Below are 71,715 nucleotides of genomic sequence, written 5' to 3' on the forward strand. Positions count from 1 at the left end.
ACTCTCCTCCAATCTTTGAGAAAACATCTATCTTCCTAGGACGCAATTCATTCATTCATTCATTCATTCATTCACTGATCAACAAATACCCACTGAGAAAAACCTACTATGTATCCTGTTCTGAGTAGACCAAAACACCAAAACTTGGGGTATTCAGACACAGCAAAATTCAGAGCAGAAGTGAATGCAAACGACCTCGTACATCTCAAACATGTCAGGGACCCCTGTTCCTCCCTCCCCTCACAGGTATAAGTTACTGTGCACTTCTGGGAAAGGCTTTGGGTGAAGGAAATGCAGACAGGATGTGACCATGAGGCAGCTTCAGACTCGGGAATTGTGCGGGTCTTAAGAGGGTCTGAGTGCTGACAGCAAGGGTCCACTGCGGGACACAGGTGTGGGGCATAGGCGTGTCCGTACTCCAGCTTGGGGAAGCTTCAGGGTCCGTGGGGCACGGCCCAGCCTGGCGCCTGATGGACTGGGGGATGCTGCCCCGCCCCGGGAGGACGGGCCTGACAGAAGTGTATTTATTAGAAGCACTCAGCCACCGCCCAACTTGCTAACAGCTAGCGGAGAGGAGCGAGGAGTGGAGCAGAGCTGCGGGAGGAGCACACAACAGGTAAGTGGCGTGGGGGAGAGGTAGACGGGTGCTGCTCAGTGCACCAAGAAAGGGATAGGCTCTGCAGCCCTGCCGGAGGCCACCTTTAGGGTCCCAGGCTCCGGTTCACGGCCATGGCTCATCTGCGGGTAAAACCTGGAGAAAGTTAGCCACGACCTACATACTTAGCATCCTTGGGGTGGTGGAATGCCATCGGGTCACAGGCACTCCTCGGAAGTCCTGCACTGGAGTGAGCCCCAACCCTCTTAAAGTTACCCTGCAGTTGACTCCAAGCAGTTGCCCCTAGCTTGGCCATAGGAACCAGGTCCTCCTTCCGACACACTGGGGGGCTGCCTTGGCCAGCAGGCTCCTTTGTTGCACCTACTGAGCCTTCCCCTACAGATCTTGCTACGTGTTGCCAGGTCTACCCGGTCCAGCAATGACAGGGTCTACAACCACTCTCCGCGTGCTAACCGCACAGAAAACAATGCTGATGAGGAACTAAAGTAACCTCTAAACTTTTTGCAAGCCAAGTGACTCATTCGTGCCCAATGTGATTTGTGCAATAACCTCGAGACCTGGGCAAAACATTTTGGGTGTGGTGGTTTTTGTCCAAGCCTTACCTGGAGACTTTTAAAGGTTGGGTTTATTATAAACTATCTGTTTGCTCAAACACGAATGTAGGGAGCCGATGATGTGGGGATTGAAACGGTGATTCCTATTCCAAAAACTGGAATCTTTGCAAGTTAGGGAGCAGGGTTTCTAGATAATAAGGACCCCTGGACCTAGTGACCCAGTTTATTTCAAAGACAACAATTGCAATCACAGCGTTTAAAATTCACTAATTTCTGAAATTTTAAGTTGTTTGCTTCAAGTTTATGTATTTCCATGTTTTTATGTATTTACTTTTTGGGGTAGGGGAGGGCGGGGTCTCAGTGCAGCCTAGGCAGGTCTGGAACTCACTTCGTAGCCCAGGCTGGCTTTCTCTTTTCAGTCCTGTCTCAGTGTCCCAAGTGAGATTACAGGTGCAAACTGCCATCCCCACTGTTTCCATGAAAAATGAAGTTTAATAACAAAAAGTTTGTTTTTCTGCCACAATAGTCTTTGGGGGCGGGTAAAGAATTTGAGATTGTAAGAGTTTTTGTTGTTTTATAATGGAGACAAGGTCTGGTCTTGAACTTGAGATTTTTCAGGCCAGTACAACCACATTTAGCAATTTTCTCCTTCTTGGTCACTGATTTTGTGTATGTGTGTGTGTTGTTTTGCTTTTGTTCCTTGAGATAGGGTCTTACAGCATGGCCTTGGCAGGCCTCATCTCATGCCTAGTTTATAGTCCAGGATGGTCTTGAACTCACGGCACTCCTTCTACCATAGTCTTCTGAGTGCTGGGATTACAGCATGTGGACTATCATGCTAGCCTGTGCACATGGATCTGAATACTTTCCTACCTCCTCACACACACACACACATCCCTACAGACATGGAACAAATAAGTGTACTTGAAAAACAATATCTGGGGGCTGGAGAGATGGCTCAGCGGTTAAGAGCATTGCCTGCTCTTCCAAAGGTCCTGAGTTCATCCAATTCCCAGCAGCCACATGGTGGCTCACAACCATCTGTAATGAGGTCTGGTGCCCTCATACATGCAGAAAGAATATTGTATACATAATAAATAAATAAATAAATAAGTTTAAAAAAAAAGAAAAAAGAAAAACAATATCTGGGAGCTGGAGAGATGGGTCAATGCAGCACAGTGGAAAAATCTGAGGTCAGATCTCCATCGCACACTGACCAAGCTGGGAATGGCCACAGGGGCCTGTCTCTTATCCTCTATTGTGGATGAAGAGACAGGTAGAGTCTATGGGCTCTCTCATGTTGGAGGGAGGCCACTCATTTGTCCCGGACGCCCAGAACCGAAATAATCACACAGAAACCATATTAATTAAATCACTGCTTGGCCCATTATCTGTAGCTTCTCATTGGCTGGCTCTTACATTTTAATTTAACCCATTTCTATTAATCTGTGTATCGCCACGTGGCTGTGGCTTACTGGCTAAAGTTCCGTCTGGCTCGGGTGGGTCTACATGGCTTCCCTCTGACTCCGCCCTTCTTTCTTTCAGCATTCACTTTAGTTTTCCCTGCCTATCTAAGTTCTGCCCTGCTATAGGTCTAAAGCAGTTTCTTTATTCATTAATGGTAATCTCAGCACACAGAGAGGAATCCCACATCACACTCACCAGCCATTCTAGCCAGGTGTGCACCTCGACTCAAAGAGAAATGGTATCGGAAAATAGGGTGAAGTGTGACTGCAGAGGACATCTGGCATTGACCTCTGACCTACACACATGGGCATGCGCACCTTCACATACAGGTGCATAAGCATGCATAACACACACACACATATACACATACACGCGCGTGTGCGCGCACACACACACACCTCAGTAAAAGAAAAGATCTATGGTTGAGAGGTGATACAAACAAAACAGTAAATACTGGTATTGGAAAAGCACAACATACTGTTAAAACGTGGTTCTTCTTAGCAACGTGGCTGTACACGACGGTATTCTGCCTTCAGTAGCCTGTGTGTTGGATGAGTCACTACCGTGTTCATGTTCTGGATAAAGTTTGATCTTACTATTTGTTTACTATTTCAGCATGCTATGTAGATCTGGGAGAACAAGCCAAAGAATTTTTCAGTGAAGTAACTAACAATGTCAGACTTGGACCCTGGTCCCACACTGCCAGTGAGATCGCTTTGGGCCACTCAGTTAGCTGAGTTGGCTTTAGAGTAGGAATATTTTCTCCGGTCAGTCTCATCAGATTGCTAACAAAATAAACAGAGCTGTGAATGTCCTCTGGGAATGGAAAATCAGCATGCAGATGCATCATTATACCAGCATCCCCTGCAGTTGTAACAGTGCAATCCAAACTGTCATCCGTGAATCACAATGAAATCTGCTGTTTCTAAAATTTCCTTTCATTAGACTGGAAACCGGCCCAAACCAGCCCTGATCAGAGGCTTTGAAAAGAACAAAGTTCAACGTGGAAATGCCCTACAGTTGCTAATAGTATCATTTGTAAATGTAATTTGATTGGTGTTCTAGCAATAGGGTACTTTTGGAAGAAAATGGTAAAGTTAGGTTGTTTTATCTTTCTCACACAGAATTTTTACGTGACACATATATCAAAGATTTGGCCTTTAGACTTAAGAGTTTAACATAAGTCTTACAGCCTCTTAAAATTGTAACCTACTTAAGGGAAGGCAAAGAAAAGTTTTCTTTTTTTTTTTTTAAATATTTATTTATTTAATATTCTGTCTGTGTGTATGTCTGCAGGCCAGAAGAGGGCACCAGACCTCATTACAGATGGTTGTGAGCCACCATGTGGTTGCCGGGAATTGAACTCAGGGCCTTTGAAAGAGCAGGCAATGCTCTTAACCACTGAGCCATCTCTCCAGCCCCCAAAGAAAAGTTTTCTTTTGAGGGAAGTGTTTCTGGTTTTTGGAGATGACCTTGCTGTGTGGCTTAGGTTAACCTTAAACACAATCCTCCTGCCTCAGTCTTCTGAGTGCTGGGAATCCCAGTGTTCAGTGCCACACCCAGCAATAGACTGCCCTTGGTTTGGAACAGGGTCTGCTTAGACCTGTAGCTTAGAGGACTTTACTCTTTTGATCCTTGTGCCTCGGCTTCTCTAGAGCTGAGGTTACAGGCGGTTACTGTCCTTCCTTGTAAACTTGGCTAGTTTTAAAACCTGAAACCCCTTATTAGTTTTTATTGCCTTGCTTCTGCACCTTTATGCCGGGATAGACGTTAACAGCCTAGATTGGTGGTTTTCAACCATACCTGGTCTTGGCCCTAGGGGATATCTGGCAATGTTTGAAAACATTTGGGGCTGTCACAGTCACAGGGTAGTGTGCTACTGTGGTCTAATGGCTTGAAGTCACAGATATTGCTGAAGGGGTAGGAAAAGAGTAATCAAACATACTAAGTTCCCTGCCTACTTTGAACTTCAAAACTGTTCCCTAACAGCCTCTAAAATGGACACAGGGTCTCACTGTGTAACCTTGGCTGGCTAGGAACTTGCCACATAGACCAGACTGAGCCTCAAACTCACAGAGATCTACCTGCCTCTGCCTTCTGAATGCTGTGTGCCACCATGCCCAACCTAAGTTTTAGTTTCTTAAGAAAATTCTGAAGCCAGGCATTGTGACTCCTGCCTTTGATCCCAGTAACTGGGAGGCTGAGGAAGGAGGAATGCCGTTAAGTGTTCAAGGCCAGAATGAGACCCTGGAACTTGGTATGTAGTCCAGGCTAACTTCAAATTCATGGTAGTCCCTGTGCTACGGAATGCTGAGATTACAAGTATGAGCCACCACACTCACCCAGTAATGTTATTTCTTGGAATACCAGAGGTGAGCAAATGAAGTCAGAAGAGGTTATGATTATTTCTAGGTCCAGGTCATTCTGGTGGTCTGGGTAATTCCAACAAAATAACTGCAGTGATTCTGAGCTCAGCTAGAACTAACCCCGGTCCAAAGCAGCCCTCTGGAGGCTGCTTGTGTTGCTTAGTACTAGAGTGTTGCTAGTCCAAGGCAAAAAATTTAATCCTCAGAACCCCAAGGGAAAGAAAGAACGAGAGAGAGAGAGAGAGAGAGAGAGAGAGAAAAGAAGGAGGAGGAGGAGGAAGAAGAGGAGGAAGAGGAGGAGGGAAAGAAAGAAGGAAGGAAAGAAGTATTGAAATATCTCCAAAGCAAAGCTGCCCTGTGCTTCACTCTGAGAGCAGTTGCATCAGGGGTAGTGGGGTTTCTATAGGCACCAGGTAGGAGCAGGAGAAAGTAGGGTATGTCTGCAAACCAGCCCTGGCAGCTTTGTGCAGGACAAACCTCTTTGACAGTTTGAAGCTCTCCACATGTTTCTGTTTCCATCGCCAGACACCTGACTTACCTTTGTTCAACTGCTTTACTGCTGAACATTTTATTTAGAATATCAAAATAAGCTAGGCACAGTGGCTCACACCACAGCCGGCACTTGAGAGACTGAGGCAGAAGGATCCTAAGCTCAAGGATGGACTACATAGAAAGACCTTTCTAAAATATAAAGCAAACACCCCCAAAACCAACAAAACCAACACTCCCAGATGTCACCTGTCCATCAAGGCTTTGAACCAGCACCTTTTTCCTTCCCAACTCACACGTAAGCTCTCAGATTTGCATGTCCCAGCAGAGTCTGGTAAGCATTGCACACCCTTGTGCGCATGTGTGAGCCCTGGGGTGCATGGAAAGTGGTGGCTCAGAGCAGGCATAAGTGTGTGCCAACGGAGAATAACCAGGCAGCAGCCATGTTAAGCTGTCTTGGAGATCTCAATAGGAGCCAACACATAGCTTTCCCCCGGTGTCCACAAGTGTAGACAGAAGTTTCTGTCCTGCCCAGTCTCGCAGCCATTGAGTACCAAATAAGCACACATAGGCTTACATTAATTATAAACTGTTTGGTCTACTGCTCAGGCTTATTACTAACTAGCTCTTATGACTTAAACTCACCCATAATCCTTGTCGATGTTTAACCATGTGGCTTGGTACCTTTTCTCAGTAAGGTATTCTCAGCGTCTGGCTGGTGACTGACCCTCTGCCTCTCTTCTTCCCAGAATTCTCCTAGTTTGGTTGGCCTGCCTATACTTCGTGCCTGGCTACTGATTGATCAGCATTTTATTAAACCAATACAAGTGACAAATCTTCACAGTGTATAAGAACATTATAAGGTCTGGGAAGAGAAGAGGGGTGAGGGGTGGCCTATGCTGAACATGAATCCTTTCAAGGGTGGAGAAACAGGGAGGAAGGCAGCCAAGAGAAGCCACACCTTGTACCGTATTTCACCTAGAGAAGAGGCAGAAAATGCTCACCCTGCTCTTTGCCCCTCAAGGCTTTCCTCTCAGACTTCAGAACATGAGCTCCTGGCACCGAGGTCTAACTCCATGATTTAAGTAGGTTTGGAGTTTAGCTGGAAAATATCCCCACCCCTCCACAAGATGTTTTTCGGTCCTGCACCTCTGGCTCGGGCAAAATGATCGCAGACTGGCTAACACTGCCCGTGGACTGTTTGGGATGCTGAATCTCACAAATGTCTGCAAAGTCTTAGGCTCAAATAATAATAATCCCCTCTGTCTTTTCTCTTTTAGGAAAATGGCAGACAGTTTTTCGGTGAGTATTTCATGCCCACTTTCTTAGCTCCACACACTCACATGGGTTAAAGGTTTCATTTCTACCACCCAGCTTTCCCTTTGACCCTATGAAGTTCCCTTTGGCTCACTCATTTGCCTGGGGACTGTTAGCTGGAGCCTTGCTTTCCCAGCAGCAGCTCCCAGGGAGAGAGACATGGCCTCTGCAGCAGCGAGGTCCCTGATGGAAGCAGCAGGACCGGTTGGGCCAAGGGCTGCCGCTGTTTCTCACGTTGATTAGAAAGCCTGTGCTTTTAAACAGCCAGCGGCTGGTGTAAGTTAGGAGAGCTTAGCCCCCCTCATCTGCGATGATGAGAGGTCAGAGGAAAACAACATAACAGCATGGGTTCAATCGCAAAGTCCCAGTCCTTGGAACTGCGAACAGTAGAGGAGGCAAGGGCAGAGGGTGACTCTTCTCTGGTTTCTCAGCTTCTCAGATCACAGATGCCCAAGTCCTGTGAATTCTATTTCGTGAATGAGTCCCATCCTCTAACAGTTTAACCTTTCTTTACAGCTTAACGATGCCTTAGCTGGCCCTGGAAACCCAAACCCTCAAGGATGGCCTGGTGCATGGGGGAACCAGCCTGGGGCTGGGGGTTACCCAGGCGCTTCCTATCCTGGGGCCTACCCAGGACAGGCTCCTCCAGGGGCTTACCCAGGGCAGGCTCCTCCTGGTGCCTACCCTGGCCCAACTGTCCCTGGAGCCTTCCCAGGGCAACCTGGCGGATCTGGGGCCTATCCTAGTGCTCCTGGGGCCTATCCTGCTGCTGCCCCCTATGGCGCCCCCACTGGAGCCCTGGTAAGGAGGAAGAGCTGTTTCATGGGCTTGATGTACAGGGGAGAGGACATTAGGGGGTGGGGGTATCTTAGATCCTTAAGGGCCAACCACAGGAGTGTATTGGTCAAGTTGAGAAAGGAATGTTCATATTGAGTTTATTCTGTGACCTGTTAGTCTAGAGAGACAAGGCATTGATAAATGTGCTTTAATATAAATTCAGTTGAGGTTATGGTAAAGAGCTGGACATAGTGGTACACGCCTTTAATTCCAGTACCCACAGGCACAGGGAGGTGGATCTCTGTGAATTTGAAGCCATCCTGGGCAGAATAGAGACCCTGTCTCAAAAAATAATTACATTTTCCTATACTATTTATTGTATTATTTTTATATAATGAGGTTAAGCTTATTATTAATAAACACTAGCAAGTGGGGTGGCTCCTACCCACAACTTCAGTAAATACTGAGTGCTCTTAAGAGCAGCAAAGTTCTGGCTCAAACCGGGAATGCAGGAGGCGGAACTGATGGACAAGGGGCAGGGGAGACGCCTCCAGCAATAACTTCAAGCAGGAACTTCCAGTTCACAGATCCGCTGGGAGCAACTCCCGGAAGCACATACCAGACTAGTGCAGACCAGAGCCAGAAGTGAAAGTCTGGGGACAGTTGAATCTAGGAGGACCAGAGGCAAGGACAGAGCTCTGGGGGAATTCCGGTACCTTAAACCGTAGCTCAACACTTATGAACTAAAGAGCTCATTCAACAAATACTCAACTTTCATATGCAAAGCATTCTGCCAGTGACCTGTAAGCACAGAAGCCCCAGGTGACACAAACCTTTTCTCAGGAAGCAGAATCACAGCGCTATATGTCATGTAACAAGGGACTGGAGAGTGAAGAAAGACTGTTGGCCAAGTCTACCTTAAACTGTCAGAAAAAGGATGTGTTACGGTTTGAAGCAGCTCCAGTAATGGCCAGAAACCTCTTCTCCTTGTGTGTTAACATTTGCACACACACAGGGAACTTTTGTCATTTTAGGCCCTGGGCGAGGGGGTCTCAGAATCTAGACGGGGGGGGGGGGGGCTCAACTAGGGATCTGTGTTAGTCACCTGTGTCGTAACCTTCCCTTTCCCCAAGAAAACCCAGTGCTTTACTGACACTCGGTCTTGTCTGTCCCCAGACAGTGCCCTACGAGCTGCCCTTCCCTGGCGGAGTCATGCCTCGCATGCTGATCACCATCATGGGTACAGTGAAGCCCCACGCAAACAAGTACGCCAACAAGTCTGTTGATTGGTTGGGGAATAAAGACACTCTTATTAACTACACATTAGAATCCTGGCAGGGCTATCTTCCCAGGTGATTCTTCCATGTCAGGGTTTTCAGAGTGAATGGTAGGATCCTCAACTGTGTGGCATATCTTTTGATCTTCATGGGTGAAAGCAGGGTAAGGACCATTGCTTTCCCTTTTGCCAGGCAAAACTGAGGCTCAGGTCTTACAGACAGTGACTGGCAAGCAGGGAAGCCAGGGGGCATTATTTATTTAAGGGTGGGAGAAGATTCTATCCATTAAAGATTTCATCAAAACAAAACCACCTTTGCCTTGGGTACAGGTTTGACTGAGGCGAACCAGTTTGGGATGAGGTAATTTAGGAGACCCACACTTATTTATAGCCACCCGAGGAAGACTGGACCCAGCAATCACTTCTAGTCATACTTACATTTACTATGAAGCAGCTGAGTGTCCAGAGCAATCCATTCCAACTGTCCCTGTGTTCAGAGGGGCCATCAACCCTGCTGTGACCACTGGTGACTCTGTCTCTAAGTCTTATGGATAAAAGGGAGATATTCCAGCCAGATGCACAGGTTTATTATATATATATATATATATATATATATATATATATATATATATATAGAGAGAGAGAGAGAGAGAGAGAGAGACAGAGAGACAGAGAGAGACAGAGACAGAGGGTTTCTCTGTGTAACAGCCCTAGTTGTCTTGAACTAGCTCTGTAGACCAGGCTGGCCTTGAATTCACAGAGACCTGCCAGCCTCTGCCTCCTGAGTGTTGGGATTAAAGGTGTGCACGACCACCGCCAGGCCTTGTATCCAAGAGCTTTTTAGGTGGGGGATTGGATATGGTGGTGCACACCCATAATCCCAGTCTGTAGGAGATGGAAGCAGAAGATCCTAAATTCAAGGACAGCATGAGCTATATAGAGCTTGACTTTGTCTCAAAAAAACAGAAATGTAACTATAAAGTCCTCTGTATCAGTTTGTGCCTGGCAAAGGAATGGGGACAAAAAGGACTTTGCTAGGCTGACATTTGCTCCTCTGGTTCTGCAGGGGAAGCACTATCCTCAGTCACCCTTCTTTCCACACAGCCAGGCAGAGCTCTGAGCTCAGTACCCCATCACATCCTGAAGCTTGTCTCGTATATGTATAAATGATACATTATTTTCAAAATATAGCTCTACAGAGTCTGTTCAACATGATGCAGAACCACACAGAAACACTGATACATGAAGGTCCTCGCACTAGATAATCCAGTGCCAGCGGTGCCAGGGAAGTAGACTGGGCACTCAGAGGCCAAAACTGACTCTGGGTCCTGTCCCACAAACAGTCCAACAACTTCATGGAAAAGTGCGTACGTGACAGATGACAATCTCTGTTCACACAAGGACTAGAGCCACTGGACACAAACACCGAGCACTGCTGTCACTTTCCCTGGCTTCCTGAGTTATTTAAAATACCCAGACAATCACTGTTAGGTCTAGACCACAAGCCTATTAGCTACTAGTGTTATTAGATGGAACACAGCTTTAGAAACCCAGGAATAGGGTCAGTCCCTTAACAAGACTTGTGAATGCCTAACACCCAGAAGAAAGAAACGGGTCAGAAAGTTCAAGTGGCACTTTGGCCAATGCCATCTGTAGTCAGAATTTTCCTTGGGCTGCCAGCTCACAAGAAAGAAGACACAGAGACTTCTTACTAATTATAACAGCTCAGCTTACAGCTTAGGCTTGTGCCCCTGCTCTTACACCTTAGCCCACTTCTGTTTGTCTGTGAGCTGCCGTCTGTTACCTTCACTCTGCACTGCTCATCCTGCTTCCTCTCCATCAGGCTGGAGACTCCAATTTTCTTCTTCCCTGCGCTCTCTCTATCCAGAAGTCCTCTCTGTACCGCCTGTCCAGCGATTGGCTGTTCAGCTTTCTATTAAACATGTAACAGTGACACACCCTCACACAGCATAAAGGATCAGTTCCACAACACCCATCTCATAGCGTGGAACGTCCTGACTCTCCAAGCAGAGCAAAGGGAGGAAACGTTAGCTCCATGTATGCACCCCTGCTGTTCTGAACCTCTGGCTGACGGCAAAGGCAGGCACTTGGCAGTTCTCAGGCTGCTGACTTGCTTTTTAACAGCTAGTCAATCTACCAGGTCAGGAAAGAGCCATTCTTATCTACAGCAAGGTATAAATGGCCTTAGGTTGGGCGGTCTAAGGCTATGCGATATCTAGGAGGCGTTTGCATGCGTGCACAAAAGTGTCTGTCAGGAACAGTGGCACCAGCGTCAGTCAACACCCCTCCAAAAACAAATTCAAAACCAGACAACTGGTGGCACACCTGGAGGTCAAGGTAGGAGAGAATCACAAGCTGGAAGCTAGCCTGGGCTACAGTGAGACCTGGTCTCAGTGAACAGACAGCACATGTTGCCCTGCTAGACGTTTGAGCTGATCACTATAGTGGGAGGGGGAGTGGGAGGCTACTCTTCTGAGCTGGAACTCCTCCTGCTCTGGCTTATTTGCTTCCTATATAAAAAGTGTTTGCTTTTGGAAACTTAGATGCTCTTGACTTGGTAATGTTAATATCTTTGATTTCTGGTTTAAAACAGGATTACCCTAAATTTCAAGAGAGGGAATGACATCGCCTTCCACTTTAACCCCCGCTTCAATGAGAACAACAGGAGAGTCATTGTGTGCAACACCAAGCAGGCTAACAACTGGGGAAAGGAAGAGAGACAGTCAGCTTTTCCATTTGAAAGCGGCAAACCGTTCAAAGTAAGTTCCTGCTGCCGTGCAGACAACGCTCTCTTATGAAGGGGAACACTGGAAAGCCATGTCTGTCCTGGGTCAGCCTTCCTCCCACCCTAGCGGCTAAACTTGGCAGGCTGGGGATGTGGCCAGGAGAGGCATGTTCTCACTAGACAGCTCCAAAGCTACACTCTTCTACACTAAAGGGTTTAAGATGGATATGGGTGTGTATTTCCCGACCTTTCCCAAACCGGCTACACACTAACCAGTCCTATAAATTAATATTTGCCATTAAGGAACTCCTTCCTCTGTTGCTGTTTTTAACTTCCAGGTATTTTAGGCTCCATTAAAACTAAACTTGTGTGTAGGCAAATTATGTTCCTCTGGTTCCCATTGTCTATCCTGCTGACCATTTTGGTGCCTTTTTATTGTGGTTTAACTCTGACCATCTAGATTCGCTTTGCTATTCACTACTGTCTCTGGATTGTTATCATTCCAGTAATAAAATAAAATATCGGACTTCTTAAACTCAGCTTACACTGGTTTAAAATCGATATATATAGATATTAAATATTATATTTAATATAATATATTTAATATATATATAACATATATATATTAAAAAAATCGATATACACATTTCTTCCTTCCCTGTTTATACAGAAATTGATAAATGGAAATTATACATCACAGACAGTATGTCCTGAAAAACACACGCATGGTGGAAAGCCTAAACTGCACACATTAGCACACGCATTAGCACACACTTTACCTGATGGTTTGCGTATTTGGTCTCCAGATACAAGTCCTGGTGGAACCTGACCACTTCAAGGTTGCAGTCAACGATGCTCACTTGCTGCAGTACAATCATCGGATGAGAAATCTCCGGGAGATCAACCAGATGGAGATTTCTGGTGACATAACCCTTACCAGTGCTGTACCCACCATGATCTAATCCAGAGGGGGCAGCTCTTATAACTGAAGTGTCATGCAAAGGCTCCGTGCTCATTCTGAGTGGAAAACTTTACACTTATTCCTCCTTAACCTTCTTGTAAGGCATCCATTTAATAAATATTCCCGTGCTGACGGACACCCGGTTTTTTGTTTATTTTCTGATACTAGGTGTCAAATCTTAGGCGAGAGGCAGCAGGGTCCCTGGTGCTGGAGTTACAGGTGGTTGTGTCCTGCCTGTCTAGGGTGCTGGGAACCAGACACAGGTCCTCTGCCAGAGTGGTCCATGCCTTTCGCTCTAAGCCATCTCTCCAGCACCCCCCCCCCTCCCCTTTTCTCCAGAGAGAATAGCTGAGCTGCCCATTCAGGCCTTGGACTTGCATTTCTCTTCCCAAGGTGCTGGCTCTGCTAAGGAGACAGTTTCCAGAGGGAGCAGGGACTGATCTGGAATAAATGGACTTCTCAATCCAGAAAACTTCCGCTAACGGAATGAAGGAAAGAAAGCCAAGTTATCTGCTCAAATGAGCAGGATAAGATGAGGACACAGATGTAGAGATTTGCTTCACGTTAGTATTTTACAAACCTACAGTTTGTACAGCATCACCAAAGTGTCTTGATGAATACTGGGCATTAAAAGATTATGTAATACAATATAAATACGGCAAAGAGAAGCGAATACTAAAGCATATTTTTAAATTTTCCAACAATTTAACAATGTGTCAGAGAAGTAATGATACGAAAAAAAAAATATCTGGAATTACTTCTAAGTCAAAAACCCTCCTGGTGCTTTTGACTGCGGAGTCTCACAGGTGAGAAGACGATGAGGTCACCCCCAAAGGAGATGTGTCTGGCACGACCTTGCTGTCTGGACTCCACCTGTGTGCAGGGACTGGCGTTGCTTAGGGCTGGCTGAAGAACAAAAACAGAGAAGTCATTGAATTCACCATCAAGAGTTGTCCCAAATAAACTTTCCACACTGCCAGTTAAGTCAGTGCTAAGGAATAAGCAGGTTTCCCAAAGCAACAATAAAATTATAAAAGCCTAAGACCTAATGGAAAGCAATCTTAAAAAAAAAAAAAAAACAAATTGTTCTGTTTTTGACCCAAGGTTTCTCTGCGCAGCCCTGGCTGTCCTGGAACTTACTCTGTAGACCAGGCTGGCCTCGAACTCAGATCCATAGGTCGCTGCCTCCTGAGTGCTATACCGCTGGGCGGTGGTAGCACATGCCTTTAATCCCAGCATTGGGGAGGCAGAAGCAGGCGGATCTCTAAGAGTTCGAGGCCAGCCAGGTCTACAAGAGCTAGTTTCCAGGACAGGCTCCAAAGCTACAGAGAAACCTTGCCTCGATAAAACAAAACAAAAAGATACTCATGCAGGTTCCACAAACCCTAAACCATGTAGCCATTAACGGGTCTTCCACCACAGTGTGGCCCTATTGGGATCTTTATAATTGCCCCAATCAAGCCCTACTTGAGTTTCAAAGCACTAATTTGGGCCGAAATAGACTGCTAGATTTAAGTACCTAATGTTTAATATTTATGGAAATGGAAAAAGAAATCATAGGAAAAGTATAACTACTAAGATTCAATGAGACGACACAGAGCTACAGAGCACCTCTAATTATATTACAGATGTCAAACCAGAATAACTTCCAGATCTACTTACACACCCAGAACCAAACAGATGAGACCTAAGAGGAGGGTAATGTCAGGCCTGCTACAGAATTAGCCTCACGCTGCTGAGACCAAGAGTGACAGTGACACAACTGTGCTCCAGAGACACAGGCGGCACAGGGCCTGACCAGAGACAGCAGATTTGCAAGAGGTCAGAAGTCAAGACAAAGGTGCATTAGGAATCCCCGGCTAGAGGACACACGTATCAGCTGCTATTTAACCCTACATTTGCTGTAGTGGATTCCTGGCTTGGCCTTTACATTTATTTAGTGAGTGTGTACAAGGGCAGGGAAGTCACGGAACAACTTGCAGGAATTGGTTTACTCCTTCCAGTATGAATTCTGAGGATTGAATCTGGGTGATTAGGCTTGGCACATCTTGCCAGCCCAGTGAATTTCTTATAGTCTAATATAAGCAAACCAAAGATTATCAAACCAAAGTCATTTCCTGATTCACGGTAGCAGCTGGTGTCAGTAAGCCAACAATGTTACCACAGTTATATTAGACTCATGAGATAAAAGACAGGAGACAAAGTCCTATTCCAGATCACTGAGAATGTCTAGAGATAGGCTGAAGGTCACTGTCCACTCAACAGAAAGACAACTATGCTGATCACGCCAATACCATCAATACCAGTGAGCATCAGGCAGAAAGTGGACAGTTTATAACTACAAAATCAGATTTCTGAAAAGATGGTGGATTTCAGAAAGAATGAGTCCATATTGTACTCTTATTGAGAGACTAAATACACACACACACATACATATATGCCTATAAACCCATGTTAAACACATAAAGTACATAGCTCTATGTTAAATTAATACACAAGAGAAAAGAACTTTTACAGGAAGACTTCAGCGGGGCTAACTTGGTAATTTACAAGTAAGAGATTACCTAGAGTAAAAGCTGAACTCACAATAACACAGCAGAGTACAACTGCAGTAGCCTCAGGGCTGAAGGAGAACATGGCCACAGAGGGCTGAGATGGGACAGACACCGCCCACCACCCCCGTGCTTTTTACAAGTAGTAGCCGCATCTTATGGGTTTTAAGACAGGGTTTGTCCATGTAGTCCCCACTATCCTGGAACTCGATCTGTAGACCAGGCTGGCCTCAAACACAGAGATCCGCCTGTCTCTGCCTCCTGAGCACTGGGATTAAAGGTGCGAGGCACCACCACCTGACTCTTCTTTCATACTTTATTATAAAAGCTTGAATCACTTAGAAACATCTGGCAGAATCTAAACCAGACACTAGGTAAGCTTTCAGGCAATTTGCCCTATCATATTCGAATAGCAGAATGCATGTCAGTGTTTTAGATTATTAGAATGTATGCAGAAGCCTTCTCTCAATTAAAATGTAAGCAGCTGTGTACTTTATGTGTACGGGTGTTCTGCCCACAAAGGCCAGAGAGGGAGGTGGACCCTCGGGGACTGGAGTTACAGGCAGCCTTGTGCTACCATGTGGGTGCTGGGACCTGAACCCAGATGCTACGGGAGAAGCAACCACTTAAGCTGCGCCCGCTCCCACTTCAGAACAGCAGATGATGTACACAGGGAATCACATGACACACATTTAAACCTTGCAGCCAAGTTGAAAAGTGAGCAACTTTCATTTTATACAAGAAATTATCATCTCAGTACCAGAAAGGGAGAGTCATAGGCTAGCGTGGTCTTCAGAACAAGACCCTATTCTGAAAGCAAACAAAACCAGGGTGGGTGAGAGGTAGGTGACACCTGGAATTCCATCCCTGGAGCCCCCAACAGAAGGAGAGAGCGCACTTCCCAAAGTTGCCCTCCGCCCTCCATACGCATGCTGCGATGATGCGGCATGTTCGCACCCACAGCAACTGGAAACAAGATAAAGCCAAGAAAACTTTACAATTGCATAAATCTAAAGTATACAGAAACTTCCCAAATTAAGATAAAAACTTACTGGATCAAGAAGTTGGGGTTCACAATTGAGCTGTCTATGTAATGGTTCTGAAAAACAAGGAACAATAATTTTTAAAGACTATTCTTTCGGTTAAGGGAGTTACAGATGGACAGGGAAAACCACCATCAGATGAGAACACAAAGCCATGCCTGCCTGTGTCACGTGGTTTTAACGCAATTAGATTGCTAGGTCAAATCCTTACTTTATAAGGGTCGCCAGGCAGTGGTGGCACACACCTCTAATCCCAGCACTTAGAAGGTGGAAACAGGTGGGTTTCTGTGAGTTCGAGGCCAGCCTGGTCTACAGAGACAACCAGGGCTACATAGAGAAACCCTGTCTCAAAAAGCAAAACAAAACAAAAAAAGTATAAAGGTCCTTAATAAGAAAGCACCAAACTTGTAGCATAAAGGTACCCACAAGATGCTGCTGAGAACAGACGGAGGCCAGTGTAGGTACACACCTCCAACCCAGCACTCAGGATCTATCTACATGAGGTCCTGGCCAGCGAGGGATACACAGGGAGGTCATGTCTCACACAAGAGAGGTCCAGGTAAAGACAGGAGATGTCTGCACAGTGTAACACTGTACTTTACTAGGTCTCAGGCAGACTGGGAACAGTGGAGGAGAGTAGGCCCATATACTATAACACAAATGTGAGGCCCAGTCCCTTTTACAGAAGAATCACAACACGGTAGATAGAAAACAGGCATGAGAGAGGAAAAACGGAATATTCTGAAGACAGTTTTGGGGATACGGGCTGAAGAAGAGAACCGAAGGAGTTTTTCTCACTGAGGGCTTCCAAACACGTCTAGCGCCAGACACCCCCATCTCCAGTGGACCAGCAAACACATCTATCGCCAAACGCCCCATCTCCAGTGTGGATCAGCAAACACATCTATCGCCAAAGGCCCCATCTCCAGTGTGGATCAGCAAACACATCTATCGCCAAAGGCCCCATCTCCAGTGTGGATCAGCAAACACATCTATCGCCAAACGCCCCCATCTCCAGTGTGGTCCAGCACTTGTCTCTCAAGTCTTGGGTTAGAAGCATGGTGCTCCTTGGTGCTGCTGTTTTGAGACAGCGTCTCACTGTATTGCGCTTGCTAGCCTGAAACACCATAGGTAAGACAGGCTGGTCCTGAACTAGGCGTAATCCTGTCTGCTTCTCTTTGGTTAGGATGGCCCCCCATCCAGTATTCTGAAACTAGCTTCTTTGATAGTTACAGTGAGCCTCCTTCTTCACCTTCGTCACGAGAAACTGTTCTCAGAATCCCACGACCATCGCGCCTTCCTCTAACTTATGTTCCACCCAGGCTGCACTGGGTCTGAGACTTTACCTGACTGGCATACTCTGGAGTCTTCCTGGGAGGTGTTTGGTGAGGGGGAGCTCTTCTCAGGGTCACTCATCAGCACATCTTGGGAGGTAGACTGTAGCTCCATGCCTTCCACATCAGACTGCACTTCTCTCTGCTTGGCGTCACCGGCCACTCGACCGGCAGGAAGAGGCAAATTCATCACCTCAGCGGGGAAACAATCCATTTCTACATTTATCTTATTTACAACCTGGAGGTAAAAGCGGGCAAAGATTCCAATTACCCATAAATGGAACAAATTTTTTAAAAAAGCCATACTGCTATGAAATATAAGAAAAACAGAAGCCAGGTGGTGGTGGCGCATGCTTTTAGTGCCAGCACTCGGGAGGCAGAGGCAGAGTGAGTTCCAGGACAGCCAGGGCGACAGAGAAACCCTGTCTTAAACCAACACCCCCAAAATAAAAAAGTGTAAAGAATGTCAGGTTGGCGGGGGGAGAACTGTAGATGGAATGCAAAATGAAATTAACAAATAAATTTGGGGGAAAAAAAGAATGCCGGGAAAAAAAGAAGTGACGTATTCCTTTAATCCAAGAACTTTGGGAGGCAGATGGACCTCTGTGAGTTCGAGGCCAGCCTCGGCTACGCAGAGAAACCCAGTCTGCACACAACAGCAACAACAACAAACCCACAAAAAGTAAAGAACACTATGAATTCTGCTGTCTTGTTCCACAACACAAAGATCTAACAGGAACGAGGACAAGCTTCTCAGCAAACACCTGTATCAGCTCAAAGATTGGCAAACTTTTTGTGAAGAAAGAGAAAGTAAATTATAAGAGCACACTGGGCCTGAGGGCACCAGACTACAGTGCTACTCTGGATGCTGGGGCAAGAGGGTTCCAGCTCAAACCTGCTAGGTCTATTTAGTAAAAGAAGGCAGACATAACACACAGATACAAAAAGATACGTCATCCAGTTTGGTTCAAAAAATAGAAGCCAGGGCCAGAGATGGCTCAAAGGTTAATAGCGCTGGCTGCTCTCCCAAAGGTCCCCGGGTTGACTCCCGGGACCCACATGGAAGCTCACAACCTTCTGTAATTCCACATCCAGGAGATCTGACACCCACTTCTGAACCCACAGGCACTACATGCACACAATGCATAGATATACATATGTAGGCAAAACACTCATTCATAAAGAAATTAAAAAACAATTTAAAAAGAGGCCAAAGACTGCTGCCCTTGCTCGAGTGCACTGGCTCCAGAGCCGTCTTGATGTGGTCTGAAGCAGACAAAGAGAGCTGTTTCCAGCAACCCACGGGCCATTCAAATGAGAACGATGCGACTTTGCATGATTCGCTTAGGCTGCCAAATGCAAGTTTTGTTATTTTCTCTTTCTTTCTGTCTGGTATAAACAGCTAACACCCTTGGCTACCTACCGCCACCTTGCAATAGGACTTACATGGTCCAGGGCACTTGACTCTTGCTCTCCAGGACACCAAGTGTCGTCTGCTCTGCTGGACCTGGAACAAACAGTGGTTAGACACCAATCGCTAAGCACATCACAGTCGTTCCATGTGGGCTTTGAGTCCACCCTTCACAGAGGGTGCTAGCTTGCACAATGAGGTCAGAGGTAGAGCCTGGCCCAGGGGAATGGCATAACAAAACTCATTCTTTTGTACGTTGATAAAAAATAAACAAACAAAAAACCTAAGAAGAGTTATCTTTCATAATCTCTTTGGGGACCCACAAGACGGTTCCCTGCCACCAAGCCTGATGACCTGAGGTTAACTCCTGGAACATGTTAGGAGGAGAAAACTGATCCCCGAGAAGCTGTCCTCTGGTCCACACACCATGCCACAGCATGTATGCAAGAATCTACACATTCAGCATGACTAAACATAATGTTAATTTCAATCTTTTCAAAGTTTGCTTTAAAAATATTCTCTTCTAGAGAGATAAGAGTTTGCTGTTTTTACAGAGGATGGGAGTTTGGCTCCTGTGTTGGTCAGCTCACAGCTGCTTGTAACTCAGGGTCTAGCAAACCTAAAATCCTCTTCTGAGCTCTGGGTACCCACACACACAGCACGCATGCACGTGTATACACACAACACATACACACACAAATAAAAATGAATCTTTTTTTTTAATTTTCAAGACAGCATTTCTCTGTGTAGCCCTGGCTGTCTTGGAACTTGCTCTTTAGACCAGGCTGGCCTTGAACTCAGAACTCAGAGATCTGTCTGCCTCTGACTCCTGAGTGCTGGGATTAAGAGCATGTGTCACCACCGCCTGGCATAAAAATGAATCTTAAAGAACAACTTCCTGCAAAGTTGCTTATTTTTAAGATGCCGTCTTGAAAGACATTTGCAACTGAAAATTAAAAAAAAAAAAACCCATTATGTGTGTGTGAAGGTCAGAGTGACCACAGGGGTAGGGAGCTCTCTCCTCCTCCTTTCTGTTGTTTGTAGGGATTGAACTCAGGCCAGGCAGCTTGCAAATCAAGCACCTTTATCCACCGAGCCATCTTGCTGGCTCCAGATTCTTATTTTACAATTTTATTTCCTACTTGTTCAAACTCCCTTCCCTCTATCAGACGCCTGTGCATTAGAAACCATTGAAAAGGACAGTTAGCTTATTTTAATGCATTTGTGGAGAGTGTATACGAGCAGAATGGACCCAGTTGAACTTCATTAGGACGCCATTTACCTTTCCTCAATCAACACCTGACACGGCTGCTGTAAGGGAGGACACCGGTCAATAACCTAGTGATTGCTAGTCTGCCCACGCTGGGCACTTCCTGTACAGGCCGGCCTAAAGGTGTGTGCCTCTGAAGCACCGCAGGAGCAGCGCGTGTCTGGGTGCGCCTGCTCTGGAGCCGAGGGGAGTGAGGCTCAGTTTCACAGGCCAGCCATGCCTGCTAAGCACTGGAGGACACCACACTGCTTCCTCTCCAGGGTACCGACCTGTGTTCTTTTGTTGAAGACATCAGCGTCACTGGGGCTGGTCTCAGACTCTCTGAAATCACCCCTCACCTCAGCCTCCTGGGTGGCCAGGGTCACCTCCACCGCACTTGCTTCCAACTGGAAACCTTAAGCCTGTCTCCTCAGTTAGAAAAGAGCAAATCTTGCCTACATATTTCAGGTCATATGCAAAATTTAATTGGAAACATGTCTGTCACATTTTACCAGCCTGACCATGTGAAATGATAAGTTAATATCAGTATCATTAAACGTGTAATGTACATTAAAGAAAAATACCTGCTTTCAAGGGTGTCTGAAAACAATGTCTTATTGACCCCTTCACGCGTGCTGCTCTGAGGGTCAGGATTCTCCAGCGATCTCCTTTGTCTCTGAAGGTCCCCTGCAGCCCGGCTCTCAGGCATGACTCTGCTGGCAGGTATGACTGCTCCAAATCTCTGAGAACGACGCTCAGAAGAAAGTGCTAGAAAAGACAAAATAACCTCCATAGCAAAAATCCTTTCTTTCATTTTTTGTTCAGAAAGGCAATGCAAATCCTGCTAACTAGGCCTCCTCTTGTCAACATTTGTTAGTCAGGTGCCAGGGGCTTTCTTTGAAGAAGAGAATTGTCACATCAGACAACGCTTCCCTCTGATATCCCATGCCTATGTTACAGCATTGTTCTTTCAACTCTGTGGCTGGAGGGTGACTCAGCAGTTAAGAAGACTGGCTGCTCTTCTGGAGGGTCCAGGTTTGATTCCCAGCTCTTCCTGGGGCTTCACAGCAGCTATAACTCCAGATCCTGGGGATCTGGCGCCTTCGTCTGGCTTCTGCAGGCAGCAGGGACACACATGGTGTAGATAAATGTGCAGGCAAAATATCCATATACACAAAACACTAAAACTTAAAAAATAAAAAATAGGTCCGTCTCTGACAATTAGAGACTATATTAAGAATATTTTAGAAGGGCTTGGAGAGATGGCTCAGAGGTTAAGAGCACTGGCTGCTCTTCTAGAGGTTCTGCGTGTAATTCCTAATAATCACATAGTGGCTCACAACCATCTATAATGATATCTGGTGTGTGTATACATAAGAAATAAATTTTAAACACACACGCACACACTAAAAAATATTTTAAAAGGTATAATGAAATCAGCAAGTGAGCTACTTCTTACCAATGTCTAACAAATGAACACTTGGGTCAAGAATCTCAACCTGGCAGGCATAGTAGTACACACCTTTAATCCCAGTACTTGGAGGCAGAGGCAGATGGATCTCAGCAAATTCGAGGCCAGCCTGATCTACAGCCGAAGAGTTTTAGGACACCCAAGGCTATACAGAGAAACCCTGTCTTAAAAGCCAAAATAAACAAGCAAACAAAAACACCAAAACCTCAGTTTGAAGAATAATTACAATAAATTCCTTTGCTGTTTCTTGTACAGCAAAGTATTTCCTGGAAAAGTTGAGACATGGGTTGTATCCTGCTGTAGTTACCAGATACAGCCAAAAACTGGGCTAGTCCATGGAAACAAACGGATATTGACAAATAAACTGTTGAGACACTCAGATCTCCTCTGCACGGCACTTAGGTGGTGGGTGCCAGAATCATATAGTCCTAGCAGGACGTGAGAGAGTGGGCAAGCAGCACGCAGAGAAACGTTTGAATAAAGTGATGTGAAGTGGGAGCTGCTGCTCCCTGACGCCCCAGCCTCCCCAGAGGCTACGGCAGGAGGATTGGAGTAAGATCCAGGCCTGCATGAGGTCAAGGATAGCTGGGAAACGTAACCAGACCTCGTCTCAAAAGAGAGAATTTCAAAAAGGGAGGCCATTGCTCAATGGACAAGCGCTTGCCTAGTGTATGCGTGCAAAGCTCAGTCTGATCCTGAGACTCAAAAGATGCAGTGATGTACAGGTTTCCACAGTTGCTCAGCTCCCTCCCGTTCCTCCTGTGCAGAGGCTGCAGTCAGCTGCACAGCTGAGGAGGGTAAAGAGCAGGTCCAGTTCCTCTTGCATCTTAGTTCTAATCTCACTTGTCATGGAACCTTACAGACTGGGACTACATGCCAGTAGCAGCTATGGAATCCTTGGAAACACAAGCCTGACCTTAAAAGACGGATCATGCACAAGCCTATCCGCCCACCCCTCGCAGAGTGTGGTTTGCGTGCGGCTTGCTAGCACGGCCTGTCTTCTAGGAATCGGGGCACCTTCATATGTTCACGGGAAAATGATTTTAGCCTCTACACAAACCCTCATTTGGCCCAAATATTTCTCTTAAGTTTCTGCAAAAACACAAACCTGAAAACGATTTAACAGGACTCTCAATTCTGAAAAACCCAGCATCAAACACTATTTTGTCGACTTCCTTTGGTGTCTCCACGGCTGCCACTGGCGCATGCTCTTCCTGCTTCAGCCTCGCTTTCATCGCGTTCTTTATGGCAGCGAGGCGGTTTCTAGCAGCCAGTCTTCCTGCATCATCCTGCTTTGTTCTGTTTGTTCCACCAGGCGCAATCTTTTTCTGCAGGGGAAATAACACAAATTAATTAAAGGTGACATTTCCACCCCTTTCCTCTTCCTTTGGTGAGGGCTGATACCATCTGTGGTTGGATGTAACTGACCCCATAATCTCACAGGGACTGGCTATTAGGAGGTGTGGCTTTGTTGGAGTGCGTATGGTCTTTGTAGAGGAAATGTGTCATTGTCGGGGTATGCTTTGAGGTCTTAAATGCTCAAGCCATACCCGGTGTCTCTGAGCTCCTTCACCAGCACCATGCCTGTCTGATCGCCACCATGCCTCACCATGATGGACTAAACCTCTGAAAATGTAAGCCACCCCAACTAAATGTTTTTCCCTTATAAGAGTTGCCATGGTCATGGTGTCCCTTCACAGCAAGAGAACCCTACCTAAGACACCCTCCTTGAACATTACCATCCTCTTCTGTTCCGTTGGTACTGAGGAAAGAACCCAGAGCCCTGTACACAGCAGGAAATCTTGCTACCACTGACATAAGTCATTAGTTCTTATAACTTATCTTGAGACAGGGTCTCACTAAGTTGTGCCAGCTGGTCTTGAGTGCACACCCACTCCACCCTCAGGACCAGCTGAGATTAAAGACTGGCACCACCACACCAACCAGTATCACCTTGTGTGGTGTGGTGGTCTGAATAAAAATGAAAACCATCAGCTTATACGTTTGAATGGTGGGTCCCCAGTTAGTGGAGCTATATGGGCAGAATTAGGAGATATTAGTTGGGGTGACTTTGTTGGAGGAGCTGTTCACTGGGGGTGGGGGGTTTTGAGGTTTCATAAGCCCACACCCAGTTCCCTCTCTCTCTAATCCTAAAGGAAGAGGATTACCCAGTGTGGGTTTCAGTAAAACCCAGAGCTACAGGACAGACACCCAGTGGCACGGAAATGCCATTCTTCTGAGACAAGAAAACAGTTCCCGGGAATGGTTTACTAAAGATACGGAGACAATGATGTGCAGAATTTGAGCTTGACCAAAACAGATTTGGGAGACCCAGAGCAGGTTAAGAGGCACAGGAATGGGGCTGGAGAGATGGCACAGCATGGAGGAGAGCTCACGACTATTTCAGAGGACTGAGTCTGGGTCCCAGCACCAACTCGGGGCTGCTATTAGCGTCTGTAACTCTAGCTCCAGGACACCACACCTGCTTCTGACTGAGAACCCACATACGTAAACACACGCAGAGTGGACAGCGGTAAATAAACTTACAATTTAAGAAAGAGGATGTAGACAGTAACAAAGAAGGTTAAATTGTATAAGCCATGCATCTAATAACGTTAGCCACTAATGGGCTAAAAACTCTTGATAACTTCTCTGAAGGCAGAGAGTGGTAAACCACGCAGCCGGAGAGAAATCTGTGAACAAACAGCATGCATGCTTTTCAGGAAACTCTGTGACTGACAAGAGCTGAGAAGGGGGTGGGACCCACAATAAGGTGATTCACCAGGTAAGCTGCTTGGTTTCAGTGTAATCAAGGTTAGACCTTGAACACATTTAAAGAGGGAGGAACAGACAAACTGGAAGGGAAATGCGTAAGAGTGAAAGGTGTGTCATCACAGTACAGGTAAAAGATTAGTTTTATTTGACTAACAGGGCTTGGTGTATAGCGCAAACATAAGGCACTTGCATAGGCTATATACTGCCCGGAGATGGTCCCAGGAATATAAAGGTCTCCCCAGCCAACCAAACTGTAGCCGAAAACAAAGTAGACAGAGAGAGACATCTGGTGATCAGAGGCAGAATTGCACCTCTTATGTGATATAGTATTTTCAGATCTAAACATTCAATAAGAAATACCCACAGGCTGTCAGGAGCAGCAGTGCAAGTCTATAATCCCAGCATCTTGGAAGCTGAGACAGGAGAATTCCATGCTTGAGTTCAGACTGGGATATATAGTGAAACCCATCTCAAAAAACATTTATCGTTATACTAGGACCTTTAATAAATATTCTCCTTTATTATGTAGATTTACAAATTTCCAGCCATCTACTCATTCCCTCAATCCTTGCAGTGAGACTTCATTGCAAGGAAATATTAAAGTTTCTTTTAATTCTTTAACATGTTGTGCTGCTAAGACAGAATTCAGAAGTTTTGTTTGCATAACAAACTATAAAGTATCAACCCAAGTTTATAGAGTCCTTCCAACAGCATGAAGAAAACTGACAAGTACGACAAATGTCCATAAGAAGCACAAGAAAAATGCACTTAGAAAAGACCTTAAAGTATGTGTACATGTGTGTGTCTGTGTGAGACTGTGCATATGGGTGCAGCTGTCCCCAGAGCCCCCTGGAGCTGGAATTATAGGCCATCGTGAGCTACCCTATGTGTGTGCAAGAAAGAGCAGCACGTGCTCTTAACCCGCTAACTGGACTCTTATTAGATTAACAAAGCATGTTTTACAGGAAAAGTAGAAAACCTTATTAGCATAATGAAGAAATACATAAAATCTTATCAGTCTACAGTCTGTCACACAAAAGCATGTAGACAGTGAGGAGGTGTGGTCTGCCCAATGAAAGCATGAATTGGGAACACCAAAGCCTGGAGTGACCCAACACTACCTTGGGCAAATGATTTACTCTTTCAGAGTCTTGAATTTCTCAGCCGTAAACTGAGGATACAGCACCCTCTAAATGGACTGCTATGAAGCTTAGTGGAACCACTTGGAATTTACAAAACATGGATTATTTATAGTTTTGCAATTAAAAGAAATACATAAACATAGGAGGTCTGTTCAGTTTTGTAAGACACAGTCTTGCTATGTAGTCCTGCCTGTCCTGAAACTTGCTACGTACACACAGCCCATGGTGGCCTTGGAGTCAAGGCAATCATTCTGCCTCAGCCTCCCGAGAGCTGCCATCACAGTGTGCCACGCCACGCGTGCCCACGCGGGTGCAGCTTCTGAGCAAACCCACGCCCGTGCTCATCTACCCACTGTCTAGGAATAGAAAAGTCACCTAGGTAACCCAATGCAATCACACATCTCGTTTCTCTTTAGAAGCAAACATCTTACTTCATGTTGATTGTACCCTTGCTTTCCCCCAAAGGCAATCAGAATGTAATAAGCATTATAGAAAACATAGCTTGTGATACAGAAAGCCCAAAGCTAAATATTTTCAAAACTGACATGGTAGAAGTAAAGAATCAATGTTTCCAAGCTGTCCTTAACCTCCACATGTGCTCTGTGGCACAACTAGGCCACCCCGCTCCACATGATTGAATGTATTTTTAAAAAGAAAATTAGAGGGGGCTGGAGAGATGGCTCAGAGGTTAAGAAAACTGTTGTTCCGGAGGTCCAGAGTTCAATTCCTAGCAACCACATGGTGGCTCACAACCATCTGTAATGAGATCTGGTGCCCAGAACACTATATACATAATAAATAAATTAAAAAAAAAAGAAAGAATCTAAAAAACAAAACAAAAACAAAACAAAACAAAAACAAAATTAGAGAAGCATCTATGCTAGAAATTTGGATAGAAAATGCACAAACCTACCCGGAGGACTTTTTTGCTTGGATTATTATTGTTTTTCCATCCAGCTTCCTCAAGTTTGATCAGGTTGTTGAACTTTTGGTTTACATCCTCGACCTGTTAATAAAAAGCCCAAGTTCATCCCATTAACGCTATGTTAAAATTGCTATATTATGACTATAAAATTACTAAATGCTAAATAAACTGAAAATGGTGCCCAGAACTGGATCGTCATTAAACTTAAAATCCTCTGTGTGTGTGTGTGTGTGTGTGTGTGTGTGTGTGTGGTGGCACAAGCCTTTAATCCCAGCACTCGGGAGGCAGAGGCAGGAGGATCTCTGAGTTCCAGGCCAGCCTGGTCTAAAAGAGCTAGTTCCAGGACAGGCTCCGAAGCTAGAGAAACCCTGTCTTGAAAAATCAAAAAAGAGAGACAGAGAGAGACTGTGTATGAGTGTGCATGTGTATGAGAGAGAGACTGTGTGTGTGTGTGTGTGTGTGTGAGAGAGAGAGAGGGGGGGGAGGGAGGGAGGGAGGGAGGGAGAGAGAGAGAGAGAGAGAGAGAGAGAGAGAGAGAGAGAGGGAGAGAGACCGTGGTTGAGCGACAGGGTCTTAAATCAATCCAGGATGACCCACACTTTGCTGCACAGTTCAGGATATACTTGAACTCCCTATCCTCCTGCCTCTACCTCCTAAACACTGGGGTTATTCAGCTTAAGTCACTGTAAATTGAGTGTTCAAATCAAGAATTTTTATGTTAAAATTGTTCATTGGTAGTTTTGGTCTAGAAATCTCTAAAACCTACAGAAAGGAAGTTATATATTAACAACTCTCCCAGATTCCTTTTAAGAAGTTATATATATTTTATAATTCTGAATGTGAATTATTTAGAGTGATGAGATTAAAGGTGTATTCCACCATACACTGCTCATCTGCTTGCTTCTTTTTCCTTCCTTTAAGATGGATTTTATTTTATTTAGCCAGGCAGTGGTGGCACACACCTTTAATCCCAGCACTTGGGAGGCAGAGTTAGATGGATCTGTGTGAGTTCGAGGCCAGCCTGATACAGAGCGAGTGCCAGGACAGCCAGAGATATCACACAAGAGAAACTCTGCCTCAACAACCAAAAACAAACAAAAAAGGGATTGATTTTATTTCATGTGTATATTATATCTGTTTGCCTGACCCATGTTGAGTATGGGTGGCCATACAAGGGAGTCAGATTCCTTGAAACCAGAGTTATAGGCAGTTATAAGCTGCCTAATGTAGGTGCTGAAAAAAGAATCCTAGTCCTGTGCAAGAAGAGCAAGTGCTCTAACTGCCGGTCCATCTCTTCAGTGCCTCATATATTTCTGAAATATAAACTCAGCAAGGTAGGAAATGTCCTTCCTCCAGACATACCCTCCTAGACCTCCATCAATACTCTGCTTTACATTATAATGTCTAACTGTATCTAAAAGGCTCAGCTTCCCGTTACGTCATACTGTATCTAAGAGCCTCAGCTTTCCATTACGTCATACTGTATCTAAGAGTCTCAGCTTTCCATTACGTCATACTGTATCTAAGAGCCTCAGCTTCCCATTATGTCATACTGTATCTAAGAGGCTCAGCTTCCCATTACGTCATACTGTATCTAAGAGCCTCAGCTTCCCATTATGTCATACTGTATCTAAGAGGCTCAGCTTTCCATTATGTCATACTGTATCTAAGAGCCTCAGCTTTCCATTAAGTCATACTGTATCTAAGAGGCTCAGCTTCCCATTACAACGCCATACATATTTAAGAGGCTCAGCTTTGCATGACAATGTGATGTGGGATTCCCCTCCGTATGTTGTGAACACCACTGGTTAATAAACTGGTTTGGCCTGATAGGGTAGATAGGCAGGGAAAACTAAACAGAATGCTGGGAGAAAAAAAGGAGTGAAGGAGAAGCCATGTAGCCCTGCTGGAGACAGACGCTGGAAACTTTACCTGGTAAGACACAGCCACGTGACAATACACAGATTACTAAAAATGGGTTAAATTAAGATGCAAGTGTTAGCCAATAAAAAGCTAGAGCTAATGGGCCAAACAATGTTTTAAATAGTATAGTTTCTGTGTGATTATTTCGGGTCTGAGCTGCTGGGTGGCTGGGAAACACACTAACGGCCTCCGTAAGTCTTACCGTATCTAAAAGCTGCTACTAAACCATTCACTTCTCTTCCCGCCTGTTTCAGGGTTTCTCTGTGGTGCCCTGGTGGCCCTGGCACTGTTGACCAGGCTGGCCTTGAACTCAGCCCTCCCTGCCTCTGTGTGGGATTAAAGGCGCGTACCACCATGGCCAGTTCTTTTCCTGCCTTCTCATCATTTCTATAAACACGGCCTGGCACACAACAGAATTCAGTAACTGCACTGGCTCACGCCTCCCACGTACAATCACCACAAACTATTTGACAACATGGGGAAGAGACAGTGCAACTTACATGGTACATTCCAATAGCTCACTTATTACATCCATTTTGAAGCAAATGTCGAAAACACTTGACACATACCTGAAAATTAACCATATCCCAAAATCCATCCAGATCTGAACAGGTGGTCTCCTTTTCACCTCGTTTATATTCACAGTTATCTATCAGTCCTTCAAACTGCTTGAACCTTTCCATAATAAGGAGTCTTGTTTGACCCACTGTTGTGCGAATAAGATCTTTAGCTAAAGAAGAAAGTAAATAGGGCCTTTTCAGTGAGCCAGCCAACTGAGACTTAGCCCCCTAATCCCCAGAGCTTACACAATTAAACTAATATAGAAAAACAAAGAAGAACCATCCCCAAGCTTTGTCACAAATGCTGGACACAAGCTCCTTGCTTCAAGCACCAGAAACAATTAGCAGTGTTCACCCTCAATCACACATGGCTTCTCAGGAACCATTCCCTTTCTCCTGTATTTTATGAGATTTCAACCTAACAAGTCAAGGTACGTAAGTATCCAGGACCTCATACTGCTAGCTTTTTAAATAGTTTCTCCAAATAAATAGGACTAATCTGTTCGTACTGATTTACATAATTATAAATCAGAACACATATTTATATAACCAAGGAATACCAGATTAACACCAATATATACAAAGTCACATTAAAACACCAAAATACACAAAAGTTGTACACTTCTTTAGCACAGAGATATTAGAGGATATATGTTGAGCAACTCTTGGCATTTTGAGCAATACTGAAACTGAAAGTTGGACACTAGAGTTTTAACTTCAAAAGGAATGCAACATTAAAAAAAATAAGGGTTATGGATATAGTTTGCTAGCCAAGCATGTGCTGAGCACAAAAAAAAATCCTGAGTTAGATCTTCTACGACTACTCTTACTACTACAATAAAAGAAAACCTAATACATAACGTAAACATTTTTATTGTGGCCCTTGAAGTGGACAAGATGACCAGGGTTCAAGGTCACCTTCAACTACAGACTGAGCGCTAGGCCAGCTTATGCTAGGAGAGCCTTTCTAAGATACACGATACAATGCTAACAACAAGAGAACGTCTTCATCTCACCATCATCAGGAATGTCCAGGTCCAGCTTCCTGTCCCACTCCAGGCAGTGCGAGGTCAATCTGTCAGTTTCTAACTGGAGGATTGTTCTGGAATTGTGACATCCACTTTAGTCATACAAGTGTGGCCACCTTAGTTCAGTCTTACCATTAGGACACTTTAATACACAGGACAGAAGGGTTTAAAACAAAGGTACAAAATAGTACATAAAAAAGGCAAAACAGTCATTTTGAAGATTTTATGTGCAAGGATTTAACGAACTATATAATAAAATTCACAAAAGACAAATTTCCTATCATCACATAACTCATGTATGCCCATTCTTCTATAGTGAAATTTACATGGGATGGATGATGCCAAGACACACTTCTCCCTTTTTCAAGCTACCATTTCTGATTTGTTCGGTTCCTCATTCAGAGGCTGAGTTCAACATCCCTTGGTGAGTAATATGCACTCAGACACTCGTCATAGAACTAAGTGTTGTTCTTTTTTTAAAAAATGCTGCAAGATCCCCTGTGGCAGTAGGCAGCGGGCTCTGGGAGCAGCCAGTCCCAGGCAGAAATGGCTGCGGGTCCCAGAGCGGCAGCCCGAGCGGTGGTGGTGGCGGGCCATGTGGCAGCAGGCAGTGGGCCCCAGGCAGAGACGGCTGCTAGTCCCCGAGCAATGGCTGGTTCCAGGCGGGGAGACACATGGTGGGCGGGCAGAAGACAGAAACATGGATAGACACGACATGCAGGGTGAGGTTGAATGTTTATTCAGGGAGTTATGGAGGAGGAAGGGTGAAGAGGAGGACAGGGAGAGAGAGAAAGAGAGAGAGAGAGAGAGAGAGAGAGAGAGAGAGAGAGAAGAGGAGAAAGAGACAGAGAAGGGGGGAAGCAGAGAAGTGGGGAGGCAGAAGCGAAGCTGCCTCTCCGAGAGGAAGATGGAAAAGAGAGCGAGCTCAGAACCAGGGAATTGAGGGTATATGTCTAAAACTTCTGTTTTCGAAAAGCCAAGGAGTTCTCTTGAGTTCCAGGGAGCCGAATTAAAGAATCCACCTTAAACAGGTCAGATACATCCCCCTCAATTCTTTGTTCTGCCAATACCTTACGGACACCAGACATTCCCATGCCACAGACATCGGTCAGAAGCAAAGAGACCAGCTATGCCAGGATATGACCAGCACCCAGCCTTCTCTCGTGCCCTCCCCAAAGACGACGCCCATAATCAGCCGGAAGCAGTCTTGAGAGTTCGCCGCCCCAGTTCCTTTGGGCTGTGGTGCCTGGTCTCCTGCTTTTTATTATAAGGAAGACCTGGGAATGTTGTGCTTTCCTGTCGCTTTAAGGGACAAGCCATGCCCACTTTCATTACCTCTGACCTGCCCGCCGCCATCTTGGGCCCTTCCTTTTCTGCTTCCTTGATGTGCGTGCTTTTAATTATAAGGAAGACCTGGGAATGTTGTGCTTTCCTGTTGCTTTAAGAGACAAGCCACACCCATTCCCCTCCCCATCCGCTGAGGCAGGCTGATCTTCAGCTTCCAGCTTGAGCTCGCTCTCTTTTCCATCTTCCTCTCAGAGAGGCATTTTCGCTTCTGCCTCTCTCCCCACTTCTCTCTTCCCCCCTTCTCTGTCTCTTTCTCCTCTTTCTCCTCTTTCTCTTCTTCTCTCTCTCTCTCTCTCCTTCCCTCCCTCTCTCTCTGTCCCCCCCTTCACCCTTCCTCCTCCATAACTCCCTGAATAAACATTCAACCTCACCCTGCATGTCGTGTCTATCCATGTTTCTGTCTTCTGCCCGCCCGCCATGTATCTCCCTGCCTGGAACCAGCCATTGCTCGGGGACCAGCAGCCGTCTCTGCCTGGGGCCCGCTGTCTGCCACCACATGGCCCGCCACCACCACCGCTCGGGCTGCCGCTCTGGGACTGGCAGCCATTTCTGCCCGGGACTGGCTGCTCCCAGGGCCCGCTGCCTGCCACCACATGGCCCGCTGCCACCATTTGGCACTTACAGCATTTCTGCTGCCTACTGCCGCGGGGATCTTGGAGCATTTTTAAAAAAGAACAACACTAAGGGCTATCAAAAATGACCTGAAGATAAAGCCAGCAAAATCTATGACTAAAGTCAGAGCCTTCCCTGAGGCACAGCACGGCACAGCTGCAGTCTAGTGCCAGGAGGCAGAAGCAGGAGGAGCAGGGCAAGTGAGGCCAGCATGGCCCACACCTGAGTTCCAGCCAGGCGAGGCTACAACCAAAAACAAGGACAGAATTGAACAAACCCTCTCCGCAAGGTGACAGGGTCCTACAAAGTCTATTAGATAGTTTCTTCCTCTCTCTTTTTTGAAAAAGATTTATTTATTATATATATAGTAGTGTTCTGCCTGTGTGTTTTGCCTGCGTGCCAGAAGAGGGCCCCAGATCTCATTATAGGTGGTTGGTTGTGAGCCACCACGGTTGCTGGGAATTGAACTCAGGGCCTCTGGAAGAGCAGTCAGTGCTCTTATCCTCTGAGCCATCTCTCCAGTCCTAGATAATATTTATTTGAGTTAATCTTGCTCCCCAGAGAACATTTGATGATGCCCAGAGACTTTTCTTAAGACAAGGTGTATCTATAGAGCCCTGGTTGGCCTTGAACTCAGATCCTCCTCCCTTCTACCTCCCTCTGCTGGGAATAAAGGTGTGAAAAACTGAGCCTGGCTGGAGAGTTTTGATTATCACTATAGGTTAGGGATGCTCTAAACACTCAACAAGAACAGAATAGACCCCAAACAAGAAGTCCATAATCCAAAATGTGAGAGATCTAGGGCTAGTAGGAGTTCAGTCTGTTCTAACACAGGCACCCCAGAGTGCAGAGAGATTCCACAGCTACGTGCATATCAAAGAACTGAAAGCAGGTCCCCAAGGCATGCTTGCACACTCATGTCCAGAGCGGTCCTAATCACTAAAATGGAAGCAAGCCAAATGTCACTACAGCTGAGTGTGGCAGCACCAGAGTCAGAGACAGGAGGATCAATCTAGACTGGAGGCTGCTACAGAGAGTTCTGGGCTCATATGGTGAGTGTAGGGTAGTCAGGAGACTATAACATGATTCCGTCACAAACGAAAACAAAACAAAACATACAACAGAAATGTAGATGACAGATATATGGAGAAGCAAAATGTGAGTACGGAGTACACTTAAGATTTATTTTTGGGCTGGAGAGATGGCTCAGCAGTTAAGAGCACTGGTTGTTCCTGAGTTTAATTTGGTGGTGGCTCACAACCAATGAGATCTGGCGCCCTCTACTGGCATGCAGGCATACATGCAGAGCACTGTTACATAAAATATAAATAAATAAAAATTTAAAAAAAGATTTATTTACAAAGTGTATGAGTATATGCAAGTGCACCACGTGTGTACAGTACCCTTGGAGGGCAGAAGAGAGTACTGGATTCCCTGGAGCTGAATGACAGCTGGTTGTGGGCTGCCATGTGGATGCTGGAAACCAAACTCTCCCGAAACATCAGCAAAATACCCTTAAAGGCTGAGCTACCTTTCCAGACACCGCATCCCCATCCTGTTCAACCTTGAGAAACGAAAACTGGGCACAGGGCTTATGTCTGTAGTCTCAGCACTTGCTAGGCACAGATGGGAGGACTGCCCATGGGTTGGAGGTCTGTCTGGTCTACAAAGTGAGGCCCATGCTAGTTAGGACTACACACTGAGAAAGGAAAGAAATTCTAACACTACAGATCAATCTTAAGGATACTACACTAAGTAAAATAAACCAGTCACAAAGATACAAAAAATAAAAAACTCACTGGCTCAAAACTGTCTCTAACTCCAGTTCCAGGGACCCAAAGGCCTCTTCTGGCCTCTCCAAGCACCAGGCACACACACAGTACACAGCATACATGTAAGCATGACACCCATACATATCACAAACCAACCAACCAAACAGCAGCAGTCCATTGGTTATTAAAAAAAAGAAAAGAAAAAAAGACTTGATGGTGGCTCGGAGGCAGTGTGGAACAGGAAAGAGTTAAAGGATGCTGAAGGTGAATTTGATGAAAACACATCGAATGGAATTCTCAAAGGTTAATAACAATAACAAGAAGACAAGCTCTCATCTATCCCAGGCAGTTCTTGCAAGGGTTATGTAGCCAAGGACGATCTTGAACTTCAGATCCTCCTGGCCAGTTTGTTTGGTTTGGAGATCAAACTTTCCCGGGTGCTACGAGGTGCATTACCAACGGACTCTGTCGTCCCGTGCAGAAGATGCTTCCTCTCTTCAGCCTGGGCTTCAAGAGTGAGCAGCTGCAGCCTGTTAGAGCCACCAGCTGTGTCCACTAAGTAAAGTGTGACAGAGCAGACAATCGAGTGTGCACCCACATACGAGAGAGCGCTTCAGGTGCTAAAACCAAAGTCATCAACATTCACCACTACATGAAAACAAAACGATGTACCATACAAGACTTTTACACTTTCATTATTTACCTCTCAAAACATTCACAACAACATTAACAACTGCATGGAAGGGCCAGACTCTGGGCTGGGACGGCCACTTCTCTCACACCTCCCCTTACAACAGAACCCTGACTACGCCCTAGAAGTAAGGAAAGAAGAGCACAAACTGCATGGTAAAAATCGCACCAAAGCCAGTTCCTCTTCACCGACCACAGTAAATTGTTCAAGTATAAAATGGAACACCTTCATTTGGGGTTTAAAGTCAAGACACGAATGCGGATTCTCACAGCAGTAGCAGACGAACCTGAAATACGGCACATCATGCTGTGGCTGAGACGCCTGCCCTTCTCCTACTCCCAGGGATGTGGCTCCGTCCTCCGAAAGGCGACTGGAATTTGTAGCAGGCGCTTCCTTTTGGTTTAAGACATGTTCTATGTGAAAGAAACCATTACTCATTAAAGACCAATTCCTAAAATGACAGAACTCATGAGGTATCTTCTAAAACCCTTCAGTTTTAGCCTTGCTGAGCTTTAACGTTGCTGCTTCTGCCTCATTCTATTCAGATCTCGTCTATTATGGTCATCAGTGTGTGTGTGTGTGTGTGTGTGTGTGTGTTCGCACGCGCGCACATGCACGTGGAGGTCAGAGGTCATGTGCAGTGTCCTTCTAAGAGCATGCTCCACTGTCTTTCTGAAATGGTCTCTCCAGGGCTGGAACAGACCCATGGCAGTGTCCCCACCTCCCCGGTGTAGTCTTTAGATCCTGTCTGACCCACGTCCAGCTCGGTCCTTAGACTCCAGATCTTAGTGGCTGAGCGGTGCTCTCCCTAGCTCCTTCTCCCCATCTCCCACTTTATCGGGGCCCTGGACACATCTCTGAAGTACACACCCTACCTTCATCACAGGCTGCCGGAGACGTGAAATCCTGCTCTACATTATTTGATTCTTGTTGCACCGATATAGACGTTTGTACCAAGGGTCCATTTGCTGAATCCTGAGTTGTAGAGCTAAAAGTAACAGCAAAATGTACACTTCACAAAAGACAAAGTCCCCACATACACAGTCGAAGGACTCGAAACTTGTGTAGTTCTTTAAAAAGAAGAAGGCCTCACTACCTCACACAAAGTAGCTTTTAATTAATAAATTTCTATCCAGGTGGTGATGCATGCCCAAAACCCCAGCACTGGGTGGGAGCAGGCTACTGAAGATGTCGTGTACCAGGGAAGCTCGGATCAAAAGTCATTACTTGGGGATTTTTGTTTGGTTTTGACATGGTGTCGTGCTAGGAAATGGAGCCTGGCCTCAGACTCTGAACAGCCCTCTTCAGCCTTGCCAATGGGATGGCTGTGGGCTGGGCATGTGCCAGCCGCCCTGGTTAGGAACCTGAACAATGCTTATTCTGGGCAGGGAAACTTAAACCAACAGTGGGAATAGGGCTCTTTATTAAACTAATTATACGAGGATTCAAAGATATTGGAGCTCTTCCTCCCCCCGCCCCCCAAGACAGGGTTTCTCTGTGTAGCCCTGGCTGTCCTGGAACTCACTCTGTACACCAGGCTGGCCTCGAACTCACAGAGATCTACCTGCCTCTGTCTCCCAAGTACCAGGATTAAAGGCGTGCGCCACCACTGTCCAACTTAAAAATAAATCTTTACAAAAGAAATTAAGTAAATATTATTTAAGGGTTATAATTAAGTCACCTATTTAAAGCAAAGATCAACATGTTTATGGTGAATACAATTCATAGAAAATATCAAAACTATCAAAGATATTAGTGCAAGCTTCTGAAGAACTCTTCTCAAAGAAAACGTTTTTGTGCAATTCGTAGCTAGCATACTTTACTAACTAAAAATAGTGCAGAAAAAAGTAGAAATGTAAGATCGGAATTTGTTGCTCCTTTTAGTAAAGAGCTTGGTATTAAGAAGATTATTTGTGTATTAGTGTTTGTGTGTTAAAGTACACATCTTACCCATCTAGTTTTAAAGGGCTCCAGGGCGTCAGGAGGGCGTGGTCACTTCTATGACACGTAGGCGCCACTGGGTAGGTCTTCAGCCCACGAGGTGGCTGAAACACACAATGCTCGGGCGCAAAGGAATTCCTTTGCTTCGCTTTTGCAGGAACTGTCCTCGGTAAGCTCCTCACGGCTGGGAAGACTCTGTCCTGACCCGTTCCACTTGTTACACTGCTCTGTGGACCCACACAATTTTCTTCACTAGCACCTTTAGAGGGAATGACCTAGGTATAAGCAGAACAGAGCTGGAATTTCTCCTCCAGGAAGGCATCCAATCATTAAGACACAAACACACAAATAGCAGCAGTAGCAACAAACACGTTTGACACTGTGAGGGCCGTACTGATGGACATCACCACAGACATCACCATGACCCAGCACGTCCGACACTGTGAGGGCCGTACTGATGGACGTCACCACAGACATCACCATGACCCAGCACGTCCGACACTGTGAGGGCCGTACTGATGGACGTCACCACAGACATCACCATGACCCAGCATGCCTGACACTGTGAGGGTCGTACTGATGGACGTCACCACGACTCAGCACGTCCGACACTGTGAGGGCCGTACTGATGGACGTCATCACGACTCAGCATGCCTGACACTGTGAGGGCCGTACTGATGGACGTCACCACAGACATCACCATGACCCAGCATGCCTGACACTGTGAGGGTCGTACTGATGGACGTCATCACGACTCAGCATGCCTGACACTGTGAGGGCCGTACTGATGGACGTCATCACGACTCAGCACGTTTGACACTGTGAGGGCCGTACTGATGGACGTCATCACGACTCACTTCTGGCCACACCTGAGAGTGAGGTCTTAGACAAGCAAGGCAGGAAGAACCAGCCTAACTGTGGTGAGGGCAGCACCACTCTGGCAAACTGACTAAAAGGGAACGCGAGCTGAGCACAGGACTCGCTGCTGCCGCCATGTGACCAGCTACCTCAAGATTCCACAGGATGATGATGGACTATGTCCTCAAACTATGAGCCAAAGTGAACCTTTTTTTCCTTAGGCTGCTTTAGCAACAGGAAGTTAGCAAGAGAGCATCCACACGCACAGTTTGAAACTAAAATTGATATACTTAATTAAAATATATTAAAACTAAAATGGAAAAACTCAACTGACAAAGTACACCTTAAAAAAAAAAAAGATGGATTGATTGATTATGTATACAGTGTGTGCCTGCATTTCTGCCTGAATGAGGGTACCAGGTCTCATTATAGACAGTTGTAAGTTGCCATGTGGCAGCGAGAAATTGAACTCAGGATCTCTGGAAGAGCAGACCTCTGAGGCATCTCTCCAGCCCCAAAATACACTTTTATAAAATTTGCAAGGCTTTAAGAATGAGAAATCTAGTACTTACTGAGTGACTCTTATTCTAGAGGACCACACCCTTAGTAAAAAAATAACCTTGAATGGCGGTGGCTGGAGCACTGGCTCTGTGGTTAAGACCACTGGTTGCTCTTCCAAATTACCTGGGTTCAAGTCCCAGCACTCACACGGCTCACAACCATCTCTAACTCCAATCCCACGGGATCTGATACTCTCTTTAGCCTCCACAGGCACCAGGCGAACAGGCAGTTCATAGACATATGCAAGCTAAACACCCATACTCATAAAATAAATAATTCAAAAATAACCTTAGATTGTAAATCAGCTTTCCACAGAACAACAATTTTTAGTGTGATACAATGAGATCAAACCATAGAATACAAACATATTTTTCCAAGTCAGTTTAGTTGTTACTTGATATTTAGACATTTAAAAAGTTTTTGACTTATGAGGTCTGAACTCATACTCAACCTGAATAAGAATCCCAAAGGCCAGTATGTCAGTGAAATCAAAAACTAATGATAACATTCACAGCATGAGTGGAGATCAGAACACAGGTTCCACCCCGTGGGATTCGGGGATCAGACTCAGGTCATCAGGCTTGATAGCAAGTGCTTTTACCCACTGAATCATTTCGCAGGCCCCACAAAATAAATCTTAGAAGGGTTTCCTTTAAGACTTACAAAGATTGCCTCTCCATTTCCCTCCTTGGACACCCAGTATGGCTCTAGGGAGGCTTTGCACTATTCAGCAAGCGGTTCTTTCGTTTTTAAGATTAAGGTTGTATTCTAGGCCAAGAGACTAGAAACTCAAAATAGTTCCTTAAGTTTTTTTTTTTTTCTTTCCTTTTTAAATTTCTATGTGGAGGTTAGAGGACACTTGCAGGAATCAAGTTCTCTCCTTCCACCATGTGGGTTCTGGGGGAGTCGTCAGGCTTGGCAGCAAGCACCTTTTCCTGCTGAGCCATCTTACAGGCCTCATTGCTAGATGCTGTTAGAAACCCTAGCTTACTGAATGAATTCTTAAAACTCTGTCTAGGAAATTCTGCTAGAGATGGAGAAAACCTCGAATTCTGCAGCTAACTGGAAGCACAGACGACACCCCATTCTAGCTGAAACCCAAAGCAGCATCTCACCCTATAACCAGCTCTTGCAATATAGTCCCAGCTTGTTTTTCTACTCCCCATTTTCTCTGTTAATCAGAATATGCTTTCTCTACTCATAAAACTTAGGGTTAGATTAAGACACCGGTATCAGTAAATCAGGTTTCAGTATGTGCGCAGGCACGCTCTCAGAAGCATGCGCAGGCACGCTCTCAGAAGCATCTGCACACTTCATGTCAGCTACGGCCCGAGCAAGGAGATGCCGGGCATTTCGGGACAAGCAGACCGCATCCTCTACCTTGTCAGGCTTGGCGTCCACCTTTCTGGCAGGTCTTCCTCTACCTGGCCCCACTCTTTCAGATTCATTCTCTAAAAGAAAAAAAAGAAGCAAGACATCAATTTGAAAACAGACAAGCGCTCTTTTCTGCTGGAAAGATGAGAGCTTCTTTGTCAAAAATCAGGTATTCATGCCCAGGAGCGCCAGAAGCCCAAGCTACCCACCCAGGAGCAGTGAGTGACTGAAACCATGGACCCTGCTTCCACCTCAGGGAGCAACAGATCTGAGCCTTGGGCCCGCTAGCACCTGGAGAAGCGATCACTGGAGGCTCTGCTCTGCCTACCATGAAGGAGCCTTCAAAGTAGCCACAGTGCCAACTACACCAATCGGAGGAAGAGGGACTGTTCTGCCTGGAGGCTTGCCTTTGCATATGGCAAAGCCTCACACACACAGCAAAAAGTTGCCTTCTACTTCATCAGCTTCCTGGGCACTACACCAGGGGATGGTTGTCCCATCCTGCCAAGACAGGTAGACAGAACCCTACACCCACAGGAAACTCTTCAGGCCTCCTGGGCTCATCACCTAAAAGCAAGTACTTCTAAGACTGGTATTCCGCCAAAGACTACAGGGAGACTTGGGATTGCCTGGGTAGCTAGAAAAGCTCTCCCTTCTGCTCTTTTACTTCTCCCTCTCAGATCTGTCTGAGGGCATTTGGTGACTAGGGTACTGGTAGCTCATTACTTCATTTGCTAAGTTTCCTGCTAAAAATACAGACAGGTGTGCCTCTTTCACAGGCTTCATAGTCCAGGATTAACAGTTTTCAGGGGTATCTTCAGAGGTTCAGAGTGTCCAGTTTCCTTTAATTGTCTTCTAAAATGTTCATGCCTTTTAACCTAAAGCCATAGCCTTTTGCTATGACACCAAGATGCAAATCTGCCCCAGCTGTCTTACAGATACCTGCAGGTTCCTGGGAGAAGTTCTGCTGCTTTATCAAGAAATCTGGCCTGGTGAATATTAAGTCTCCAGTGCCTGTTTCGGCCCCTCCCATTTGAGCGTATTTTACTAGTCACTCCTCCTGCTGGGCCAAGACCAACCTGCAGAGAGTTCTCCAGATAACACCAGCAACTACACCAGCTCATCAGCTCCTGGGACTTCACCATTGGTACCGCCTCTCCAGGGTCAAATGGGTACTTACCGAGCAAATAAAACTTGGTTTTAAAGGGCTTATCTGCTCTCATCTCATTCATTCACCCTTGCCTCTCCGTACCAGGGCAATTCTCCCTTCCATTCTTTCTGGCCTTCCCAAGGCTAGCCCCATTCAAAGGGCCAATAGTAACAATTTATTTTTTTTCTCCTAGCAACCTGCCTTCTCAGTTATTTCAAGAAACAGATGCCTGAGGCAGTAAACCTGATGCCTCTCCAGCCACACCTACTGCTGAGTATGAGCCCATCTCCCAACTGTCTCCTCCCCAACATCACCTCTCCAGCCACACCTACTGCTGAGTGTGAGCCCATCTCCCAACTGTCTCCTCCCCAACATCACCTCTCCAGCCACACCTACTGCTGAGTGTGAGCCCATCTCCCAACTCTCTCCTCCCCAACATCACCTCTCCAGCCCGCGGGAAGCAGCTTGGTATTGGCATAAAATTAGACAGGAGGACCAATGGAATCGAATCGAAGATCCTGATATTAACCCACACACCTATGAACACCTGATTTTCGACAAAGAAGCTAAAAATATAAAATGGAAAAAAGAAAGCATCTTAAACAAATGGTGCTGGTATAACTGGATGTCGACATGTAGAAGAATGCAAACAGATCCACATCTATCCCCATGCACAAAACTCAAGTCTAAATGAATAAAGACATCAACATAAATCCATTTACATTGAACCCCATAAAAGACAAAGTGGGAAGCAGCCTTGAATGCATTGGCATAGGAGACCACTTCCTAAATATAGCCCCAGCAGCACAGACACTGAGAGCAACAATTAATGAATGGGGGACCTCCTGAACTGGGAGTCTTCTGTAAAGCAAAGGACACGGTCAACAACACAAAATGACAGCCTATAGAATGAAAAAAGATCTTCATCAACCCCATATCTGACAGAGGGCTGATCTCCAAAATATACAAAGAACTCAAGAACTAGACACCAAACTACCAAATAATCCAGTTTTAAAAAAAGGGGTACAGATCTAAACAAAGAATTCTCAACAGAAGAATCTCAAATGACCAAAAGACACTTAGGAAATGCCCAACATCCTTAGTCATCAGGGAAATGCAAATCCAAACAACTCTAAGATACCATCTTACACCTGTCACAATGGCTAAAATCAAAAATACCAATGATAGCTTATGTTGGAGAGGATATGGAATAAGGGGAATGCTCCTCCCTTGCTGGTGGGAGTGCAAACTTGTACAGCTACTGTGGAAATCAGTATGGTGATTTCTCAGAAAACTAGGAAGCAATCTACCTTAAGACCCAGGAATACCATACCCAAAGGAGGCACAGTCACACCACAAGGACATTTGCTCAACTATGTTCACAGAACATTATCCATAATAGCCAGAACCTGGAAACAACCTAGATGCCCCTCAACGGAAGAGCGGATAAGGAAAATGTGGTACATTTACACAATGAGTACTACTCAGTGGTAAAAAACAAACAAACAAACAAAACAATGACATCTTTAAATTTGCAGGCAAATGGACAGGGCAGACAAAGGATAACCAGCCTACAGTCCACAACCGAGAGAAGCTAGAACCCTCCTCCAGAAACAGATGAAGCAGACGCAGAGATCCACAGCTACCACTGGGCCCCCAGGCAGAGAGAGGGATGAGCGATCATAGGAACAATGGGGTCAAGACTATGATGTTCCCACCCCACAGAATCAGCTGACCCGATCTAGTGGGAGATCACTGACTCCAGACTGACAACTGGGAACCTGCATAGACCCGGACTAGGCCCCCTGAACAGGTGGCAATGGTGTGGCTTGGGCAGTATAAGGAGCCACTGGCAGTGGAACCAGGATCTAACTCTAATGCATGAACTGACTTGTGGAGCCCATTCTCTATGGAGAGGCACCTTGCTCAGCCTAGGCACGGGGAGGGGGGCTCTTTGGTCCTGCCTCAACGAGGTGATGCTGCAGACTTAGTTGATTTCCCAGGGGAGGCCTTAACCTCTGAGGAGTGGATGGGGGGGGGGGGGGCGGGGAGAGCGGGAGGAGAGAAGGGCGGGGGAACTGGGATTGGTATGTAAAAAAATAAATAAAAAAGAAAAACAGTTCAAAAACAGAAAGAAAGAAAACAGAAGCGATGCTATATTAAAGTACTAGATCATCTGGTAAAGTCTGAAGAAGGACAAATAGGAATATATATTTTCAACTTTTTTTTTTCTTTTTCTTTTTTGAGACAGGGTTTCTCTGTGGCTTTGGAGCCTGTCCTGGAACTAGCTCTTGTAGACCAGGCTGGTCTCGAACTCACAGAGATCCGCCTGCCTCTGCCTCCCGAGTGCTGGGATTAAAGGCGTGCGCCATCACTGCCCGGCTATATTTTCAACTTTTATGATTAGAAGTCACACACCATTACAGGGGACAAAAAAACAAATGAGATTTCCTGTTAAATATAAACCATCTGCTTTTCAAAATAAAGCTATGTCTCCCGTCTTTTTTCCTGATTACTAAATACATACTAATCATAAAGAAACAGAACCAACAAATCTTACCTCCAACACTAAACCAACCAACCAGACAGCTGGGCAGCCTATAACTTCCAAACTTCCTTGAAAGCCTGAACCAGCAGGATCATCTGTACCACATGTGTGTCCAGCTCCAGGACATAAGATGTCCTCTTCTGGCTCTGTGGGCACCCATCTGGCACAGACATATATGCAGGGGAAACCCACACACAAAAAATGGAAATAAATCTTGAAAAGAGGAAAAAAAAAAAAAACAAGTGCAGAGCAGTAGTTTGTTGGCAAAGGGCTTGGCGTGGTGCCAGACCCAAGTCTGTGTGCTGGCACCCACCCGCAGCCAGCGCTGGATCCCACGGTCAGAGACTGCACCTCAGACAGCACAGTGAGGGGAACCGAGGAAGTCATCCCATGTGCACAGCCCTCACCCACAGCTCCATTGCCAATTTGATTCTTCGGCATCTGTTTATACTAGTTTTTGTTTATTAACAAACACACTATATTTTAGAGTCATGGTTTTCTTTGACCCTTTCTTGTTCTTTATAAAGTGTGTCACTGTGTCTCTTACCCCCAGCAACTCTTGAGACTGGCTTGCTTGTGGCAGACGGGACTGCTCGGGTCATCTGCTTTGTCTTCTGAGTAGTGGCTGCTCCGGTCATTTTCCCTGACGACACCATGGATTGTACAGCTGGGAAAAATAATCTTAATCAGATGTTTTTTGTCATTCATAAATTATTTCCGTGGCAGCACCAAGTTCATCATCATTGCTAATGTTCCTACCTTTTCTCTCTTTGTCCGGTATCTTCTTTTCAGAAGTCTGTTTTTGGCCAAACCGTGCTGCTTGAAGGGCGTTCTTACTATCAATCTGTGAAGAATTGGGTACTTTGTTATTTAACTGCAAAGTAATTCAAAACACATTTCTGTGTATTTGTGTGTGTGTGTGTGTGTGTGTGTGACGGGGTTTCTCTGTGTAACAGCCCTAGCTTTCCTGAAATTAGCTAGCTCTTGTAGCTCTTGTAGACCACCAGGCTGGCCTTGAACACCCAGAGATCACCTACCTCTGCTGGGATAAAAGGCATGTGCCATCACCACCCGGTCAAAACACATTTTTAACTTGTAAGGTGATCTCAAAAGAATCAGTTCAACTCCAGCCTCAACCAATAGGAGAGTCTGGGCTATAAAAAAGTCTCTCTCTCAAAAAAAAAAAAAAGAAAAAAGAAAAAAGAAAAAGGAAAAAAAAAAAACACCCACAAAACAAAAACACAGCCAGGAAGGCATGCTCACACTGGCCTTTAGTCACAGCACTCAGAAAACAGACCTCAGAGATGTCTCTGGGGTCAAGGCCATGTGCTCACTTGAGAATTCTGGCAACACTAACATTAATTGTGGTTTTCTTTCCCCGAGATGAGGCCTTCTTGTGTTGCCTAAGCTCGCAAGCTAACCCCCTGCCTCAGCCTCAAAAGGAGCCATGAATAGTGAGTGAGTGGCTTGTAGGCCATGGTCTAGTGAGTTGCTCAGCAGTATAGAGCATGCCTAACCTGTACAGGTCCCTGGCTTCTGTCATTCCCAACATTGCTAGGGAAAAAGAAAAATCAACCAATTACAACAGCAAAGGAATCTCTGAATCTTATATTTACATTTCTTCTAGACAGGAAGCTTTTTCCTGGGGTTCCCTCACTTCCCCAAGACTACACCCCAAAAGTAAGCATCACAGGAAGGTTTTCCTGGGCTGCTCCGACTAAAATGTCACTCAATGCCTACTCCTCCTGCCATCTCCCATTGTTCGGACTATATGTACCAGTTTTCTTTCTAGGCCTAGAGTGAGCTTCATAAAGCTCAGAATTTTGTTTGGAACTGTAAGTATCCCAGAGGCTAGAGAAGTTAGACAAACATGGCAGTGAGTCCAATATGCTAAAAACATAAAACCTAGCTTCATATTTAATTCTCTCTTCATTTGTTGCTGTGTTTAGAGACCAGAAATGTGTCTCGCCCCACTGGGCTTTCCTCGTTCTGAGCTGATTTTATGCAGATAGCATGGAGTGCAGAGGAACAGCATAACGCCCACACAGCAGCATAAAGATGGGGCTGGGGCAGACCGCACTAAGAGGGGTTCATAGTGATGGAGCTGGGGCGGACCGCACTAAGAGGGGTTCATAGTGATGGAGCTGGGGCGGACCACACTAAGAGGGGTTCATAAAGATGGAGCTGGGGCGGACCACACTAAGAGGTGTTCATAAAGATGGAGCTGGGGCGGACCGCACTAAGAGGGGTTCATAATGATGGAGTTGGGGCGGACCACACTAAGAGGTGTTCATAAAGATGGGGCTGGGGCAGACCGCACTAAGAGGGGTTCATAAAGATGGGGCTGGGGCGGACCGCACTAAGAGGGGTTCATAGTGATGGAGCTGGGGCGGACCACACTAAGAGGGGTTCATAAAGATGGAGCTGGGGTGGACCACACTAAGAGGGGTTCATAAAGATGGAGCTGGGACGGATTACATTAAGGCTGCTCATGTAAACACTACTGTTTGTGACTGTGACTTTTCTTGGCATCTAGCCAGAAACTGCTTTATTTCACCACGAATTTTCACACTTTCACTCAGGTAACTAAATCACTATGTTTGCATCTGATTTTAGGTTTAAAATGAAATTACAAACTTTTGAGGGACTGGAGATGGCTCAGCAGTTAAGAGCACTGCCTACTCTCTCAAAGGTCCAGAGTTCAATTCCCACAAACACATCTGGCTCATAATCATCTGTAATGAGATCTGGTGTCCTCTTCTGGCATGCAAGCATGCATGCAGGCAGAACACTGTATACATAAGAAGCAAATTTAAAAAAAAGAAAAAACTCCTTTTGAGGAGAAAACAGACAGTACGCTATTTTGGTAGCAATTATCTATACACAATGATACCTTAGTGTGTTCCATGTGATCTTTGGCCTTTGATCTTGTAATTCGCCCGGTGTATGGAAAAGCCTTTTAAACAGTCAAAAAAAGGTGAATTAAACAAACAAACACTGGCAAAATTAATTACATGTCCCAGTTTAAAATTTAAACTTTTAAGTAGCTATTTTTTAGTTCCAGAGTTAAAGGAATTATTTGTCTGTTTTAGGTTAAAATCATAAGCGTACCTTTTCCGGCTCAGCTTTTACGCTCCTGTTGTCTGTGACGAGGAAGCCGGGGGCGTCAGGTCTGTAGAGACCCACTTTAAATACTCCTCGCTTAGCTTTCTCTCGCTGCTCTTTCAACTTTTGAAGCTGTTTCTCTTCTTTGTATTTTTGAAGGAGTTGTTTCCGCTGGTCACTCAGAACCATTTTCTCTGACTCTAAGGGGAGGAGGGTACCAAGCAACAGCCCATAAAATATTTAGACAAAATATTACAAAACAATTTTGGTTGTTTTGCGTCTTTTTTCCTTATTTATTTTATTTTTTTGAGATAGGGTTTCTCTTTGGATAGCCTTTGCTGCTCAATAGACCAATCCGCCTGCCTCTGCTTCCTGGAGTGCTGGGATTAAAGGCATGTGCCACCACCGCCTGGCAAGAAATGCTTTAAATCCTGTCCTGTTAATTCCTCAACACTGTAAAACAAGTCTTTTCAAGATCTAATTATTTTGAAAATTGTATTCATTGCTCATTTAAAAAAAATCAATGTACTGATTACGTCAGGCTGAATCAGTCAAAGAACTTTAGAATGGGCCATTTGCTCTGCCTTTTCCTACATGCAACAAGCCTGAAAAGTTCCGTTAATTTTTGACAATTGCCTACAATTGAGAGATGGAAGCAAGAAAAATGCAGGGTCTTGGCTATTGCCAGGCCAGACAGCGTTATCTATTGAGACCTGGTCTCTAAAAACAGAAGGTTCTTTTGGGAGTCTATAGTTAGCACAAAAGTACTTGCTTAACTGCCTAGCATGGGTGAGGCCCCGAGTTCAATTCCTAATCATCCTGCAAACCAAACCAAACCATTCTTTGGGAGGCTGTCCCTCCCTCACAAAGCCTTCCTCACGAGGGCTCCAGCTTTTGAACAAACCGTCTCTCAGCAACAACCTGGGCCTGCCTACCTTGCTCTGTCCTCCTTCACAAGCTTAGTGACTTTTGGTCTAAGAAGCCTTATACCTTGGTCATTCTCCTTATCAAGACCCCTCCCATGCAAATTTTATAAGCTTTTCTGTGAACTGTCTCTTGCATTAATTAGGTTCTTAGGCCCAGCCAAAGACCACCTAAGAAGTGGGCTCTTTGTTTTGCTTATTTCAAGTTTTTCACTTATTCCTAACCACGGTTTTTCTACAGCAGAAATTACATCTCAGGATTTTATTCGACTCAAGTTCGACCTTTGAAGCAATACTGTATCCTAGATGAGACTTCCAGTCTCTTTTGAACCCAGTCCTATCTGGCTTTCCTTCACCAGTCCCCTTTTGAGCCAGGGTCTCACTGTATATAGCCCCCATGGCCCTAATAGCCCCTGCTTCCTGAGACGTGGGACCAAAGACATGAGCCACTAGGCAAGGTCCCTCAGCTGCTTTCTAAAGATCATCCTTCCTTACAGACCTAACTTCAGTATGTCAACAATGGACTGTATTTACATATTTGCACATACATATACATACAAGCATGTGTATGTAATAATAATAGAAGAAAGACTATCAACTTGGTGGTGGGGCATAGGAAGGACTGGAGGGAGGAAAGGGAAAATGAGGTAATTCTACTTTAATTTAAAATGTATTTATCGAAAAGGAAAAATTTAACATGCCTAAAATTGAACTCTTAATTTTTTAAAAAGATTTATTTATTATGTATCCAGTGTTCTGCCTACACACTAGAAGGCAGCTCAGATCTCACTACAGGTGGCTGTGAGCCACCATGTGGGTGCTGGGAATGGAACTCAGGACCTCTGGAAGAGCAGCTGGTGCTCCTAACCTCTGAGCTATCTTTCCAGTTCTTTTCTAACACGACTGTTGCCTTCTACAATATTCCCTGCATATTTTCGCTGTGCTCAGACCACACAAAAGAAGCCTCCCTTTCAAACCCTGATCCTCGGCCTTCTCCATTTCCTGACACTCAGTAAACAGGCTGCTATTTTCTCTCTCCAAACACACTACCAGGCCCGCTCCTTTCTTCAAACATGCACTATTCACCTCAGGTCAGAAGAAACAAAAACCTCTGAGTGTTTTGTCCAGTTCCTGTCCCTCACATGATAAATCTGGAAGAGAACCAGATGTGGTAGCAGTCCCAGTACTGCCCTTTACAAAACCAGGCTCAAACACCTGAAGAATTATAAAATACCACTTCTAGGGGCCAGGAAGACAGCTCAGCAACTGAAGTGCTGATCTCTCTGTGGACCCATAGCGTCCACCAATGGAGAAGGACAACACCACAGAGCCGTCTCTGACCTCCACACTCCTGACAGAGAACACATGTACTCCCACGTACCTCTCACGTGCCACCCCAAGAAATGTTAAAAAAAATAGACAAACAAACACACAAAGCCTTCTAGGAACTTCTCTCGCTCACCGCTCACCTTTGCTCTGCATCACCGCCCTTCAGTTTCTACCACTCGCTATAGGAACAAAGCCGGACGCCAGTGACTCCGACCCAGAGACGGATCACGCTCGGCTCTCCTCCTCCAGCCCCACACACCCTCCAGGACACTCTGCTTTCACTGTTTTTATCTCTTCTGAGAATATCCCTTCTTGTTTACTCAGCTCTTTCTGTCCTCACGGCCCCAAATCATTCTGGGCAAATGTAAGAATCATCTCTTTGTTCTCTTCTCTAGAAGTATTTTTACTTCAAGCTTCTCACTGAGTTATTCAGAATGATTTTCTTTTGACCAGTGGAGTTCTTTAATTTTTCCTCCCAGGCATTAAACCAACTTTCCCTTTGCTCTTAGTATTTATCTGGTGTGTGTGTGTACGCTCACATGAAGGCCTGAGCATACATACGTATGTGCACCACATGCATGCCGGAGCCTGGGGAAATCGGAAGAGGGGTCAGATCCCACAGAGCTGGAGTTGCAGATGGTTCTGAGCCACCATGCCAGGAACTGCTGAGACCTCTCTCCAGACCGACTTTGACTTACTCTGAAAAAGTACTTACAATTACGAAAGGTCTTTACTTACTCGTTTTGGTACTGGCCTTTTCTGGAGCGAGGCTTTGAGGCAACTCAGGTATATTAACAAGATCTCTACCTTCCAGTGGAATGTTGACATCTCTCAAGCCGAAATGCCTGTTTCGTTCATACACCTTGTGTCTGTTTTCTTTCTGTGACAAGGACTTCCTGTGAGCAATGCTAGTTCGAATCATTTCAGTGCTTAAGTCTTTCCGAAGCCGACTGGCAAAATGGGATAAAGGCATCCTGTCAAAAAAGAGAAACAAACACCAACTTAAATGGATTTTCATTTTATTATTTAAAAAAATCAAATCAAATCTGAGACCAGGTTGTGGTGGCTGGCTCACCCTTTAGGTCCATCACCTGGGGGACTCACACAGTAGATCATTGTGAGTTTGACAGTCTGGGCTAAAGAGTAAGAGCCTCTCTCAAAGACCAAAATAAATTAATTAATAAAAACAATCATGATTTCTGTCCATCTCTTATACCACTTTGCACTCCCTTGAAATATTAAAACACACACCAGAATAAACAAGAGTAAATATGAACGTAGAACATTATCAGAGACCTACTGTGTTACCAGGGCCTATTTGGGGTTTCCGAATAGGAAGCTGCTCAACAGATTAAAATGAAGCAGAGAAAAGCTATAATCTCGAACATAGACGAGAGGCACCATGTGAAGCGGAGGCGGAGAAAGTAAAGGGCTGTGTCATAGAACAACTTCCTTAATCTTCCTCTGGTGAGAAGAAAGGAACCGGTGCCTTTCTTCTCAATTCAAGAAGCAAAAGTGGTCCGCAGGAGATGGCTCAATCCACTGAGTACCTGCCACACAACCACACAGACCTCCGCTCATCTCCAGCACAGGAGAGGCAGGCACAGCAGCACATGCCTGCAATTCCAGTGCTGCGCTGGGCAGAGTCAGGCACTCATTACCTGAAGCCCTTCGGCCAGCCAGCCCAACTGAATCAATGAGCTGCAGCTTTGATGAGAAAAACTCTGATTCAAGAAAACTAGGAAGAGAGCTGTCTTATTCTACTGTGCAACAAGACACCATGACCAAAACAAGGGTTTGTTTGGCTTACACTGCCCTCGGCATTGCTATCCTCCACGCTCCCACAGAACAGCCTTAGCTCTCAACATGCAACGGCTTCTCTAGCCCTAAGTTAAAATCTTTCACAATCCTCCCCAACACATGGTCAGGTCTGTCACAGCAATACCCCACTACGTGGGTACCAACTTGTCTTAGTGAAAATTTCTATTGCTGCAACAAAACACCGTAACAAAAAGCAAGTTGGGAAGGAAAGGATTTATTGGCTTACACTTCCAGATCATAGCCCAGCCCTCCCCATCAATCACCAATTAAGAAAATGTCTTACAGCCAGATTGTATGAAGGCATTTTCTCAACTGAGGTTCCCTTCTTTCAGACAACTCTAGTTTGTGTGGCAAACTGACGTTAAGACTAGCCAGACAAGAGCCATAGAGGACGATGCCTGCCGTTGACTTCTGGCCTCCACAGCACACACAAATCATCCTAGCATAGGGATTGGGGGACTGACACAGAAGGCTCAGTGCAGTTCAAAGCCAGACTGGGCTACCACATGGAATAGGGTTTGAAGCCCACCCACTCTCATTTCAGTAATACGCACTGTGAATATGCTCTCATGACCTCAGCACCTGGCTAAAGCCAGCCTATAAAAGACTATGACGTTGCAATCACAAAACCAAAATCCAGTACGTGGGAGGTAAGGGCTGGTTCATAGTCTTAGCTCCACAGGGTGTTCGAGGCTGCTGGGAGCTACAAGAGACCTTGTTTTAATCCTCTCCCCACCAAAACACAAACAAATGAAAAGAAAAAAAAAGCAAACTAGAGAAAGAATTTAAGCAAAACTTGGTAATACACTTAACCTCATCAGTTTGCCCCCATTATTTTTGTCCATCTTAGAAATAATCCTTTGTAAAGGCCTTTTCTTAGAAAGATAGGTTTTGTTTGTTTGATGTTTTTGGGGGTGGAGGAACAAGGAGGCTTCTCTGTGTAGCCCTGGCTGTCTGGGACTCGCTCTGTAGACCAGGCTGTCCTGGAACTCACAGAGATGGGCCTTCCTCTGGTCTCCTGTGTGCTGGGATTAAAGGCGTGTGGCGGCACCACCAGACTTGAAAGATCTCTGCTAATGTATTCAGCAAAACACAGAAAGACGATAAGGACCACAATAATTCCAAAAGTATTTGTATTCTAGTTTGTGTTCTGTTGTTACGATTCCACACTGCCTAAAAGATACTTAGGAGAGAAGACTGACAGGCCAGCGAGGGAAATGAAGGTAGGAACCTAGCGGCAAAACCTGAATGACCATAGAGGAACCCTACGCAGTGATTAAAGCAGCTGACTGAGAACAGCCGCTACTTCCCAGCTTTACGTGATGAGCAAATGTGGCTCTCACGTCGGCCCTTGCGTGTGCTCTCATACTCCCCAGTATTTTAGAACACCATTAAGATTTAGCTTTTCTTTAAGATTTTCAAAAACTTAATAACCACAGGTGGTAACAAATGACAGAGTCCTCAGAAAAAGCAGAGGCCGCAGTCACTTCTGGGATCTTTTGAGAGCTTACGGGCCAGATAGATTTTTATCTCTAATCCTTTCGCTAATGCTTTAGGGCAATATACTACATTTTCCTCATGCCGCTTTTTAAATTTTCGAAGACTTTTTTTATTTATGTGTATGTGTGTGCGTCTGAGCGTCCTGCCTATTAATGTCCAAAAGTGGGTGTCGGATCTCCTAACGCTGGCTACAGGGGGCTGTGAGCTGCCTAACGTGGGGTGCTGGGAAGCGAACCTCTGCAAAAACACAAGTGCTCCTAACTGCTGCTCCATCTCTCTAGACCAGGTCTCATGGAGCCCAGGCCACCCTCAATGGTGTGCAGCCAAGCGGACCCTGAACGCTCGATCTTTCTTACCTGACGCAGTTTCTGGACACAAACCCCACAATCGCGCAACAGAGACCTCCGCAGCTCCGCAGACTGAACTCCTCCAGCCTGCCCCGAACTGAAATTTCCCGCGGCCGGCCGCCGATTGGACGGACTCCTGCCAACACTTCCGGAAGCTCCCGCCCCTTCCTCTCGAACGAGGCTTGCGATAGGCTGGTTCTGGGCGACTTTTGAATTGTTTGGAAGGCGAAGGATTAGGAGGGGAGGGCGATGAGGGAGGCGGTAAACAGGGGAGCATCTGCACAGCTGGGGCGGGACAGCGAGGCGGGCGGGGAACGTTTCTTCTCGCCTCTCCAGGTCGTTTTCTCATCTTTCATTTTAAAAAATTTGTTTTCTTTTTTTTAATCTTTCTTTTCTTTCTTTCCTCCCCTCCCCTCCCTCTTTCTTTTCTTTTCTTTCTTCTTTCTTTTCCTCCCTCCCTCCCGCCCTTTCTTCTTTCCTTTTCTTGACAAGTTTTCTCTGTGAAACAGTCCTGGCTGCCCCGAAACTGACTCTGTAGACCAGGCTGGCCTTGAACTCAGAGATCCACCTGCCTCTTCCTCTTAAGTGCTAGAATTAAACGTCTTTTTTTGGTCTTTGATATGTTTTGAGACAGGATCTCACAATGTCATTTTGCCTGTCCTGGAATTCACGATGTGGACCAGGCTGGTCTCAAACTCACAGAGATCCTCCTGCCTGTCTCTGAGTGCTGGGATTCAAGGCGTAATCAACCACGCTCATAAAAGAAAAAGGTTTTAGTAAGGTTAACTGAAATAATTTATTCCATTTCTGCTTTCAACCGACGGTGAAATTAAGAGCCACCTTGAGGTCAACGAAAAACAACAACACACACATAAGCTAAGCTCTTTTTTTTAATTAATTAATTTATTTTATGTACATTGTGTTTGCCTGCATGTGGGTGCTGGAAATCAAACCCAGTTCCTTTGCTGAGCCATCTCTCCAGCCTAAGGCTAAATAAACTCTTAGGATATCAAGTAAACAAAACAAAGCAAAAAACATCCTAGGCCAGTGCGGCTGTGCTTACCTTGTATTTATAGGCTGCTGGGTTTCCTACAGACACTGGAAGATAAGTCAGGAAAGCATTTGTAAGAGTTTGTCTTTTGTTCTTCTCTGCCAACCTCGTGCTGCAGATTGTGCCTGTTCCTCCACAGCTGCAATGAGACCTCTAGGACATATAAAGAGAAAAATAAAAAGAGATAACTGACATAATATATCTTGTTTAAAAATGCTAAGACTAAGGGCTGGAGAGTTGGCTTAGCAGTTGGGAATGCTGTTTTTGCCCTTGCAGAGGACCCAGGTATAGCTCCCAGCAACCACATAGTGGCTTGTAATCAACTCTAACTCCAATTCCAGAAGATACATCACTTTCTTCTGACTTTTGTGGGCACATACGTGATGCAGATACATATGCAGGCAAAACACTCATGCAGAAAAGAAAATCTTAAAACATTTAATAAAAATTTTTGCTTTGTTTTTTTAAAGGAAAATCCAGAGCCCAGACTGGCTATGGTAGGGCAGAATTTTAATCCTGCAGTCTGGAGGTCTGTGAGTTCCAGAATCATAACCTGGTCTGAGTAGTGAGTTCCAGGCAAGTTTAGTCTACACAGTGAGATCTTATCTCAATCAAAACGCAACTGTTAGCGTTAGCAAGGCGGCAGTGGTACACACCTTTAATCCCAGCATTTGGAAAGGCAGTGGGGGTGGGTGGGAGATCTCCGTGAGTTCAAGACCAACCTGGTTTTACAGAGTGAGTTCCAGGACAGCCAGTCCCGGTTTCACAAAGAAACCCTGTCTGGAAAATCAACAAAGAAGCTGGGCAGTGCTGGTGCACACCCTTAATCCCAGCACTCTGGAGGCAGAGGCAGGCAGATCTCTGTGAGTTCTAAACCAGCCTGGTCTAACAAGAGTTAGTTCCAGGACAGGCTCCAAAGTTACAGAGAAACCGTGTCTCAAAAAAAAAAAAAAAAAAAAGAAAAAGAAAAGAAAAGAAAAGAAAGGAAGAAAGAAAAAAATCAACAAATAAAACAAAAACATAACTATTAGGAATATAAGTGAAACCATTTTGTGTAACTTAAAATCCATTTTGTGTGATTTCGAATAATGCAATGCCTATAAGACAAGAGCTTGCCAGCAGGTAGCTCTGATCAGAGCTGGGCCTCATAACCAAGCTCTGATGTGTTAGTAAACCCAGCCACATTCTAGCTCAGGTAAAAGCGAAAGCCAGGGCAGGCCTAGATATGCTAATGACCTAACCCCAAGGTAACCTTGATAGGTTAGTGAACCACCACCAATATGAACTTCGAAAGCACAAAGCTACTGAGCAGTGGAATGATGCCAAAACTGAATCTCACTGGAGTTACTCCTGAGACATGGCTTCTCTGCCCTCTCATTGATAGCCCTGGGTTAGCCGGCTAGAGACTAGCCCCTGAATATGACCCTGGTGTCAGTGACCAGCGAACTTCCACTTCCGGCACGGTCCCTGGACTCATACTTGCCTGCCTGTCGATGCTAACCACTGACCTCTGCGCTCAATGACCTGGTAGACCTCCATTGGTGCCATCCTCCCAGCCTGCCAACGCTGAAATACTCCACAGCTGAGGTGGGACTGACTTGGGATGAGCCAGCAAACCCCCCAAAGCATCCTCACCAGAGAAGACTCCCCAGTGGAAGCCTGTGCACTTCCTACCCACTTGGTGAGATGCTTGTCTAACTTTTATAATGGCGTGGTCGCATAAAGAGTGTCTGTGTGAACAAACGGAGCATATTTGAAGACAAATCTTGTGTGGACATCCTTATTGCCGACAGCCTCACAGTCCACGGGCAGTGCTTTCTGCAAAAACAAAACAAATTTTGTTTTTAAAATGCTAAGGCAGGGGGGCTGAAGAGATGGCTCAGTGGTTAAGAGCATTGCCTGCTCTTCCAAAGGTCCTGAGTTCAATTCCCAGCAACCACATGGTGGCTCACAACCATCTGTAAAGAGGTCTGGCGCCCTCTTCTGGCCTTCAGGCATACAGACAGAATATTGTATACATAATAAATAAATAAATTATACATATAAAATGCTAAGGCAGGAGCTAGAGGGATGGCTCAGTGGATAGGTGCATGCCGCTGTTGCCTAGGGCTGGGGTGCAGCAATGCTCAGGTGAGGCAGCCTGTGTAGTACCAGCACCAGGGGAGCTGGTACCCTCTTCTGGCCTCCTAGGCACCCAGACGACTGTGCACATGTCTACACAGACATACACAGAATGAAAAATGAAATAAAAATTTCAAAATGAATAGCGGCCTCCTCCCCGTTAGGTAACTATTAGTTATTGGTAAGCGCTAGAGAAGGAAGAGTCATTGTTTTCTTTGGAACCTGCTGCTCAGAACACCGAGGATGAGCTGGCTATGCTTGAGGGAGGAGGTTTCACAAAACAAAATAGACATGAACGTGTAAAAGAGATTTGTAGGGAAAATATCAAGGGAGAGCTTTTATCCGTTAAAACCTGTAATCAGTGTCTCTTGATAATGAACTACAGGGGAGTGAGGAAAAAACAAAGGAGAGGGCAGACCCAAATTGCTTACTGGGGTCTTAGTCACCGTTCTATTGCTGTGAAGAGACTCCATGGTCAAGGCAACTCATAAACCAAAGCATTCAATTGGAGCTCACTTAAAAATTCAGCGGGTAGTCCATTATCACCATGGTGGGGAGTACAGTGGCACACGTGGTGCTGGAGCACTGGCTGAGGAAGCATGGTGGCACACGTGCTGGAGCACTGGCTGAGGGAGCACGGTGGCACACATGCTGGAGCACTGGCTGAGGGAGCACGGTGGCACACGTGCTGGAGCACTGGCTGAAGGAGCACGGTGGCACACGTGCTGGAGCACTGGCTGAAGGGAGCACGGTGGCACACGTGCTGGAGCACTGGCTGAAGGGAGCACGGTGGCACACGTGTTGGAGCACTGGCTGAAGGGAGCACGGTGGCACACATGGTGCTGGAGCACTGGCTGAGGGAGCACGGTGGCACACGTGCTGGAGCACTGGCTGAAGGGAGCACGGTGGCACACGTGCTGGAGCACTGGCTGAAGGGAGCACGGTGGCACACGTGCTGGAGCACTGGCTGAGGGAGCACGGTGGCACACATGGTGCTGGAGTACTGGCTGAGGGAGCACGGTGGCACACGTGCTGGAGCACTGGCTGAGGGAGCACGGTGGCACACGTGGTGCTGGAGCACTGGCTGAAGGAGCACGGTGGCACACGTGCTGGAGTACTGGCTGAGGGAGCACGGTGGCACACGTGCTGGAGCACTGGCTGAGGGAGCACAGTGGCACACATGGTGCTGGAGCACTGGCTGAAGGAGCACGGTGGCACACGTGCTGGAGCACTGGCTGAGGGAGCACAATGGCACACGTGCTGGAGCACTGGCTGAGGGAGCACGGTGGCACATGTGGTGCTAGAGCACTAGCTAAAAGTTTTACAGGCAAAAAGAGAGGGCCTTGGCCTGGTATGGTATGTGTCACCTCCAGTGACACTTCCTCCAACAAGGCCACATCTCCTAATCCATCTAATCCTCTCAAAAAGTTCCATCCCAGGTAACTAAGCATTTTAATAAAATCTAATAATTTTTAATATATGACCATATGGGGACCTTTCTCACTCAACTCTCCACAGCTAGGTTGGTGGTTGATGCTTGTCATCCCAGCAATCTGGAGACAGAGGCAGGAGAATCCCTATTTCAAGACCAGCCTAAACCACATAATGAGGTTGCTGTCTCTTATAAAAAATAATTAAAAGAAAAATATTAATTGAAAACTTCTCTTGCTGTGATAAAACACTGACCGAAAGCAGGGTGGGGAGGAGAGGGTTTACTGGGTTTACCTCTTCCTGGTCACAGTTCATGGAGGGAAGCCTGGGCAGAAACCTGGAGGCAGGAACTGAAGCAAAAACCATGGAGGAACTCTGCTGACTGGCTTGCTCCCCCTGGATCTCTTTGTTCACCTCCTTATGCATCTCAGGACCACCTGCCCAGGAGTGGCACTGGCCACAGAAAGTTAGACACTCCCACAGTAGGAAATGCCCTACAGACTTGTCTATAGGCAATCTGATGGAAGATTTATCTCAACTGAGGTATCCCTTCCCAGATAATTCTAACTGCTGTCAAGTTGATAGAAACAAATAATTATAATAACAACACCAAAACAACTTTACCTATATCCAATTTTTATAATATTGCAGACATAGCAGGAGATATAGCTCATTTGATATAGTTTTATCCTGGTGTGTATAAGACCTCAGATTTAAATCTTAGTATCTAAAAGGAAGAAAAAAGTATAGAAAAGTATGGAGCAGGCCTGGAGAGATGGTTCAGAGGTTAAGAGCACTGATTGTTCTTCCAGAGGTCCTGAGTTCAATTCCCAGCAACCACATGGTGGCTCACAACCATCTGTAATGAAATCTGGTGCTGTCTTCTGGCCTGTAGGCATATATGCAACAGAATTCTGTATACAAAATAAATAAATCTTTACAAAAAAGTAAGGATCAGCTAAGACTACATATTAAATATTTATTTATTTTTATTTTATGTGTATGAGTGTTTTGCTTGTATGTCTGTCTGTGTACCATGTGCATGCTAAGTGCCCTCAGATGCTTTGGGACAATGGTCTGAACCCTGTTACTTGTATTTTAATAAAACGCTGATTGGCCAGTAGCTAGGCAGGAAGTTAGGTGGGGTGACCAGGCAGGGAAGTAGAGGCGGGGCGACGAGAACAGGAGAATTCTGGAAAAAGGAAAGAGTGGGGGAGGGAAATGGGAGACTGGGAGGAGGCAGAAACTTTTTTTTTCTTTTTCTCAATAAAAAAAAATTATGCAAAAAAAAAAAAGGAAAGAGTTAGTCTGTAATCATCACCCAGAGGCAGAGGAAGCAAGATGAGAATGCCTTGCTGAAAAAAGTACCAAGCCACATGGCTAACACAGATAAGAATTATGGGCTAATATAAGTTATAAGAGAGGCCAACCAGTTTATGATTAATGTAGACCTATGTGTGTTTCTTTGGGACTGAACGGCTGTGGGACCTGGTGGGACAGAAACCTTGGTCAACACTCAGAGGCCATCAGAAGGTGCCAGATCCCCTTGAACTAGAGTTACAGATGTTCAATGGATATGTCTCCTTTTTACAAAGGAGAAAAATGAGTGAGAGCTGAAAGAACTCGCCCAGTCCTTACGGATTTTACTGTGTCAGGAGCAGCATGCTAAGTCTATGGGATTAATGACTACAATATCTTATACTTTCTTTTACTCAGGGTCAAGATACTTCTGTGGCTGTTGTTTGTCCTCTAACCCAAACTTGATTCCAACTGGCCAGTAGTGGAGACTGGTCTTGAACTCCTGATCCTCCTACTTCCACTGTATAAGTTAGGGGATTCCAAGTGTGTTCCACCATGTCCATCTCAAAAAAAAAAAGTTCATGCTGGTGAAATAGTTCAGTGGACAAAGATGCCTGCGGCCAAGCCTAACAATCTGAGTGAGTTTGATACCTGGGTCCCACATGGTAGGGAAGAACCTACCTCTGAAGTTGTCTTCTGCTGGGCACTCTGCAACCTTCACAGGCAGCAGAGAGATGAGCGTTGGGAGGCAAAAATGCAATTCAAAGCAAAAGGATTCAGTAGCCAGAGCTGGTTCAAACCTTGAGAGCTGTTTATTTTAGGTGTATTTAAATACAGCACAATCTAGTAAAAATTCTTGTGATGATTAATATTCAATCGCACAGGCACAGCAAAACTATCTAAATCTCTACGTGTGAGTACAGATCACACGTGACTACTTCAAACCTCTTTGTAAAGTGTGTGTGACACCTTCCATAAAGATAGACACAAAGAGCGGGGCGGTGGTGGCACACGCCTTTAATCCCCAGCACTTGGGAGGCAGAGGCAGGTGGATCTCTATGAGTTCGAGGCCAGTCTGGTCTACAAGAGCTAGTCCCAGGACAGGGACAGGCTCCAAAGCTACAGAGAAACCCTGTCTCAAAGATAAATAAATAGAAAGAAAGAAAGAAAGAAAGAAAGAAAAGAAAAAAAAAGAAAAGATAGATTGTATTCAGAGAAGTTACGAGCAGGGGTCAGGAGGAAGGTCCCGTTCGGGAAAGTTACCAGGCTAGAAAGTGCATCTGCTCCGGCCTTCCAGGCAGAAGACAGCTGTGCTTAGCATTCTATGTCCCCCCACTGCATGTTTGTGAGCACAAAGACCTCCATGTCCCTACAGTTCTCAGACTTCCGCATATGTACCATGGCATGCTTGGGCCTGCACTTCTACACCACGTAATAAACACGCCCACTGGAAATAAATAAAAGTGTGTGGAATCCACCCGAGACAACTCCTCAGACGTGGGTTTAAGTAGATGGTCTCTGTTAGCCCGCTGGTGACTACCCTGGGTGTCCAGGAGCCCAGTGCAGTCCCAAGCCTTTCTTACAATGAGCTTTTAAGCACAAAAACCATCCTGGGTTGATGTACTTCAGTGAACAAGAAGTTAGCCAGAAGAGGAACTATGGAAGCCAAAAAGCAAAGTTCGTACATTTATAGAGAGTTGCCCAAAACTATGAATTTTGGAGGATTAAGTCTTCGCTCTCATTTTCGGCAGGTGATGCTGTCTCCGTGCTGAGTGTTACAGCCTGAATGGTGCTCCCATCACGGCATCAGTTGTGCCAGGGTCTGGGAGCCTAGAAGGTCCAGGGGCCTTGTTACAATAGTAATAAAGTCCAACTGGATCAAATAACATGATTGCCTTTTGACTAAATGATTTCCTTTTCCAAAGGACTAAGTGCTCACTGATACCGTCCTGTTACTCCTCTTAATTTTTGTTACATTATAAACAAGTTATAGTTACAATTTGTTTTTCTTTTGGAGGACATTGTTCATTTGCAGAAAGGCAAGGAGTTTTTCTTTTCTGTATATTTATTTGCACACTCCAAATAGTTGTGCCTGTGGAGGGCCATGGACAGCTTACAGGAATCAGTTTTCTTTCATGCTGTGGTTCACAAGGCTTGATCTCAGGCCTCTGGGGCTTGGCATCAAATGCCCCTAACCACTGAGCCATCTGACTGACAAAAACAGCCAGGAGTTTTTCTTGAATATTTTGGTAGTTATTTATAATACAGGAAGAGATTTAGCAGTAAACTTTCAAAGTGAAAACCTAGCGCCCATGAGCATATTTTAATGAGTCCTTTATTAACTGTATCTTATAAATACCAGTGAGGCTATGTGTTAAAAATAACCTTGTTTATTTTTAATTGTTCTAATTTTGTTAGTAAAGTGTTGCCATTCATATAACATAAAACTAAAATAAAACAAGCCTAATATGGAAAAAATAAATCTCATTACTTTGCCTAATTCTCCTAGTCTGTGATTCATTTCTATAATTAACGTATGGCGATAGCTTCTGCTTTTAGTTTAATATATCTCTGCTCTTCAAGTTTTATCAGAGTCACATAGAATCCATTGATTTTCCTCTATTAACACTTAAAGTTTTATTATTATTAAGTTTATCTCTCAACCTCTGGATGCTGGTTTTGTTTGTTTATTTGTTTGTTTCAGTTTTACCATATAGCCTAAGCTGCCTTGTGATTCATGAGCCTCCTCCTTCTGCCTTCTGAATGCTGAGGGTATGGGCATGCACCATAGTGCCCACATCCTCTGTGTTTTTATTACTGGCATTTTATTATTTTTAAACATTGTTCTATTGGTTGCTTCATTGGCTTTAAATAATGTGTTAGAATTCTCTAGAGAAACAGAACATATAAAATCAATACAATCAGAACAATAAAATCAAATGGCTTACAGCTAGTCCAACAATGACTGTCTACAAACAGAAGGTCCAAGAATCTAGTTGTCATTCAGTCCACGAGACTGGATGTCTCATCTGGTCTTCAGGATATGCCAGAACCCCAAAGACATAGCATCTAATGCCAGTGAAGGAATGGACTTGCCAATAGCATAGGCTTCTTATTAACTAACTCTTACATCTTAAATTAACCCATTTCTATCAATGCATACATTACCACGAGGTCATGGCCTACCTGCAAGAGGTTCCAGCAGACATCGTTCTTCTACGGCGGCTACATGACGTCTTTTTGACTCGGCCTACTCTCTCTATATATCTCTTCCAACCTGGCTGTATTCTGCCCTGCTATAGGCTGAAGCAGCTTCTTTATTAACCAATGATAATAAAACATATTCACAGCATCCAAAGGGGAACCCACACCAAGCATCTGTAGGATAGCTCACAACTATCCATAACTCCAGTCCAGGGAGACTTCTGAGAGCACCAGGCATGCATAGTGTGCACACACATACACTGATGTACAAAAACACTCATGCACATGTGCAGTTCAAAAGTCTAAACAAATGAAAAAATAGTCTGTACATATAATATCATAATTAAACGCATATAATCTTCTGTAAGTCAAATAGCATGATTTAAACTACCTTAGAAGAAAAAAATCCTAAGAGTTTACTATTTCATTTCTTATTGTTTCTAGTTCCATTTAATTGCCATTACTGTTGAGTGAGTGATTTTTCTAAGGAAGGAGTGAATATTACACTTGCTTTTTTTTTTTACTTCCCAAACTACTTTATATTGGCCTCATGCTTAATTAATAATGATACTGTGTAAAAATGTTCTTCTCACACTGTTGAAGCTATCATCCCACTTATTTCTTCAGTGTTAGTTTTCATCTATTTGCTCTGACAGGAATGGAGAGAGCTGAACGCTCCGCAGGCTCTTTCATAACTTCTGCCTCGTGGATGTTGATGCTGTTACTTGGTGTGGCTTCATTGTGAGCTCCCCTTTAACATCACAAGATACCTTGTTTACATTTTAAACACTTATTTATTTAGTGTGTGTGTGTGTGTGTGTGTGTGTGTGTGTGTGTTTGCATATACCATGGCACATATGTGGAGATCAGAGGACAATTTATGAGAGTCATTTCTATTTTCTTCCTTTTTTTCTTTTCCGGAGACAGGGTTTCTCTGTAGCTTTGGAGCCTGTCCTGGAACTTACTTTGTAGACCAGGCTGGCCTTGAACTCACGGAGATCCCCCCTGTCTCTGCTTCCCAATGCTGGGATTAAAGGTGTGTGCTGCCTGGCTTACTTCTCTATTTTTAATTTGTGGATTTGGGGGATTGAACTCAGGCCATCAGCCTTAGTGACAGGTGTATTTGCCCATTTACCCACAGGGTTCTCCCACTGTCCCTTGTTTAGTGGGTTTTTCCCCTCCTTTTTGGTCCAAATCTTAAAGTTGTTGCCAGTCAGACTTTGAATTCCCTCTCTGGCCCCAATTTTGTCACCAGAAGATCTTCAGTGAACACTCCCGTGGCTTTGCAGCCCACTGCTCTGTCTGTGAGCACTCTCATGCTCTACAGCCCACTGCTCTGTGAGCACTCTCATGCTCTACAGCCCACTGCTCTGTGAGCACTCTCATGCTCTACAGCCCACTGCTCTGTGAGCACTCTCATGCTCTACAGCCCACTGCTCTGTGAGCACTCTCATGCTCTACAGCCCACTGCTCTTTCTGTGAGCACTCCCGTGACTCTGCAGCCCACTGCTCTGTCTGTGAGCACTCCCATGACTCTGCAGCTCACTGCTCTGTCTGTGAGCACTCCCGTGGCTCTGCAGCCCACTTCTCTGTCTGTGAGCACTCCCGTGGCTCTGCAGCCCACTTCTCTGTCTGTGAGCACTCCCGTGGCTCTGCAGCCCACTTCTCTGTCTGTGAGCACTCTCATGCTCTACAGCCCACTGCTCTGTCTGTGATGCTGAGTCTGGAACATCTCTGAAGCTATCTTAGAAAAAACCTGACTTGTTTTCCAAGTTTTGAGGAACAATTTCTTTCTTTCAATTTTTCTGGAAATTTAAATCCAAGTAGTTCTCAAAATTTGGAATATGTTAATGATACTCAAATTGTTTTCCACAATTATGGTTTTGTAAAGATTTATCTGTTTTGATTTTATGTGTATGGATGTTCTGCCACATGTAAGTCTGTGAACTACAGTCAAGTGTTGTCCATGGAGGCAGAAGAGGGTGTCAGATCCCCTGGGACTAGAGTTACAGACAGTTCTTAGCCACTATGTGGGTACTTGGAATTGAACCCAGATTCTCTGGAAGAACAGACAGCGTTCTTAACCACTGGGCTACCTTTCAACAACTATTGCTATGTTTTTAAAAAATAACTTTGATGGCATTTCAGAGGGATTAGCCATATTGCAGAATCTGTGGTTTGATCTAGAGCTCTTTGCACTACAGCATTGTTAGCAATAGGGCTGGAGAGCTGACTTAGTTAAGAGCATGTAATCTTGCCGAGGACCTGAGTTCAGCTCTCAGCACCCATGTCAGGTGGCTCACAACCATCTGTAACTCCAGCTCCAGGAATCCAATGCCTCACGGGACATTGTCATTTATAAGTACATACCCACACAGAGAAGATACACACCCAAAACACACAATTAAATATAAAATAAATATTTGGAATGTGATTGAATGTGGAGGACAAGTGTACCTGTGTGAATGGGTTCGTGACATAAGCATGGGTGTGTCATGCTTCCTCCATCCGTTTCCTCACCCAGGATGACTGCTTCCCTATAGAAACCTACCAAGATTGGCTAGCTCACTTCTTCATTCAACTCAAAGAATAAACTCACTGAGTTTCCAGGGCTGCTAGTAAATCTCATTCCTAGCACACAGCCCTCCTGCTCCCAGCTTCTCTGTACATCTGTCATTTCTTCATTCCTGTCCTGCCTGGTTCCTGCAATCATTAAGTCCCAAAGAAATCACACAGAGATCTACATTAGTTATAAACTGATTGGCCCATTAGCTCAGGCTTCTTATTAACTTTTATAACTTATTAATATAAGCCCATTATTCTTGCCTATGCTAGCCACGTAGCTTGGTACCTTATTCAGTGAGGCAGTCACATCTTGCTTCTTCTGTGGCTGGGTCAGGACTGCTGAATAGGACTTCCTTCTTCCCAAAATTCTCCTGTTCTCATTGACCCACCTCTACTTTCTGTCTGGTTGTCCTGCTTATACTTCCTGCCTAGCTACTGGCCAATCAGCATTTATTTAAAATATAATTGACAGAATACAGATCACTGTCCCACACCATCAGTAGTGCCCATCCCAAAGTCGAGCAGGCCATGGCAGCTGTTTAATCATTGGATCCACCATCTGTACACCTCTGCTTAGTGTCCACTAAGCTCTCAGTGCTTGGATTCTCTTTCTGTCCTTTCTGGACAGCACTAGAAAACCTACTAGGATTACGAGCCTTAGTGAGCACACTAGTTCCTCTGTAGTGCTGCGACCAAAGTAGTCAGCAGAAACAACCTAAGGAAATTTTATTTGGGCTCATGGTTTCAGAGGGGTTCAGTCCGTCATGGCAGTTCATGGTGGTAACACAGTGTGGTGGATGCCGTTGACATCACAACGGAACTAGAAGTAGAGAGTAAGGAAGGAACCAGGGGTCAGAGATGGCAGTCAAAGGCCTAATCCCAATCACCTACTTGTGCCAGCCTGTGTTCCCCCTGTGCTCTTTGCTGCCCGCTATCCCTTCTTTTGGGAAAGTATCCAAAATTACAGAGTTCCACAGCCTCCCCAAACAGAGCCAGCAGCTGTGTAACAAGTGTCCAAAATATGAGCCCGTGGGAGGCATTTCAGAGTAACACCATACTAGTGAATATTTTTTCAAAACTGGTGCACTTTTCGAGAGCTTTCACTGCCACCGTAGTTAGATTAGCATCATCTCAATAGGAATGACAGGCATTTGTCATCAGAATAGATGATAATGAAAACTGTATCAGCAAGTCCAAAAGTTAGAACAACCTACTTGCCTGTAATCTTATCAGTTCCACATATCCTCAAACTCAAGGCATTTTACAGCCAGCAGGGGTGATATTTGCAATGCCTCCCTACCTTCTGTGTGAGGAAGATCAACACAGGTCAGGTCATCAGAAAACAGACCATAGCATGTCAGAGAACAGGCAAAACCCATTGCCAAAATCATGTTTAAAGCAGAAATTGAGGTACAGCTGGGGTTATAGGCTTTTCCTATCTCACCCCATTTTTGCTTTGTGTGCTAATTAGTCTACACATTTAATTTTATTATAAAAATAAGTGATGCCATATATGTGATGTGATCTTTCTTTCTGGTTTGTTTTTGTTTTGAGACAATCTCTTGCTCTGTCATGCAGACTGGCTTCAGACTCACTACATAGCTCCGGTTGGCCTCAACTTCCAGCAATCCTCCTGACTCAGTCTCCTGAATGCTAGGATTTCAGATACAAGTTACCATGGCTGGCTTTAAATCCTGTTTTAGGAAGGTAAATCTGATTTTCTTAGTAGATGGAGCAGTTCATCTGCTTTCATCATCACCTGTGTCAAATCTGTATTGTCTCAATTCATCTGGAATTCTATTCTTGAGCTCTTCTTTAAAGGGACCAAGCAGCAGTACAGTGGACTCACCAAGTGGGGGGTGCCTCCGGGTCTAGCAAACAGAGCACACAATCCTGATTATATCCGTTCAAAACTTGAAGTGTTTAGACAGCAGCAGGAAATATACAGATGTAAGATATTGTGTTAAAGATATCATGTATCTATGAAAAGCCATTAAACTATATGTTTAATATGTGTACATTTTACTACACACATATAATACATCAGTAAAAATTTAAAAGTCTTCTTTTTGATACAGGGTTTCATATAGCCCAAGATGGCTCAAATTTGTGAAATAGCTAAGGCTGACAAAACCTCTCCCTCCCAAATGAAAACAAGTGTTTAGATCTACAGTACTGGAAAAATAACTAAATAGCTAAAAAATAAAATAACCATCAATGAGAGGCATTTTACATAAAGAATCATAAACTTTTTCCCTGTTATTGAAACTTCACAAGGAGTGCTAAGTGTGAGCAATTTTCCTGAGTATTGGGAACATCTATCTTTCAAAAAAATTATTTTATCTCATTGTAGTACATTTAAAACATACCGGTGGATAAATAAACCATGAGCATTATGCTGACAGATAGGAATGCCATATGAATGAGGGCTAAGAGATCACATCTGCAAGTATTATTAACATGTACAAAATTTATAAACACGATATTGAGTGGGATGTCTAAATAGCATTCCTATGAAAACTTTTACATACAGTTCCAAAAATATTCAAGATAAAATGTACTTAGGGATGTCCACATGGATAGCCAATGTTAAAGAAATGCCAGACAGGGGAGGTGTGGGGAGGGAATGGGAGGAGAGGAGGTAAGGGAGTCTGCAGTTGGAATGTAAAGTACATGAAAAACATTAATTAGTTAAAAAAAAAAAGAAAGAAAGAAAAGAAAAAAATACCAAGAACAGTTATTGTTGTCCTGTGAAATCGGGACAGTAGCTGCTCTTAAGGGGATGGAGGAAGACTGTTGGTTTGCATGAAAACGGCCCTATAGGCCCATAGGGTGTGGCCCTATGAGAAGGAGTAGGTGTGGCCTTGTTGGAGGAAATGTATTGCTAGGGGCAGGGTTGGAGGTCTCAGATGCTCCAGAAAGGTTCAGGGTCACACTCTCTTCCTGTTGTCTGGTGATGTGGATATAGAACTCTCAGCTTCCTCTCCAGCACTAAGTCTGCCTGCCTGCTGCCTGCTTCCTGCTGTGATGACAATGGACTGAACCTCTGAACTGTAAGCCTCTATTGGATGCTTTCACATATAGAGCTGCTGTGTAGAACACTAAGATAAGGATAGGAACAGAGAGGGCTGCCAAGGTGTGTCCCTCACAGTGCTTAGCCTGGGTGGTAGTCATGCAGCGTTGTAAGGAGGCCGCTCATTTGTTGCCAGCTGTTCAGCCCCAGAATAATCACACAGAAACGGTATTTATTAAATCACTGATTGGCCAATTACTTAAACATATTGCTAGCTAGCTCTTGCACCTAGAATTAGCTCATCTCCATTATTTTATATTTTACTACAAGGCTCATGGCCTACTGGCAAGGTTTCACCATGTCTGTCTCTGGTGGTGGCTCCATGGCTTCTCCTTGACTCCGCCTCCTTTCTCCCAGCATTCAGTTTAGTCCCTGCCCCCAACTCTGTTCTATCCTATCATGGCTCAAGACAGTTTCTTTATTAACCAATGGTATTTACAGCATTCAGAGGGGAATCCCACATCAATGCAGGCCTTTATTTTATAACTACTAATAATTACCCCTTAAGCAAAAAAGAAGATAAAAAACCAAACAATCCAATAATGTATTTTATACTCCAAGAAACCCAAGGTTTAATCCACTAGCTAACTCAAAATAGTTGTAAGCTCCTGGAATTATCTGTTGGGTGGCCAGCTCTTAACACACAGAGAACTCCAGAAAATTAATTATAGGATAGCCTTCTAATGTAAACTTCACATAAATGGCACTTAATTTTGTTGTGGTTTGTTCTACAAGACTGGGGGTCAAACTCATGATAGACAAACACTCCACTTTTAGCTGCAACCAATTTCTAACAATAATGAATACATCTCCATGCAATTAATAGCTGTGGCTATACTATATCTAGGGCATACTTTTGAAAATCAAGGCAATTATATATCTGAAAATTACATAAAATAAAGCATTAAAGATTTTGCCTGGCAAGTTCCATTATACAAGTTATACAAGAAGAAGAAGAGTGATGACCAGATAAGCCTTAAGAAGAAAAAGAAGAAAATAAAAGAAATTAGTCTGGATCTAAGTTCCTTTTGAGTAACAGTGTAAATGGATACTTTAAGTTCCAATGTTGGTGCAACCATTCTAAGTGAATGTACAAGTTTTATCAAATCATTTCTATCAGCCAAAAACAGTGCCAGCAAATGTTGCAGAGAGCAATTAGTTTCCTAAAAGCTGCCTGTCTCCTAATGCACCAGATGTTCTTCTCTCAGTCTTGTATCATGTGAGATAGCCCTGCTTATGTGCATTTAGACCTAACATTTTTTTTCTGATGTGGAGCTGATGCTTAGGACTAAAGTTGCTCCGGGCCATGGTGGCACACGCCTTTAGTCCCAGCACAGAGGCAGGCGGATCTCTGTGAGTCTGAGGCCAGCCTGATCTACAAGAGCTAGTTCCAGGACAGGCTCCAAAGCTACAGAAAAACTCTGTCTCGAAAAACCAAACCCAAAACAAACAAACAAAAAAAGGAGTGAAGTTGCAAGGCACGCTACTTTGTTCTGTCTACAATTTGCTCTTTCTGATGGCTCGCCCTGAAACCGAGGGAGGTTCTAAAGACAGGATAACATTGAGGATAGAGACATGGGCTCCTCTCAGAAGTCTAAGCGACCAAGCCCATGAGACTTGTAAATTATGGCATTGGTGATGTAGATATGGATTCGTTGATGTATGTAGCAAAGCCTTTATTAGCTGTATGGCTATCTATCTGCTATTTGCTGCCTAGTATCCCTTCTTTTGGGAAACAATCCAAAATTCCTAGTTTACTATCTGGTTTAGCTGGAATTGGGCTCAAGCTTATGGCCACGACAATGATTCAAGGGTGATCATGTAAAACAGTTGGGGGTGAGAGGCCAAGATACTTCAGGGAAAAGCATTTGCTCTTGCCAATGGTCTTGCTGTGGGAAGCAGTAAGGCTCGGTAAGGGGCCACCGTCTTGCTAACTTGAACGGTGGAGCAGTAAGCACACGCCACACATGCAAAGCATGAAGTGAGCAATCAGAAAAAGGCATCCTGGTCACAGTGAGGACCGCCGATTTAGGGCCAGCTTGAAACTCCCTGTAGATTTGTCAGTTAAACTGAGCCAATGGATGCACCTGTTTGACTCAGTCACCTGGGCACTGAGTCTGAACTGGCACTGTCAAAATCTAGGAGGACTTCTCACTGCTGCCCTCCAACTCCCTGCTCTAGGACTCACCAGCCATGCTGAGTCCAGATACTTGCTTGCATATAACACACACACACACACACATCCACATACATACACACACACAATACACGTTTTTAAACTTTTACATAGATACATATGTGTAAGTTACTTTTCTCATTACTGAACATTCATGACAACATGACATGGACATGAAGGGTTTATTTTGATTCATAATTTAAGGAGGGGTACAATCCATTATGGTGGGAAGGCATCGCTGGCTGCAGGAGAATGAGCCCACAGTCACCCATTGCCTCCTGAACTTTCCACAGCCTTCAAAAACTAGAGCCACTGCCAACACAAAATGAACTCGGCGATATTTCTGTTTATTTTAATTTGTTTGGAAGTTTTTTTTGTTTGTTTTTATCTTACTGGTCTTTTGCTTGTTTAATTTTTGCTTTTTGTTTTTTCAGGATATTTTTGCTTCCTGCTTTTGTTTTTGTTTTTTGGAGGAGAAAGAGAAGAAGGTACCTAGAATTGTGTGGGTAGGGAAGTGGAGAGGATTTGGGAAGAACGGGGGGAGGGAAAACATGATAACATGTATGATAATTAAAAAAGAATATTTATATGAGGCTAGAAAAATGGCGAGTTTTAAAAAAGTCACCAGTTGGGTCCAAGTGTACTTTAAACAGGTAAATTATATTTATTTTATGTGAATTGTATTTCAATTAAGCTATTATTATTATCTTTTAAATATTTTATTAATCCTCTGAGAATTTCATACAATGTATTTTAATCATTTTCACTTCTGTCTTTCAACGCCTCCCAGTTTCACCCACACATCCTCACCCACCTTCCTGTTCTCTCACTCTAAATTTAAAACAACTGAGTTCAATTTGTGTTGCCCAACTCCTCTGTGGAGTAGGGCTTGCTCTGAAATGTGGTTGACCTACCAGGGCCACATGCTTAAGGAAAATTGACTCTCCCTCTCCCAGCAGCTGTTAACTGTGCATAGCTCCTCAGGTGAAGGGTAGGACTTCATAACCCTGCCCCTTCCGTGCTGGGATTTTGTCTGGCTTGAGCCCCGTGCCTGCTATTGCTGTGAGTTCATACGTGCAACTGCCCTGTTGTTCTGGAAAGCACTATGCATGAAGTCATCCATCACCTCTGGCTCTTACAGTCTTACAAGACGCTCCCTGAGCCTCAGGGCTGGGGAATTTTACAGATATGATACAGAGTGATACATTCAGGGCTGACCCTCTGGTTCTTCTATACTGGGCTGTGCTGAACTTCTGCACTGACTGTCATCTTCAGCGTGGGCTCTGATGAGAGCTGCACTGATCTGGGCTCCCAGGTCATGCTGAACCTCAACAAAGCTAACCTTTCTGAGGAGAGACGCAAGGCCCTCCTGAGTTCGGTGACTTGAAAGCACAACTGAGTTTGTCATTGCTCTCCTTTCCTCTGGACTCTTCCTTCCTGACTCCCTGTGGGCAAGCTTCAGCCCAGCCCCATGAGGACACAGCACATTTAAGATCTTGCCTTATCACCTGCTCTGTGGACTTTCAGGCTTGCTTAACTAGCTCACAGCCTCAAAAGCCAGTTCCTTATGACACAGTAAGTATATTCAATTTCTTTGGTTGAAATCTGATTTTGAGATATGCCAGTGGCAGAAAGATTTTTCTATAAATATTCATTGCAAGAACCTAGGCCAGACATTTGGTTTAGGATTAGAGGAGCCATGGAATCTGCCAAATAGCAAACCAACACCACTCACCTTGGGAATGACTGTTGAGTTAGCTTTGTTCACCTGGGTTTGAAAAAGCAACCATGTGAAAGATGGAGCAAATTGTGCCGATCCTGTCCCCATTGGAAGGGAACCTGGGGGATACTGGGGATGATGGAGACATGCCCATTTGTTTAACATTTATTTAGCATGGTTCTATCCATTCCCTCACTCCACCCACACAATTTGATCAGAGGAGAAGATTTTGAGCTTGCACAATGCCCAGAAAAAGGACAAGAATCTTGGATGTTTTAGTCTGAGGGTGCCGTGGTTTGTACATGCTACCAGGATCTCCAAGTGATGCTGGTGTGAAGTGGAGCCTTTAGGGAAAGGTTAGGCTTTGTGGTCATGATGGGCTCGTTCAACAAAGCTCCAAACATCAGGACCAGCTGCTCAGGAACTGGAAGCCATGAATCTGTGCACCCTAAGAAACCTGTTCTGTTTCTGCTAATTGCACCGAGTATTTTATTATGGGGGTGAAAATTCAGCAGGGAATCTAGACAGATAGACCCGGAGCTCTAACCCACAGTAGCAAGAGCTCACCCCACATCGCCCAGTCTTCGAGCAATAAGTTAGAAGAAATAGAATCTGTATTTCTTTCTTTTTCTTAGAATTTGTATTTCTTTTAGCCCACTGAACTTCCTAGTACAACTTACTCTTCCTTTAATATGTTAAGACCAAAAAAAAAAAAAAGAACGCTGTGCTATTTTTTTCCCTCATTTTACATGCTTCCCCGTGATAGGGATTTGTCATTATCATAGATGAAATGTGTGTGCTAAATAGTTTTTTCACGGTCACAATGCTTACCAGAGGTAGCACTGGAGATGAAATCTAGTGCTCTAATTTTAGTGTAAGCCTGGAATCATGAGATTATTATTTTTCTGTCAAAATGCCAAACTGCACTAAAGAGACGCAGGAGCCTGCGGAAGTACGGCTGCTAGGGCAGAGGGCCTGGCCCGGGTGTTAATCCAACTGCCTGGCTCTGGTTCCTTTCCAGCATGATGTCACAGAATGTTGTGGAATTAAAATTTCCTCTCAAAGAATAGAAGGAAGTGAGCAGAATGGGGTGTTATTGCCTGACTCCAAACCTGTGATCTTAATTAACTTTGATGTGTTTCTGCCTCTCCAGGAGGGTAAGGTGCAAACATAAATTTGTAGACAGCCAAAGGAAAGTTTCGCCGATTTTCCAG

The 71,715-nt window shown here is 44.9% G+C and overlaps 2 protein-coding genes across 3 annotated transcripts; one reads left to right on the forward strand and one right to left on the reverse strand.

Moving 5' to 3' along the window:
* The first annotated feature begins 502 nt into the window (after positions 1–502).
* On the forward strand, positions 503–12,705 carry Lgals3 (galectin 3). The gene is made up of 6 exons (XM_041634108.1): positions 503–616; positions 6,773–6,794; positions 7,326–7,610; positions 8,763–8,851; positions 11,477–11,642; positions 12,415–12,705. Exons 2-6 carry the CDS (start codon positions 6,777–6,779, stop codon positions 12,568–12,570), a joined length of 714 nt encoding a protein of 237 aa, XP_041490042.1. The 5' UTR covers positions 503–616; positions 6,773–6,776; the 3' UTR covers positions 12,571–12,705.
* Positions 12,706–12,917: 212 nt separating this feature from the next.
* Dlgap5 (DLG associated protein 5) lies at positions 12,918–51,963 on the reverse strand. 2 transcript variants are annotated; one of them, XM_041634020.1, is made up of 19 exons: positions 51,871–51,963; positions 48,932–49,167; positions 45,948–46,141; positions 45,730–45,792; positions 43,596–43,680; positions 43,384–43,503; positions 39,145–39,215; positions 36,355–36,620; positions 35,280–35,392; positions 34,691–34,817; positions 29,971–30,056; positions 28,964–29,124; positions 26,460–26,552; positions 22,738–22,957; positions 20,743–20,926; positions 18,945–19,005; positions 17,511–17,736; positions 16,174–16,220; positions 12,921–13,475 (listed from the first exon to the last, which is right to left on the reverse strand). In XM_041634020.1, the coding sequence occupies exons 2-19, from the start codon at positions 49,164–49,166 to the stop codon at positions 13,335–13,337; spliced, it is 2,493 nt and encodes an 830-aa protein (XP_041489954.1). In that variant the 5' UTR covers position 49,167; positions 51,871–51,963; the 3' UTR covers positions 12,921–13,334. The 2 variants fall into 2 exon arrangements, with proteins under 2 accessions (XP_041489955.1, XP_041489954.1); XM_041634021.1 differs by lacking the exons at positions 45,730–45,792; positions 45,948–46,141; positions 51,871–51,963 and having other exon boundaries at positions 12,918–13,475; positions 48,932–49,150.
* Positions 51,964–71,715: the final 19,752 nt, after the last annotated feature.

This window comes from Microtus oregoni, unplaced genomic scaffold (genome assembly GCF_018167655.1).
Source record: "Microtus oregoni isolate MIOR12 unplaced genomic scaffold, Mior012 000045F_ref0000178, whole genome shotgun sequence".
In the NCBI taxonomy this organism is placed as follows: domain Eukaryota; kingdom Metazoa; phylum Chordata; class Mammalia; order Rodentia; family Cricetidae; genus Microtus; species Microtus oregoni.

Coding starts and splice junctions, on each gene's coding strand:
- Lgals3 (XM_041634108.1), top strand. Junction 7,611..8,762: donor GCGCCCCCACTGGAGCCCTG/GTAAGGAGGAAG, acceptor GTCTGTCCCCAG/ACAGTGCCCTACGAGCTGCC. Junction 8,852..11,476: donor GTGAAGCCCCACGCAAACAA/GTACGCCAACAA, acceptor GGTTTAAAACAG/GATTACCCTAAATTTCAAGA.
- Dlgap5 (XM_041634020.1), bottom strand. CDS start 49,166: ATGCCTTTATCCCATTTTGCCAGTCGGCTTCGGAAAGACTTAAGCACT. Junction 39,216..43,383: donor AGTCTCAAGAGTTGCTGGGG/GTAAGAGACACA, acceptor TTTTTCTTTTAG/AGAATGAATCTGAAAGAGTG. Junction 13,476..16,173: donor AACCCCAACTTCTTGATCCA/GTAAGTTTTTAT, acceptor TTTGTTCTTCAG/CCAGCCCTAAGCAACGCCAG.